The sequence below is a fragment of the Desmodus rotundus genome, chromosome X (genome assembly GCF_022682495.2).
Source record: "Desmodus rotundus isolate HL8 chromosome X, HLdesRot8A.1, whole genome shotgun sequence".
NCBI lineage: Eukaryota > Metazoa > Chordata > Mammalia > Chiroptera > Phyllostomidae > Desmodus > Desmodus rotundus.
The window spans coordinates 3473990-3534937 of NC_071400.1; the positions used below are offsets into that span (position 1 = coordinate 3473990).

A 60948-nucleotide genomic window follows, 5' to 3' on the forward strand; every position below is an offset into this window, starting at 1 on the left:
ACATCCACTTTTTCAGCATGGCGTACACATCCATCTCCACTTCCATCACTAAGAGCTCTGAAGAGGCAATGAGCTCTTTCATGACATCCGGGCTGAGTTGTCGCAGTAATAGCTCCTCACTGCGGTGAGTCATCAGATTGTCCAGCAGCCACTGGAAGCATATGGTCCTGATGTTTGGGAGGCCATAGCTCTCAGCAGAGTGGTAGTAGCTGCATACGGTGTAGACAGTAACAGTCTCCTTCATGACTTCCCCGCACTTCTGAATCAGCTCGTCCAGCTGCAGCATGCAGGCCGTGGCCAGGATGGACACGACGCATCTGGGTGGAATGAGCACGGAGCCTTGGTACAGGGAGCTGAAAACCTCGTGCAGGGCCTCACGGTCAATGTTCTCGTCAGGCATCTGCAAGTCTATGGTATTCATGGTTGCTTCCCTCCACGCACCACTGAACATGCTCGCAAAGTAGCCTGACTGACACAAGTAGGCCTTGTGCAAGTTCCAGGCCTCCCCTAGCGCGCGGATCTGCACATCGCTGCCTTCCCCCATGAGGAAGAGTTTCTCATAAATGGAAGGAGAAGTGCCTCTGGCACACTTCTGGAGGAGCCCTTCTGTGTGAGGCCCTCCTGAGTCCGCCTTCCGTTTGAAGCCACCCTGACTGGTGGAGGGTCCAGTTTCTTCACTTACTTCCTCCACCTTGTCAGCAGTTGCCATGGCTGCCCAAGCCACCTACTCCTCCTCCCCACTGGCCTCTGGCTGCCCTGGGGCATGTCCTCCCCAGCACCACCACAACATCAGACTGCTTATCACTCCCATGGCCTGTAGGTACCACCAAAGAACACACCACAGACACGCCCCCTGTCACCGACAAATTTCCCCAGGCACTGGCTCAGCCCAGAGTGCTTCTGGGTACAGCAGATGTCAGTCAGCTGTCCCGCCCCCTAGGAACCCACGCGAGAGGTCAGAGAGAGGTCAGAGAGAGCTCGCGAGACCCGGAAGAGCACGCTGCGTGCATGTCCTGCTGCGGCTGTGACTCTGGCGCCCCCTTCATGTCCTGGTGGTTGTATATCGGCCCTTCAGGTGCATTTCCGTGTCCTTTCAAGAACACATCTCACAGCAGCCCACCTAAAATATTGCGTGAACATTTTGGGAGGGATTGGATCTTTTTCCTCCACGGAAACACAAGCTTCATTTATTCAGGGAGTATTGATGGAGCACCCAGTGTGAGCCCAGGTCTGTGCCGGGCACTGGCAGTATGAAGACAAGCACAACTTAGGATCACAGTGAACCGAGTTCACGTAACAAATGACTACAATACCCTTGGAAATTTGGGTAAATCCGGGAGCTTGGAGGAAGGATGTCAGGGAGAGGCACCCACTTAGTCTTTCTTACAGGGTGGCAGGTGGGGGGGCGGTTGTTAGGCAGCTGAAGCAGAAGACTGACCTTCACTCTGTGACTTTAAAGGAAACCTGAACCTCTTTCAAGCTCAGTTTCCCCAACGACAAGGAACTAAGAGGCTTCAAAGTCAGCCAATGTGCAAAGTTCCTCCCCGGAATGACATCTAGATGCCAGCTTTGTTCCCCAGGCACCCGAACTTCCCTCGTTAACTTCTAAGGCATTCTCATCCCCCGAGGCCATGACACCATGATCTGCCCGGATAAAGGTGGTAACATCTGCCCCAGGCTTTGCTTTGCTCTTGGACTCTTCTTTGTAAATAGTGTTTCTGGTTAAAACCATTTTAAACTCTGTGTGCCTGTGGGGGTGGGGCGGGGGGTTGTCTCCAAATGGGCTGTTTTGGGGCTCATGCCTCTGTTTTAAATAGAGACTCGAGCTTAGGGAAGATCATAAGTTCCCAGAATACCTTTCAGCTTCATTCATGTCCTTCCCTCTCCACCTGTTGGTACATCTTGAGTCCTCTGCCTCTGGCAATTTCTGTTTCTTGCAAACAACTACCCATTTCTCAATGTCTGAGATGTGGTTCAAAGACCACTTTTTCTCAGACCTCCAAGGAATGGAGACACATCTTTCCTCAACTGTAGTCCTGTTGTGCCTTGACCAAACATTTATCCCCATATGGCTACAGGACTCTAGATTCCCAGCACCAGGCACCAGGCCAAGCACATGACAAATGTACAAGGAGGAAAAATGAAGAATGAATGAAATGGTTTTTCGTTTTTGAGGAATGCGGAATATTAAACACTGCACGGATACTAAATGCTCTAAAATTTGTGTTGATGAGGGAGTCGGGGCCTTTTAATGGCAAGGCAAGTGCATTACGAGGAAAATACAAGCATCTTCTGAAGTAGTGGTTTGATTAATTGAAGAGACACAAGTCCAACAAATGTTATCTTAAGTATCAAAGAAAACAAACAAACCCCAAAACACCACAACTATGACACAGGGAAGTCTTTTAGGTCATTTGACACTGCCTGAGTAGAATGTTCCTCAAATTTGTATATTGCAGTATAACATCATGTTTCATTTTAAATGTGACTCTACAAAGGGGATGATTAAGCAGGTCTAAGTAAAGTCTGGTATAGGAAGATAGGTTGAGAGCGTATAAAAGAGAGGGAAATACATAGCTTAAGGCCTCAGCCTCCAAAATTGATCGGCACCTGTAAGAGAGAGGGTCATTCCCCAGAGGCTCTGGAGTGGAGAAGAGGTGGGATTCCTTGACTGTGCTGGGTCTGGATGAGTGATGAAGGCAGCTCTGCTTACCCAGAAGGAGATGGCTCTGAGCCACACACCCAGGGAGTACACTGGGATGAAGCATAGGTTGACGTGGTTGACAAACAATAACCACATTAATTTAAAAACAATTGTAGTTGCTATAAAATTAAATATGAACAAATAGCTTTCCTTTTTGCAAAAGGGAAAGGTGTTTCTAATCAATCTCAGTTGTCTCACTCAGTTCCTAATGAAACCAGAAAAGACACCAGAGCTTGTGTTGCCTGTCACTTGCCAAACCCAATAAGCAGAGACACACCGAATCTTTATGGGCGCTTTATTCAGACGGCCGGGTTCACACCCTGAAACAAACCATCTTACATTTTCTCTCCAGGCCAGTGTTTTCATAACAGGGAATAAACAAGGTGCGGTGAGGGGGGTTGAAATTCAGGGAGAATTAGGTGAAAGAAACTGCAGGATTCTTGTCCTGGGCAGTTAGCTGTTCCCAGGGGCGGGTGGTCCCCTGTCTCTCCCTGGAACACAATGGCCCGGATGCCTTCACTTGTCCCCGGGCGGTGGTCTTTAGCGGTGCCCCAGGAGGTCGGCTGTTTTCCCAGGAGCCAGGATGGGCCTTATCTGTAGTTTCTGAAACAAAAGCTTTAACATATGCATTACTTACGAGGCTTATAACTATTTACCTTAAACTCAAATTTTCCAACTCTTGAGCCCCCATCACTAAGAGACATTTTTTTTTAAGTATGGGAAGGCCAAAGGGATTTAAAAATAGTGATATGTGAGGATTCAGTCAGAGACATGTGATTAAAGTCACAAGAAGCTGTTCTAGGATGACTTCCACAGGAATTCACCGCACGCGTGAGGTACCAGAGTTCCACACTCCTACCATCCAGCCGAGCTGTCACTAGGTGCGCAGAGCACGTGCAGCTGCTACCGCTGCTCTGCGGAGACCTGTAGCCTCAACAGCATTGGGACCGGGTGCCTGCACTGGCTGCTGGACAACCCGATGACCCCGTGTAGTGAGGAGCTAGCGCAGCAAGTGCGGCAGTATACACAGGAACAAAGTAGAGCTTATGGTCCGGGCAACAACTCTTTTCAATTGAAACTAGTGGGGTCACATGCTTCACAAAACCGTACAAGGTTTCAAGTGTACCACTCAATAAAACGTCACTGCACACTGCATTGTGCACACGTCTCCGCAAGCAAAGTATCTTTCTGTCCCCACTCCCCCCTTTCTGCCCACCTCCACCCCCTCTTCCTCTGGTTATCACCAGCCTGTTGTCTGTCTTTCTGTTATATATACAGGGTCCGGCACAAATAATGCCCCTTTTTATTACAAAATCTTTTATTACAAAATCATAAGCATGTTAATTCTGTAATACAACAATATCACACTCAAGCACACCCTATGACATTTTAGGCGAAATGACCAAATTAAAACTATAAATTATTATACATGTATTACCACCCTAGCAACCACACTTAAGCAGGCATTACTTCTGGCGGACCCTGTATATATATATACTCGTGTGTGTGTGTGTGTGTATTTTTTCACTTAGTCCCTTCACCTTCTTTCATCCAATTTTCCAATGTCCATTCCATCTGACAGCTATCAGTCTGTTCCATGTATCCATGCTTGTGTCTCTGTTTTGTTCATTATTATTTTGTTCATTAGATTGCAACTATACGCGAGATTATATGGTATTCGTTTTTCTCCGACTAGCTTAGTTCACTTAGTTCAATAATCTCCAGGTCCATCCATGCTGTTGCAAAAGGTAACATTTCCTATTTTTTTATGGCCAAGTAGTATTCCACTGTGTAAATATGCCATAGACAACCAGGAATATGCTTTAAGGCAAGGCTCTTATTTAAAACTGCAGGAGTGTTAAGGAAACTTTCCTAAGGAGTAGAAAGAAAAATAAAAAGAGGAACATAAGTATGTATAAGAAAATGGCAATAAATATGTACCTAGCAATAGTCACTTCCAATGTAAATGGATTAAATGCTCCCTTAAAGACACAGTGCAGCTGAATGGGTAAGAAAACACCACCCATATATATTCTGTCTATAAGGAAACGACTTCAGATTGAAAGACACACACAGATTGGAAGGAAAGGGGTGGAAAAAGAAGAACATGGGGAAGAAGCTGGGGCAGCAATACTTCCATCTGACAGCATAGACTTTAGAGCAAAGGCAATAATAATGGACACAGACGGACATGACAGCAATGAAGGCATGAGTGAAACTAGAGGACAGAACCCTTGTAAACACGAATGCCCCCAACACGGGACCCCCAAAATATACAAAGCGAATCTTGATAAACATAAAGGTAGAGATGGACAGTAATACAGTCACAGTAGGGGCTTTACCACTCCACTGACATCAATGGATAGATCTTCCAGAGTCAAAATCCCTCCCCCCACAAAGAAAAATCTAGGCATCCTTAAATGATGCACTAGACCAGATGAATTTAATGGATATTTTCAGAACATTTCACACCAAAGAAGCAGACTATACACTTTTTTCAAGGAATGGAACAATGTCCAGGATAGAACATATGTTAAGCCACAAAACACGTGTCTCAATACATTTGAGAAAACTGAACTTATATCAAGCACCTTCTCTGACCACAATGGCATGAAACTAGAAATCAATTACAGAAAAAAATGAAAACACACAGAGGGAGACGTAATAGTATGTTACTAAGTGTTGAATGGGTTAATTGATGAGATAAAAAAGGAAAACAGCTACATTTTACAGTGTGAGAAGTTGAAAAACTAAAAACTTACAATTAGCCCTGGCTGGTGTGGCTCAGTGGATTGAGTGGTGGCCTGCAAACTGAAGGGTCTCCAGTTGGATTCCTGGTCAGGGCACATGCCTGGGTTGCGGGCCCGGTTTCCAGTGGGGGGCACGTGAGAGGCAACCACTCATTGATGTTTCTCTCCCTCTTACTCCCTCCTTTCCTCTCTCTCTCAAAATATATAAGTAAATAAAACCTTTAAAAAAATTGGAATGAAAAATCTGTACCACACACCCAGAGACACACTATACCTTATGTGCCTATCAGAATGGCTAAAGTTAAAATGGCACTTTTATCAAGTGCTGGCAAAGATGTGGAGGAACTAGAAGTTGAATATACTGTGGGGTGGGGGGATGCAGAACAGTACAGCTACATTGGAAAAGTGTGGGCTGATTTGTCTTAGTCCATGCAGGCTGCTCTAAAGAAAATAATGCAGACTGGATGGCTGATAATAGAAATGTGTTTCTTTCAGCTCTGAAGGCTGGAAGGTCCACAATAAAGGAGCCAGCATAGTCCTGGTTTGGGGAGGGGCCTCTTCTTGGTTGGTCCCAGGCACCTTCTCACTGTGTTCTCAAGTGGTGGAGGGGTGAGCTAGCTCTCTGGAGCCTCTTTTACAAGGGCATTAATGCCATTCACAAGCCTTCCGTATCACGACCTAATTACCTCCCAAAGGCCCCACCTCCTAATACCGTCACATTGGGCATTAGGGTTTTAACATACGGATTCATGGTGGAGACAAGCATTCAGATCATAGCAGGCAGTTTCTTAAACTACCACAGACACAGCTATTGCATGGTTCAAACATTCTAGTGCTAGGAATTTACCCACGACAAAGGCATGCCTATATGCACAAACAGAGACTTGCATATGAATGTCCAGAGAAGATTTGTTTATAATAGCCAAATAATGGAAACATCCCTCATGTCCAACGCTCAGATGGATAAGCAAACTGTGGCATTTCCACATGATGGAATGCCTGTAGCAATAAAAAGGATGAACTACTGATGCATGCTGCAACATTAACGGATCTCAACATGCTGAGGGTAAGAAGTCAGAAAAACGAGTATATACGTTTTGATTAAGTTTATGTGAAATTCCAGAAAATGCTAGCTAATATAGATTGACAGAAAGCAGATAGGTGGTCGCCTGGGGTCTGGAGGGAGTGGCAGGACACAGAGACTGAAAAGAGTAGGAGCAGGTAATTGATCACATCAAACATCACGTACCAGTCATCCCTCAGATCTTCATACAAACCCTCCATCCACAAGCCTCAATATCTGTTTGCTTCGTGCCTGATAGGAGATATCTCCACCTAGCTGAGTCCTGCCCCCATAGTAACAGAGGCCTGGTCCCAGCTGCTCACTCTGCTTCTCCCTGCAAGCGACCCCTTAGGGCAGCGGGTGTTGTGCCTTGCTTTTCATTCTCTGAGTAACTCTGAGTCATGCACTCTGCTTTCAAAGGCAGTTGGCTTCCTTTCAGTCATCTGACCACACCCGGTTGAAACAAATCCTGGGTACATTTTAAAACAAGAGGTCGGCAAGTTCAAACCCCATAGGCTGCGCTGGCAGACAGGAGACCAGAAAAAAGCTGATGTGCAGAATCCTTCTTGATCAGGGGAAGGTTTCCTCAAGCCTTCAAGTGAATGGATTATGCCCACATGCATTAAGGGGGTGCAACCTGCTTCACTCAAAGTCCACCAATTTAAATGTAAACACTCATCCGAAATACTCTCGCAGAACACATCCAGGATAAACTTTGACCACACAGGTGGGAACAGTGGCCCGGCCAGGTTGACACATAGGATTGACCATCACAAGTTCACCCCTTATCACCTTGGTACCCACGTGCATCTCGTTACACTGTACTGAATCCCCAAATAAAGACAATGACAAAGTCATACTTCCACCTATGAGGATACAACTATCCTGTGCACGAATGAACACACCCTACCCTTTAAACAACAAGAGGAGGCAAAGTCCTTGGGTGATGTTTACTCTCTCCTTGATATCCTCTAACTCAGATTTTTCCAACCGGTGTGTCGCCAGAATTTTTAATACACGCAATACCTGGCTACTTAGTCAAGGGCACTGACCTCTTTTCCCTTAGATTGATGAATTAAAAAGTAACAACAGCCAACACAACAATAGCCATCTGGTGTGAAGGAATCAAAATTATACCTATTTTTTGCCAGATCAGTAAAAAAAATAATGTGTTTTTTGGTGTGCCGCAGAATTTTAGTAATGAGTTTACATGTGCCACGAGATGAAAAAGGTTGAAAATCGCTGCCCTAACTTAATTACTGTGATACAAATTTGACACTGCTTAAATAATATGGTATTGGGTCAATATATCTTATGTTAGAAGATAGGGGGATAACAAGGGAGGAAAACTTTATTGGGTAGACAGATAGGTACTTACTTAGGAACATATTCATAACAAAACAAGGAAGAAATACTCCTCACAATTAGTCTCCCCTTTTGAAGCTGGTCACGTGGCTATGGTGGTATTTATAACTACCTTCATCTACTACCCATTCCATATTCCCTTTCCCCTCAGCAACCACCCCAGCTAGTCGTAGTTCTTTATGTGGCTGAGTGCCTGGTCCTCCATTCCTGAAGGGAGGGTCTGGGCCATTAGCAACCCTGCCCAATCTGATTGTTAGAGTTTCCATTGAGTTTAATCGCAGGGCGTGTTGTTACTGAGGGATGCCTTCAGGGATCTCCTGCATTCCGGGATTATTCTACCATACCTCTCTTGTGGACAGGCCGTCTCACTTGCCCTTGGTGGTCAGCATCAATAACTTCAGGCAGCCCAGTAGCTGCCTTCTTTGCCTGTTGATTCAGAGGCATCAGAAATCCAAAGTGGCTGGGTGGCAGTCTGCACTTTCAATTCTATGGAATCACTGTTGTGCCTCTGGGTGCAAGCATCCCTCCCTTTGGAACTGAGACCTCTTCTAGCTCAACAGGCCATCAGGTAGTGTGGACAGGAAGCCACCTTTGTGCTAGTGTGTCACTGGGTTGTGACAGTGAGTGGCCCCACACCCATTTCCACCCCTTGAGTGCTGGGCCCATGAACCCAAGGGATGGCAGAAACAGCACCATATAATTCTGTCCAGAAAGTATCCAGCCAGTCATGTACTATGACAAATAGACACATTTACTGAAGAAGGACAAGATACAAGAAACACTGTACATAGGACAATGACACCTCAATCCCCTTCAAAGTAGGGACCTTGGGGCCTCACACGGTTCTCCCAGTCACCATCAGCTGCCCTGTCATATTTTCCTGAATCTCATCGGCAGTCTGAAATCTTTTCCTTCTCAAAGGTGATACTAGTTTTGGGAAAAGCCAGAAGTCTTCACTGGAGAGGGGCTGAGTCACCTGGGTGATTTGATGTTTCACCAAAAAACTCTGCACCAGATGTGATCCCTGAGTGGGTTCGTTGTCCTGATGAAGCTGCCAATCACCAGTTGCCCATAGCGGTGGCTGTTTTCATCATATTGCGTCTCTCAATCGACGAAGAACATTGGAGTAGTACCCCTTATTAATTGTTTGGCCTGGAAGGGTGTACTTGTGGACAAAATCTTCCCAATCAAAAAACACAGTTAACATGGTCTGGATCTTGCTGCGACTTTGCTGTGCCTTTTTCGGGCATGGAGAACCAGGTGACTTCCATTGGGACGACTGGGCCTTCATTTCCAGGCGACAGCCATAGACCCGCGATTCATCTCCGGTTATGATCTCAAGGAAATCTGGTTCATTGGTAGAGGTTGAATCAAGTCATTAGCAACTGCAGCGTGATGTTCCTTCTGCTCTGGTAGCAGAAGCCATGGAACGAATCTTGCCACGACAGGTTTCATGCCAAGATCCTGCGTCAAAATCTCGGACACAGTAGTTTTTGGAATCCTGAGATCAGCTTCTCGTTCTCATACTATCAGTCGCTGATCTTTGTTGATTGCAGCCTGTGCACGTTCTGCTTGTTGCAGAACTTCCAGAATGTGCATCACTTTCAACAGATTCTCGACCATCTTTGAAGCGCTTGTGCCACACTTTTCTTTGTGCTGCACTCATGGCATCATCCCCGAAAGCCTTCTGAATCATCCAAATAGTTTCCACGGAGGAATGTTCAAGCTTCATGTGAAATTTGATGCAGACTCGTTGCTCTACTTGCTCCGTCATTCTGAATGTGACGGCCACACAGTACACGTGCTCACTCAATGGTGTCTATTGCCCCTGCTGACTAGTACAGTGAGGTCATCGTTGTGCATGCAGGCGCATTCCAGCCCACTCTCCTTGGCTGCCGGGTTACATCCATGTCGCATGAACAGTTCTTGTTGTATTAACAATGGCTGGGCTTTTTCTGGACAGACAGCGTATGTTGGATGATGAATCAGAATATACCCAACTACCTGGAGGACCCTGCCCCAGCCCTGCAAGGAATTGCCACCTAGCTGGTGCTGTATCTGAGCCTTCAGATGGCCTTTTGTAACGGGACCTGACCTCCCCTACATTCCAGAGGTTTTAGGTCTATAAACTGTCTCAAGTCTGGGAATTGATTCAGGAGCTGTGACTACCTGTTATTTTTTTCCAAGTTAGACTTGTGTGCCCTTGAGCTAGAATTTTTTCTGGCAATACAGATCAAGTAAGAATTTGGTAGGCTTCCTATATACTTCTTTCAAGTAACAAAACTCACGATCAACTAGGCAACTCCAGAGTTCCCCTGGAGTCAGACTATTCTGACTCTGCTGTCACGCTGCTGGCCACTATGGGAACAATGCCTGCCTTACCTCTGGAGGCTGAGTGATGCCACTTGGCCCCTGCCACCTGGAAATACAAATTGCTGCCATTGCCTTTAGATCCCCCAATTCCGTGGCAGCGGTTCCCACTGTAAGTTCTTGTCGACAGAGAAGAGTGAGCACGGAGCTCTTCAAGGATGCTGGGGCTCCCCTCAAACTTATTTCTCACAGCTGTGGTGAAGGATGTGTCCTGCAGACCCTCCCAGGATGGGTGAGCAGGTCTTAAGTACCAAATGCACTCTAACACTCCACTCTAATCTCCCCACCCTTTGAATCCTTTCTTCTGCAGTAAAGCAAGGGTACTAGTTACCTCTCTTTAAGGACCCTTCTGTGACTGGAGTCCTGGCATTGAAGGCCTGGCATTTCCATGTCCATGTGCCTTTGGCCACATTTAGGTCCATGTGTTAGCAGACCAACCAACCAAACTCATAGGACCCTTTCTAATGCTCCAAGCTGCAACAATAAATGCAGAATCTCTGCTTAGTGGGCTCGTGTCAGTAAATTCTCTCTGATCCAAATTTTTGTTCCTTCCACTGCTATCCCACACCCTTAACACTCAAGCCCATCCATGTCTCCATGTCTCTGTCTGTATAAATTAGAAAAATGTAGTAGCTCTTTTGGAGTACAGTACACCCTCTCATGGGTTACACTTTTTACCTCTCTTTAAGGACCCTTCTGTGACTGGAGTCCTGTTACAGGTCTAGAGGCAGAGAGGGGTGGTGGGTCCTGAGAAGCAGCAGCAGTGTCTTTCAAGGACATTTCCTCGGGGGAGGCCATTACACTTCCCTCAGGCACTTCAGGGCTAATCTCCTCTGACTGGGGCAGAGAGGCTGTGTCTACAAGGTTTGAAGAAGATGCTTCCACTGGCGAAGATGACTCATGAGTGTTCAGGAGCTCAGTGTTCCCAGCTTCATCAAGGTCTTCCCACGTGTTCCCATTCCAACATGCAGGATCCCACTCCTCCCCAATCAGTGCCTTCACTCTCATGGTGGATACACAGGGAGTTCGAGAATTCATTTGGCATTTACATCAGCCACTCACTGAATGAGATTCTGGCTTTTGTTTTCAGCAAGCTCGGCCTCAAGGCTGCAGAAAAGAAGACTCTTTCAGGGCAGACGTAGAAGCTTTCAGATCACTTAAGCAGTGTTTGAGCAGGGTATTGACCTCTCTGAGCTCATCCTTTTCTTTTCCCGTGTGGTTCAGTGCCGTTAGGAGCAACCAGACATTCTCATTATACTCTGTAGTTTGACAAAAATGTTTTAGGGTATCATATACATGGTCACCAGTTCCTTGCCTCTTACAAGTGCTTGATTAAGAGTATCCAATGGTGAGATTTTGTGTGTCTCTACTGCCACATCGCACCACGGGCTATCAGGGGTCTCCTGACTGCTGGAGATGGAGTCGTTAGTGCCTTTAAGTATAATCAGATTCAAGAGCCAACTCTAGAATCCCACAACCAATTCGAAAAACTTTGTTAAGAGTCTGTTCTTTAGAAACAGCCCTGGTACCAAAGTTTGCATGAGACAGTATTCTCCAGAGAAACAATTAGAAGCAATTAGATGCACGAGTGTGTGTGTGTGTGTGTGTGAGCACACATGTACAGAAGGAGAGAGACAGGGATAGAGAGACAAGGAGACAGAGAGATTTATTTCAAGGAATTGGCTTGTACAATTATGGAGACTGGCAAGTCCAAAATCTATAGGCTATGCTCACAGACTAGCGACTGAAGGGAGAGCTGAGACTGCAATTTATACCCAAAGCCTGTCAAGCTGGAGACAGAGAGGAACCAACATTGCAGATCAAGTCCAAGGAACATCTGCTGCAGAATTCCCTCATGCTCGGAGGAGGTCAATTTTTGGTTCTGTTCTCACCTTCACCTGATTGGACAAGGCCCATCCTCATTATAGATGGCAATTCCCGTAAAGTCTACAGATTTAAAACATATTCTCATCCAAAAGTACCCACACAGACTCATCCATAATAATGTTTGACCACGTACCTGGGCACCATGGCCCAGACAAATTAACACATAAAATTAACCAGCATAGTTTCTTTCTTTCAGTCTTTTCTTTTTCATTCCCTCTTCATCTCTTTCTTTTTGACACAGATAGTGTTGTATGGCAAGATGTTTAGGGCCTATGGTTTACATCATTTATTTTGTTCACATGGAGCATTCTATGTAATTGCCACCACAACTTTGTGAACTAGATAGGGAAAACATCTATCTTTTCTTTTTACATGTGACAAGACTACATCTCAGAAAGGTGATGTAATTTGCTCGAGGCTAAACAGACAACATTAGGCCATTCCAGGAGTCAAACCCAGACCTTCTAAGTTAAGATTCCTCGCTCTTCCCAATGGAAAATGTCAGCAGAGAGTACACTGACTATGGCAACACTACCCATATTTTAAACCACTTATCGACATCCATAGTACTCCTGGAGTCACCCTGGCTTTTACCGTGAGCCGTTTGCATGATGTGGGGCATTGCAAGGGTAGGCATTCTCGGTTCCATTTTCTAGATCTCCTTCTATTTTTTCTCTCTGTATTATGTTAGCTTTCTGTTGCATTGGACAGTAAGCAGCACTCAAGACAGGCTGGTGTGAATGGGGTGGTTATAGAAGGAACAAGATGGATGAGGTTCTGCTTTGTATTTAGCCCACTGACCTTTCAAACAGGAACTGCCAGTGAACTGGAAAGAAAAGAGGCCCTGAAACATTTTCGTCCTCCTGTGAGACTGCCAACTTCTTTACTCCTCAGCTTAATGTTATTTCCTTTCGTCCTGGGCCTGGATGGACTCTGCTGTCTTGGGTTCCGCCCCATTTTGTGGCTGTGGCAGCAGAGATTTTATTTTTAAGCGATAAGCCCATGGGTCAGACAGTATACTTTAAACCTGAATTAACCTCCAGCTCTTAAATAGTAGGAATGAAATACTGTGCTTCACGGGATGTATGAAGTGCAAAGTAGAGAAAAAGAGATAAGCAGAACCCGATGGTTTCAATAAAAATAATATGAAGAGCTCAGCAAATTAAACCTTAAGCTTGAACTAGTAATTCATATCATATTTTTTTCCACAAAGCCTTTCTTCTTGCAAAGAATACACCCAAAACGGGAAAGTTTCATGGATCTCCACGATGGCTCCAAAGCACTTTCCTGTATATCATGAGAACAACAACAGGGGACTCAACAGGACATATTCAGTCCAGCTCAGTGAATCTCCTTAGCATCTGTTTCATGCCTGGCACAGTGCGTGCAACTGTACGGAATTCAAGAATGCGGCCACTTTGAGGGGGAAAGGAGGCATAGATTCAATCCACCAGTGCGCCTGTGTGGTGGCCCTTCATACAGCCAGCACTGTTCCAGGCACCGTGATACTCGGAGAGGAAACTGAGAGAAGGAATAAACGTTCACTCATCAGTGGCCTTAGAATCCAGCTGGGAATAATCATGAGACAGAAAACCTTATACATATGAAAGAAGTAGGGTCGCCATTCATCGTCAGGCTGTAAATGCAATTAGATTTCTGAGAAGGAAGACATCGAGGTGGACTTGTGCATTTGGAATTGGGGGGGGTTGCCAAACTGGGACTAGAAGGGCAAGTAGGATTTATATAGACGGCAGAGAGGAGAAAGTATTCCTAGGAGAATGAGGGAAAAGTGAACACAGACACCGAGATGGGAATGGGCATGGTAAATGTGGGAAGCAGCAAGGAGAACTATCAGGACATGAACGAAAGATCTGTTGACCACATCAGGAAGTGGCCTCACAGTGCCACCGAGAGCACGGTGGACTAGGGATCAGAGGGCCGGCTGGACGGTCCCGTGGTATTCTCGGCTCTGCACTCAGTTCGTGGGTGGCCTCGGGTAGGTCAGTTGGCTGCTCCCTGCCCAGCTCCCCTGGCTTACTCCCTGTGATGTGAGGATATGGACAGTAGTGTGCCACTCTCTTGTGCTTGTTGTAAAAACAATGAGAGATGATACCTGCGGAAGTGTTTTTTTTAAGAGTAAAATTTTTATTTTACTAGAGCCCTTTTATTTTACCAAGAGCCCTTTTCCCATTTTGTATTATACCAACATGGTGAAGAAATGGTTCCTGAGCGTACAGCAAGAAGGGTTTGCTTTCTTTTGGGCTGCAGGCAGAAGGTTATTGTGTGTGGCGGGGGGACGGGGGGATAGGAAGTGCTGATTGATATGAAGGCAATTTTTGCCCCTGAAGAGTGCCGTGCCTGGGAGTCCAGACACAGGGGACACAGATGAGCCACTCGAGCGGTGTTTCTTGGGTTCTCTGCTGGGCTGTATGAGACCACGACCTCTCTGAAGGCAGTTGCTAGTCTCTGATGTCAGATGACACAGGTGATGGAACTGTATGTGCAGACCAGTGAAGCATGGTGGCAGGAGACCTGGAGCTGGAGTGAACTTTATCTGAGGTAAGTGTAAGGGTTCACCTCATACTAAATATTTGAACATAAGCAAGCAACCTCCTTTCTCTGGGCTCTGGTTTCCTCATCTGTCAGCTGTCCCATTTCCTTATAGAGTGGGTTGTTTTAGGGAGCGAATGCACCAGATGTGAGAGGTTTCTGTAAACTCTAAACTGCCAGGCCAACGTGGCTCATTTTTCTCATTCATAAGTGAAAACTGAGTTTTCTGATGAGTTACAATGTACTCTTGGAGCATGCTCTGCCACCCCTGCGGAAAGGCTGATTTCAGAAAGCTAGCTGTACCTTAGCACGGTATCCTGTGCTGGCACTGAGTCAGAGTATGAATCAAATGCAGCACACTCCCACCTGGGCTGGGCTTAGGGAAGGCTGCTTGCAGGTACTGTTGCTGCGGAGTTGGAGGGAGGCCCTGGGGCAGTGGTTAGTCAGCCGTTTTGACTGCAATGAGATGAAACGCAGACAAGAACTCAGGCAGGGCCAGGCCTCCGCTACAGTCAGCGTCACCAAGTTCCCATACAGAGCATACTGAAGTGAGGCCGAATTCTTCGCGTTTCTATAGAATTAAATCTGAAGCTCCATTTAGGATGAAGATCAAAGAGCTATTTGAAAATAAAAAAAGTTTGCATCTCCGGTTAAACACAAGGAAGAATTGCCCGAGCTCTGCCCGAGCTCTACTTGCTTTATGTAGGCGAGAACACAGAGTTACTTCAACAGGGTTTTCACAATACTGTAGCCAAAAAAGGGTTTCCCACTCGGGCTCACTGGTTTACAAACCTCACACTAGTCTAGATGAACCTGTACCAGTGTAACGTCCTCTCGGTACTAGCCTTCTAGCCCTGGCGGGCTTCCTGCGTCCCTGTGCAGGAAGGCAAAACAAACAAAAATCGAAAACCCGAAAGGCAGCGGGCTCCTTTGATTGGGTCTTCATTTCATGCGGTTGCCACGTTGCCTGAAATCACACAAAACGCCTCCCTCCCAGAGAGGGCCCGCAAGGCATTGGAGGAGGACCGGGCTTTTGCCAGAGAGCAACTAGACGGTGTCCTCAGAAGGCTGTGCCTCTCCCCAAGCAACGGAAAGGGACGGAAAGTGCGTCCTCTCTCCGCACGCACTCAAACAAGCAGGACAGTCTTCAAGAGGACGGTTCCCTAGACCTTCCTGTGTGCCCCTAGGCCATGAGGGACCAAGCCCCGGGGATGTGGCCCCAGGCGCACGTGGCACAGGCCTTAGGCCCCGCCCCCTCACAGGAGCCACCTCTGGGACGCCCCGCTGTGACGTCACCCTGAAGCCACTCCCTGTCTTCCAGGAGACACCCAGGCCACACCCAAGAGTCTCAGGGTGCAGACCCAGAGTCCCTGGTCCTTCTGACGGGAGACTGTCCTAGAGCGAGTCCCCTGCCTCTAGAACTGCCCCCACCCCTGCAGGCGGATTGCCCTCACTCCTGACAATGGAGAGAAAGGATGGCCTCCTGAGTGAGGCTGGACAGGCTGGCCCCCGGGAGGTGGCCGTCGCAGCCTCCTGCCAAGCCTCGCTGGAAGACCCGTTGCCCTTGGAAGGCGGAGACTGTCCCCGGGCCCTAGTCACCAGCAACGCAGGTGGACCCCGGACCCTGGAAGCCACAGCGGCAGTGGGTGCCCAGGGAAAGGCGCCCAAGAAAGTCATCGCCCAGAAGGTGAGCGGATCCGTCAAGTGGTACAGTGTGAAACGCGGGTACGGTTTCCTCAGAAGGCACGACACGCAGGAAGAAGTGTTTGTTCACTACTCGGCCATCGCCCGGAGCGGACTTCGAAAGCACCAGCGCGTCCTGGGCACCGGGGAGGTTGTCGAGTTCGACGTGCTGCAGAGTGAGCGGGGCACCGAGGCCACCAACGTGACCCGGCCAGCCGGCGCCCCGGTGATGGGCAGCCGCTTCAGCTCCGGCTTCTACAATCGCCCTGGCGCGCCGCAGCATCTCCTTGGTGCCAGGAACGCCAAAGAGGACGTCGTCGACGGCGAGGCCATCAGGGAAGACGTCACCACAACCAAGGGCCAGAGGTACTGCCAGACCAGCAGCCCCCACACCCAGCGACAGCAGCGCTTCCCGCCCTTCCGCGAGGCCCCGGGCGCCACCTGCAGCCCTGCCACCTTCGCTTCCGCCAAAGGCCGGTGGGCAGTGCACCTGCCTGCGCCCGAGCCACCCGCAGGGCCTGAGGACAAACCGCCGCGCCGGGGGCCGGGGTTCAGCTACCGGCTGAGCCGCCCTAGGGGCCGAGGCACTGCCCCTGATCCGAAGCCGTCACCCAACCTCGCCCAGGAGCTGGAGGCAGAAAAGAAGGAGAGCAGGAGCGATGCCGACGGCCTGCAGCAGGGGTCCCAACCACGCTACGGATGCCACTGCCCCAACAACCCCTGTGATTGCCATAGCCCGCAGCAGCTGCCTGACGAACAAGGCCAGAAACCCGAAGGAGGAGAGGGTGAGATTGGGAAGGGCCCTGCTGGGAAACCCGCTTGCGTTGCGGAGAAGACCAGCGCCTCCGAGGGGGAAGCTGCAGTTGCAAAACCCTCCTCTGCTGCTCAGGCCCAGTAGCAGCCCCGCTGCCTCCCAGGGACTCCCGGGTCTGGGCTGCAGGTGATGTCCCCTCCAGGAGATGGCGCTCTTCGGTGTCACGCCGTCCAAACTTGCATATTGTCTGTTAGGTTTGTGCCCTGAGAAAAATACAAGCCCCTTCCCCAAGGTTTGAGGATAAACAACAAGATCTGTATATTTCTAAAGTTCTCTCTCTTACCATCTGCCTTAGTGGTTTCCACACACACACACATACACACACACACACAGGCACACACGCCTCTGATTCCATTCTTTTAAATTATCTGACCAGGATCGCAGCTATGATTCTACATCCCCAGGTGAATGAGGTCCAGCAGTTTAAAGATTTGTGTGTAATGCAAAAACAAAGATGATCTGATATTGAAGATGATCTCACATTGCGTGGTATTACTCACCTGAGTGGTCATTTTCTCAATAAATCATTTCATCTTGTTTTTATGTATTATCACTGTTGTCTGATTTTCTTAAAGCCTGCCAGTACAAAATTGTGCTGAGACAGTCCTTTCAGTCCTTTTATCAGAACCAGTTCCAGCAAACATCATACTGAAGACTAATTCTGGACTTAGGGATTGAACTTCTCAGGATATTCTAAGGATGAGAATACACGGAGAGGGAAGAAGTGTCCCCATCACTTCCTTTTTCATCCTCCCCCCTCCCCCCACCCCCACAGAATTGGCCTCCTCTGGAAATAGTTTCTTTCAGTGCATTTGATCTAATACCATTTAGGTATCTGAAAGAAAGTGGACATGAGGGGTAGAGGGTCAGGGAAATGGGTAGATCTTGGTCAAAAGGTACAAACTTTGAGTTAGGAGATGAATAAGTTCTGGGGACCTAATGTACAGCATGCTGACTTAGTTAAAGATACTCTTTGGTATACTTGAACGTTACTATAAGAGCACAAGTAGAGGACTCATGGGCCAGACATTGGGGGGATTGACGGTGGGAGTGGGGGGGACGGGGCAGAGGAGAGCAATGGGGAAAAAGGTGGGACAACTGTAACTGAACACCAATACAAAAATAAAGATTTTAAGGGCAAGAAAAAAAAAGTACAGCTTCAGTGCTCTCAACATTGACAATAGCAACAAAATGGTAATTACGTCAAGGGTAGGATGTGTTAATTATCTTTGTAAATATGACATGATAAGTGCATGTATCAAATCATCATATCATGCATCTTAATTTACACAATGTTATATGTCAATTATATCTCAATAAAGCTAGGAAAAAAAGCTGAAGAAAAAATGGGCGTGGAAGCAGGTATAATTATTGTTGCATGTGCCTCTGGAGCTGAAGAGAAACATGCAGTCCATAGTTTCCATCTGGGTTTCCTGGGTGAGTCCATCCAGGGGGGCCTGTGGAGGATTCCCAGAAGGCTGCACAAGCGAGGTTTAGCCCAGGTCTGGCCCTTTCCCATCAGACACAGAAGCTCCGACTTCCCTATCCTGGTTTTCCTTTGAACATACAGTGGGGTTCGTGAGAGGGAGGCAGGGGTTGGGTTTGGGAGGAGTGGGTGGTTAATAAATTTGAAGCCAACAGGGGGTCTTCAAAACCTCATTTTACAAATTCAGAAAATTGGACTATCAATAGCAAAATCAAAGTACGTTTCTTGTATTAAATGGATGCATTTTACAGCACATTATAGACTAGCATAAGAGATTAGGAGAGTGTGTATTCCGTCATTCGGTATGGCCAAATACCCTCAATCAATTGGAGTAGAAGAACCAGAGATTACTCAGTCAGCACATACTTGAGTGCCCACTTGTACCAGACTCTGCCAGGCATAGGAGTTGTGTCCTAGTGAAGAAGATGGTCCCTGCTCTCAAGGAGCCCAATGTCTGGTGGACAGTGACACGAAACCGGCAATGACCATATGCTGCAGGGAGTGCTCTGCTGAGGGAGGAAACACAGGTGACCCAGGTGATGGCGGGCTTCATCCAGGTTAAAGGAGCTGCTACTTGATACTTGAATTAAAATTTTTTATCTTGGATTCGGCTCCTAGATGGCATGGTAGGACACAGAGACTATACACCTACACGTAGAGCAATTCCTCCTGAACAGCAAATGGGAGAGAGACTACACAGGCACATTGCAGGAGAAACTGAGATGGGGTGACCATGGGAACCTCACCCCAAAGGGGAGACTTGCGGTGGAGAGGGATGTCACTTGAGGGGCCGGCAAGGGCAGACTCACCTGCTATAAGGCACAATGGTAACATGGCGATTTAAAGGGTAACTAGACTATACATGAAGGAAATCCATTTACTAACCCCGAGACACCTGCCTGCCATATAAATATGTGGGGAACATGCAGGAACTCCCTTGGAACTGAGGAGCTGGCAAACGCCGTTGTTGACATTCCTCCTCCCGCTAGATGGCGCTCCAGCCACCCTGCAAGGCCTCCGCACTGCACCGGGGACCACCTTGCCCTGCATTAGCGGCAGCTTCAGGGAGACTGCCTGTTAGGGCACCCCCAGAGTCCCTCATCCCAGGCTACCTTGCCCCGTGACTGCTGCAGCCCAGGCCCACTGGCTCACCACTGCACCCCAGGCTCCATGCAACCCAGCCAACTGAGCCAGCACCCACTGCAGCCGCAGTCAGCATTAGCCCCTGCCCCAGCCTGCCAGGCCCCCGTGGGCCCCCAGAGCCTCGCACCCCAGGCGAACTCACGGAGCGCCTGCTGCAGCCCCACTCACCCGGCCCCCAATAAGCACCCTGGAGCCGCATTGCCTGACCAACTTGCCCTGCGACCCTTGCGACCCCTGCGACCCCTGTGACCCCAGCAGCGGGGCCCCTAAGCAGACCCCAGGGTCTGTGCGTCACCACGCCCCACGTTCCCTGCAGCCCCAGAAAAGCGGTCCACCAGGAAGACCCCAGGTACCCCATGCCCCCGGCAACCTCAACCAGGTCTCATAGAAGGCGCCCCCCTAGCTACATGCCCAGGGCTATCTCAGCAGGAGATGGCTGCAGCCCTTGCCTCCAGATCACCAGGGTAGAGAGCAGCCGCACTGTGAAGAGGGGAATGGAGGAAGGCAGTCTTCAGGTAAGTGAGGGGCAGCATATCTGCAACTTCTCACCCGCTCCATGAATTTAGATTTAAGTTTAGTGTATACGAGCCTCACATGAGCTTCCTAGTGTAAAAAATTATATGAACAGAGCCACTTTAAAGGGGAGCTGGAGCCACCCTCCCATAGGAACTGCCTTGCATGTCTTATGCCTCAACCCTTGGAAACGTTAAAACAGGGCCAAATAACCATTGGACTGGGCCTAAAGCAACAGTATGCCCAAAGAGCTGTTTGCAACCATAACAAGAAGGCTGGTAGGGGCTACTGGACTGATGGCTGCTGGGCTGACAATTTTTAAAAAATTGTTCAGAATCAGCACCACTCATGCCAGCTTACCTGCACCAATAGAAAAACAATGCTTTTCTTGTGTTGATGTAATTGTTCCCCTTCAATTTCTCATAATTACCCGTTGCCTTTGTGTCCTCGTTGGAACACTGTTTGGGCTTCTGCCTGAATCACTGCTTCCTGAGGAATGAATTTTTTCTTCTGTATTTTTAAAAAATCTCATGTAAATGCTTGTTGCCTCTGACTTTGAAAGGCCTTTTATTTTTAGGTTAACTTATCTGGCATCTCCAGCAAGATCTAAAGTGGCCTCATTTCCATGGACCAGAGTCCCCTGGAACCAGGTACGGGAACCAGGTCCTCTTAATAAGAAATGATAAAGGGAAGGCAAGAATTTTATGCATTCTTAAGAAAACTCGTTGTGTCCTTTCTCCTCCGGTCTATAATGCTTCAGGTAACTGAGTCTTCTCATTGTTAAAAGAGCTAAATTTTACTCACAACCATTTAACGTTCTGTGTTTTCCTGAAAAGTCTTTAATCCTCACCACGATTTAGTGAATAACTTAAATATTGCTCCACAGTGACTTACGATTCTATTTGACCAAATGTTAACATCATTAGACTTAGTGGTATGTTAGATTACATGGGAAACATCACCAAATAAATGATGCTAAACCTTTTATTACATGAAATTCCTAAAATTCTGACATACCCTGGTATAATGCTAAAAACCTTGCAGTATTTCTCTTAAAGTTATAAATCTTATCATGTCTTTGAAACATAAACACCCCGGAGCTAACCAAGACAATGCCCACAGAGACCAGAGGAGAAAAAGGAGGACTTTTTCAAATGCAGACTGTTCCTTTGACAAGGAAACCATACCTTGCCAAAATGGACTTACAAAAGAAGAAATGTTTTTTACAAAACTAGTAGACAAAAATTAGAATGAAATAAAATGACTTTATATGGAAAAATTGGATGTTCTGTTTTCAACAGAAGATATGAAGCATGGAGATGCACTTTTGTTGAAAGAAAGGAAAATAGGGTGTGCTTTTTGGATAAGGAAGGTCATTTAAAAAACATGAATTCTGGGGGATAAGGAAGAAAAAATTAATTAAAAAAATTTTAATGACAAACCTTATTTTAAAAAAATTAATTTTGTCCTAAAATAAAATGACTTTTAAAATGAGAAAGGAACCCTGGCTGGTGTGGCTTAGTGGATTGAGCGCCAGCCTGTGAACCAAGTGTCATCAGTTCGAGTCCTGGTCAGGGCACATGCCTGCATTGCGGGCCAGGTCCCCAGTAGGGGCCGTGTGAGAGGCAACCAGTAGATGTATCTCTCACACATTGATGTTTTTCTCCCTCTATTTCTCCCTCCCTTCCCATCTCTCTAAAAATAAATTAATTAAATCTTTAAGAAAAATAAAATAAGAGATGAAAGGAGAGGAAAAAACCCTGAAAGGTACATAAAAGTTGCAGAAGAAGGTTTGTGGGAGCTTGTTTGGAGGTTCTAGCAGGGGAGCGCAGCTACTTGTATACCCTTGACTGAAGACCAGTCCTCTCCTCTAGTTGGGAAGGTCGTCCTCTTGGCCAGAGTGCACAGCTTTGGGAGGGACGCACATGGATCGGTGAGGGAGGAAGGGGACAACCACAACCACCTAGCCAGTCAGATCAGCCAAATCAACCCTGGAGATCAATGGGGTGACAGATGTCGCAGCCAGATCACCCTCACATCCTGTAATTAGCATCACTTAAGCTCGCTTATCTGCAACAACAGTAGTGCCTTCCTTCCACCGATGTGATTGTTACTCTTCTTTCTCATAGATACTCTCTGCCTTGGTCTCTTGACCAGAACACTGTTTGGATTTCAGCCTGAATCACTGCTGCCTGAATCACCATTCTTTTTTAAAAAAATTTCAAATAAATGCTTGTTGCATTTCACCATGAAAGGCCTTTCATTTTATTTTATGTTTTTGCTCATCAGTACTTACCTGGGTCTAAAACAGACAAAAGTAATCCCAAATATTATGGCAGAGGAGAATGTGTTTGCAAAATGGGGGTAATTAAGTTCTCATTCAACATGACACAGAACTGAAAATGCTCTTGGCCTCCTCCCCACAAACAAACAAACAAACAAACCCCCCAAACAGCAGAACTTTTCAAACCAGTCGATAATAGTGTCAGAGTTGGTGGCTCCACATACAGAAGAGGAAAGGGAAATCCAAATTGGCACCTGTGACTGTGTGCCCTCCTACTGAAGCCGGATCCATGAAGGGATTCTGATCGGCTACAACCTGCCGTTCCCTTGAAGTGTTACAGGAGGGCAATGGATAGTTGCTGGGTTTTCTGCCTCAGATTCATGGCCCACCTTTCCCTTAGGAAAGTGACGCTTCTCATCCCTTGACTTCATGCTCAATTATAATAGGACACTGGGGGTTCTGAGTTAATGCTTTAATGTGCAAACAGCATTCAGACCCATACTCTCTGGAACATTCGAGGGTAACCAAGGAAACTTGGTCTTTTTAAAGGCTTGGGCATGGGGCATCTCAGCTTTCAATGACCCAAACAGAGATAATTGCCAAATCTCCCTTTTTTTTCAGCCAAGAAAACAGAGTCATGTCTGGTATGTGCAGTGGGTGGGAAGGACAGGGAAGAAAATTAGCACAGAGGATATAAGAGGCAGCCCGAGCATCTGTCTGTTCTGTCTTAGGTGATAGCCTTTGGTTCATGTTGGACTGTTACAGTTGCACTTAATTAAGCACATCTAAATCCTGCAGCAGCTGAGAAACAGCACAATATTCCTGCTTTCAGTTAAATATAGTCACCCTCAATTATGTGCCTCTTTGGCCAGCCTTTGTACCCTTCAACCCTCCTCCCCCAGCCAGCAATCACCAGGTCAACTACATTTCATGGCTCCTGTCAGGCAACAGTGTGAGCAGGGAACATTCCAGGTCCCTCACTCTGGCCCTTTCCGGCCTCCATTCCCCCAAAGTGAAGCCTCCATGGCCCAGCTGACCAGTCTACTGTCTCCTGACACATACAAGTCACACAGCAGAGACAAAATGTTAACCCAACATGTATCACAGAAACCATTTCCCCTCATATCCATGCCTGTTGTTTGGCATGAAAAGACATCTGGGAGGGATCTGAGTTATTTACTAATCATAGCAACTTTAGTTTGACTTCAGTTCTTCCCCCACTTCCTGTTGGCGCTGTATTTCAGTACAAATCCTTATGCTTAGTGATTCGTGGTGCCACTCTGCCAGTCTATGAAGAAGTCAGCTGATATAGTGGCAGGTGCACTGGCTGTATGTTAAAAAGAATTTTTCATATCTGAGTTCTGTTTGTGGTGATTGCTGGACATAATGTCATTTTTTTATTTTGCATTAAACTATAGCGGACCTTATTACATTAGTTTCATGTGTATACAACATAGTAATTCTATGTTGTATACACACACAGAACATAGAATAGTAATTCATTTATATGCCTTAGGATGTGACCACATATCTATTAACCATATGTCACCATACAGTTATCATGATATTAATGGCTTTTCTTCCCTTGTGCCGTACATTATACCCCCGTGACTTATTTATTTTGTAACTGGAAGTTTGTACCTCTTATTCCCCTTTGCTGTTTTCACCAGTCCTTTGGCCCCCTCCCTTTTGGCAACCCTCCATCTGTTGCTCGTATCTATGATATCTATGACTCTGTGTTATTTTCTGGTCCTTTGTTTTGTTTCCTTCTTTTACATACCACATGTAAAGTGAACTCACATGGTATTTGCTTTTGTCTGTCTGACTTATTTGACTTAACATAATACCCTCTAGGCTGATTCATGTTTTTGCAAATTGCAAGATGCCATTCATATATATATATATAAATACATTCCTCTATAGATGGATACCTAGGTTGCTTCAATATCTTGGCTATTGTCAATGATGTTACAATGATCAGGGGGGTGAGAGATATGTTTTAGAATTTGTGTTGTCATTTTCTTCACATAAATACCCAGAATTAGCACTGCTGTGTAATATGATAGCTTTATTTTTAATTTTTTGAGAAACCTACATACTTTTTTTATAGTGGCTGCACCAATATACATTCCCTCCAGCAGTGCACAGTATTCCCGTTTTATCACTTCCTTGCCAACACTTTTTATTTATTGACTTTTTTTTTTCCAATAATACTCATTTTGATGGGTTTGGGGTGACATAACATTTAGTTTTGATTTTCATTTTCCTGATAATTAGTGATGTTGAGCATCTTTCTATATGTTTGTTGGCCCTCTATATGTCTTCTTTGGAGAAATGTCTATTCAGGTCCTCTGCCCGTTTTTTAATCAGATTGTTTTTGTGATGTAGAGTTGAATGAGTTCTTTATATATGAGGTCTGTCTGGAAAAACTCCAACCATTGTTATTATAAGGGGAATGGTTTTCGTGACATCAAGACAACCTGGAAGCCAGGGAGAGTGGACCAGAATGCACATGCATGAACAATGATGACTTCACTGTACTAGTCAGTGGGGGCGGTAGACGCCATTGAGTGAGCATGTGTACTGTGTGGCCATGGCATTCAAAATGAGCAAGTAGAGCAATGAATCTGCATCCAATTTTGCGTTGAGCTTGAACATTCCTCCATGGAAATTATTCGGATGATTCAGAAGGCCACAGCTGTGGGGAAATGGTGATTGGCAGTTTTATCACGACAATACACCCACACATGTATCACATCTCATGCAGAGTTTTTTGGCGAAACATCAAATCACCCAGGTTACTCAGTACCCCTACAGCCAATATTTGGTACTCTGTGACTTCTGGCTTTTCCCAAAACTAATATCACCTTTGAAAGGGAAGAGATTTCAGACCACCAATGTGATTCAGGAAAATACAATGGGGCAGCTGATGGCAATTGAGAGAACTGTGTGAGGTCCCAAGGTGACTATTTTGAAGGGGACTGAGGTGTCATTGTCCTATGTACAGTGTTTCTTGCATCTTGTATCTTCTTCAGTAAATGTCTCTACCTGTCTTTTTTTTTAATGCCACAGACTCTTACTGTTCTTACCCAGAGTTCAGCAGTTTTTCATTCATAAGTGCTTTTCCTTTTTTAATATTATATTTATTTACTTTTAGAGAGGGAGTAAGAGAGGGAGAGACATCAATGTGCAAGAGATGCACTGATCAGTTGCCTCTTGCATGCCCCCAACTAGGGACCTGACCCACAACCCAGGTATCTGTCCTGACTGGGTATCGAACTGGTGACCTTTCAGTCCATGGGCTGGTGCTCAATTCCCTGAGCCACACCAGCCAGGGCAATGTCTCTGCTTTTCATAGTACATGGCTGGCTGGGTACTTCTGGACAGACCTCATTTCGGATAATAACCTCTTATCAGATATGTCATTTTCAATGATCTTCTCCCATTTAAAAGCTTGTCTTTTTGTTTTGTTGATTGGTTCCTTTTCTGTGTAAAAGATTATTTAATTTCACATAGTCCTGTTTGTTTATTTTTGCTTTTGTTGTCATTTCTCCAGGAGCCATATTAAAAACAATAATGCAAAGATCAATGTCAAACAAAGAGTTTACTGCTTGTATTTTCTTCTAGAAGTTTTATTGTTTTGGGTCTTACATTGTAATCTTTAACACAATTTGTGTTCATCTTGTATATGGTATAAGAAAGTGGTCCAGATACTTTTTTTGCATATATTATCCAGTTTTCCCAAAACCATTTATTGAAGAGGCTGCATTCGCATTGTATATTCTTGCCTCCCTTGTCATGAATTCATTGACCATGTAAGTGTTAGTTTATTTCTGTGCTCTCTGTTCCGTTCCATTGATCTATGTCTGTTTTTGTGCCACTATCATGATGTTTTGGTTATCATAGCTTTGTAGTATACTTTAATACCAGGGAGCATAATATCTCCAACTTTGTTTTTGTTTTTTCAAGATCACTTTATCATTTTGGAGACTTCTGTAGTTCCAAATAAATTTTAGGATTGTTTGTTCTAGTTCTGTGAGAAATGCCATTAATATTTTGATAGGGACTAGATTGCCCTGGGTAATATGGACATTTTAACAACGTTACTCCTTTCAGTCCATGAGTACAGTAGTGTTACTAAACAAAGACAGTGAATTTGATGCTCAGTGCTTATAGAGAAGCAAAAAGTCTAAAGCAGAAGATTTTTGCAGAGAAAGAGATTTATTCATCAGGCCAGCTGAAGAAGGAGATTAGACATGAAGCTCAAATTAGTCTCCCTGAACAAAATCTTGGGGTCAATTTTAAGAGGTGAGTGTAAGGACAGGTTAGACATATTTATTTATTATAATTCAGGAGGTTTGATTGGGTGGTCTTGAAACTAAGTCATCTAAGATTAGGGATGTGGAAAGAGCTACAGAGAACAAAGGAATTCCAATCTGGTGGAGTTTGATTTATTAGTCCTATGTGTATCCAAATTTGGTCCCTGAACCAGATCTTCCTTATGACTGACCCTTTGCAACTTAATGGGCTCTGGGTGGTAAAAGTAGCATGTCTGCTACTTGAGTTTCAAGAATTTTGGTCATGCTGTGCTATTAAAATAACCTTAATGTTATTTAGATGCCAACTGCAGCTGCTCAATCCTCTGGAACCAGTCTGATCTGGTTTGGTCTGCTGGTCTCCAGAGTGCTGTGAGGAGGCCTATTGTTACCTCCTGAAGGACACTGAAAACCAGGAAAAAAGATTAGGGTTTGGTTTCAGTGTTATGGCCTGATTTCAGTATATTCTTTCATTTATTTCTGTCATCTTCAATTTCTTTAATCAATGTCTTATAGTTTTCAGGATAAAACCTTTCTACCTCCTTGGTTAAACATATTCCAAGGTATATTATCCTGACTCACAATTGTAAATGAGATTGTTTTCTTAATATCTCTTTCTGATAGTTCATTGTTAGTGTATAGATACACAACAAATTTCTGAATACTGTTTATCTTACAACGTGACTGAATGTATTTAATAGTTACAAGGGTTTTTTTAGCCCTGGCTGGTATGGCTCAGTGGATTGAGTGCTGGCCTGCAACCCAAAGAGTCTCCGGTTTGATTCCCAGTCAGGGCACATGCCTGGGTGGTGGGCCAGGTCCCCAGTAGGGGGCTCTTGAGAGGCAACCACATATTGATGTTTCTCTCCCTCTCTGTCTCCCTCCCTTCCCCTCTGTCTAAAATAAATAAATAATATCTTTAGAAAAGAGCTTTTTTAGTGAGTCTAATTTAAAGTTTTCTATATATACTATTATGCCATCTGAAAAAGTGACAGTTTTAGCGCTCCCTTTTCTATTTGAGTGCCTTTTCTTTCTTTTTCTTGTTTGTTATCTTTAGCTAGGACTTCAAGTACTATGTTGAAAAAAATTGGTGAGAATGGGTATCTCTGTGAAGTTCCTGATCTTAGTGAAAATGACTGCAGCTTTTCACCCTTGAGTGTGATGTTAGCTATGAGTTCGTCATATGTAGTCTTTATTATGTTGAGTTATGCCCCCTCTAAATGCACTTTAAGAATTTTACCATAAATGGATGTAGAATTTTATAAAATACTTTTTCTGCATCTATTTCTTTAGAACAGCCTGCATGGACTAAGACAAATCAGCCCATACTTTTCCAATGTAGCTGTACTGTTCTGCACCCCACACCTCTGCACTATATTCAAGTTTTAGTTCCTCCACATCTTTGCCAGCACTTGATAAAAGTGCCATTTTAACTTTAGCCATTCTGATAGGCACATAAGGTATAGTGTGTCTCTGGGTGTGTGGTACAGTTTTTTCGTTCTAAATTTTTAAAAAGTTTTATTTACTTATATATTTTGAGAGAGAGAGGAAAGGAGGGAGTAAGAGGGAGAGAAACATCAATGAGTGGTTGCCTCTCACGTGCCCCCCACTGGAAACCGGGCCCGCAACCCAGGCATGTGCCCTGACCAGGAATCCAACTGGAGACCCTTCAGTTTGCAGGCCACCACTCAATCCACTGAGCCACACCAGCCAGGGCTAATTGTAAGTTTTTAGTTTTTCAACTTCTCACACTGTAAAATGTAGCTGTTTTCCTTTTTTATCTCATCAATTAACCCATTCAACACTTAGTAACATACTATTACGTCTCCCTCTGTGTGTTTTCATTTTTTTCTGTAATTGATTTCTAGTTTCATGCCATTGTGGTCAGAGAAGGCGCTTGATATAAGTTCAGTTTTCTCAAATGTATTGAGACACATGTTTTGTGGCTTAACATATGTTCTATCCTGGACACTGTTCCATTCCTTGAAAAAAGTGTATAGTCTGCTTCTTCGGTGTGAAATGTTCTGAAAATATCCATTAAATTCACCTGGTCTAGTGCGTCATTTAAGGATGCCTAGATTTTTCTTTGTGGGGGGAGGGATTTTGACTCTGGAAGATCTATCCATTGATGTCAGTGGAGTGGTAAAGCCCCTACTGTGACTGTATTACTGTCCATCTCTACCTTTATGTTTATCAAGATTCGCTTTGTATATTTTGGGGGTCCTGTGTTGGGGGCATTGGCGTTTACAAGGGTTCTGTCCTCTAGTTTCACTCATCCCTTCATTGCTGTGTCATGTCCGTCTGTGTCCATTATTATTGCCTTTGCTCTAAAGTCTATGCTGTCAGATGGAAGTATTGCTGCCCCAGCTTCTTCCCCATGTTCTTCTTTTTCCACCCCTTTCCTTTCAATCTGTGTGTGTCTTTCAATCTGAAGTCGTTTCCTTATAGACAGAATATATATGGGTGGTGTTTCCTTACCCATTCAGCTGCACTGTGTCTTTAAGGGAGCATTTAATCCATTTACATTGGAAGTGACTATTGCTAGGTACATATTTATTGCCATTTTCTTATACATACTTATGTTCCTCTTTTTATTTTTCTTTCTACTCCTTAGGAAAGTTTCCTTAACACTCCTGCAGTTTTAAATAAGAGCCTTGCCTTAAAGCATATTCCTGGTTGTCTATGGCATATTTACACAGTGGAATACTACTTGGCCATAAAAAATGGGAAATGTTACCTTTTGCAACAGCATGGATGGACCTGGAGATTATTGAACTAAGTGAACTAAGCTAGTCGGAGAAAAACGAATACCATATAATCTCGCGTATAGTTGCAATCTAATGAACAAAATAATAATGAACAAAACAGAGACACAAGCATGGATACATGGAACAGACTGATAGCTGTCAGATGGAATGGACATTGGAAAATTGGATGAAAGAAGGTGAAGGGACTAAGCAAAAACATACACACACACACGTGCGCACATGAGTTTATATACAGGGTCCGCCAGAAGTAATGCCTGCTTAAGTGTGGTTGCTAGGGTGGTAATACATGTATAATAATTTATAGTTTTAATTTGGTCATTTCACCTAAAATGTCATAGGGTGTGCTTGAGTGTGATATTGTATTACAGAATTAACATGCTTATGATTTTGTAATAAAAGATTTTGTAATAAAAAGGGGCATTATTTGTGCCGGACCCTGTATATATAACAGAAAGACAGACAACAGGCTGGTGATAACCAGTGGAAGAGGGGGTGGAGGTGGGCAGAAAGGGGGGAGTGGGGACAGAAAGATACTTTGCTTGTGGAGACGTGTGCACAATGCAGTGTGCAGTGACATTTTATTGAGTGGTACACTTGAAACCTTGTACGGTTTTGTGAAGCATGTGACCCCACTAGTTTCAATTGAAAAGAGTTGTTGCCCGGACCATAAGCTCTACTTTGTTCCTGTGTATACTGCCGCACTTGCTGCACTAGCTCCTCACTACACGGGGTCATCGGGTTGTCCAGCAGCCAGTGCAGGCACCCGGTCCCAATGCTGTTGAGGCTACAGGTCTCCGCAGAGCAGCGGTAGCAGCTGCACGTGCTCTGCGCACCTAGTGACAGCTCGGCTGGATGGTAGGAGTGTGGAACTCTGGTACCTCACGCGTGCGGTGAATTCCTGTGGAAGTCATCCTAGAACAGCTTCTTGTGACTTTAATCACATGTCTCTGACTGAATCCTCACGTATCACTATTTTTAAATCCCTTTGGCCTTCCCATACTTAAAAAAAAATGTCTCTTAGTGATGGGGGCTCAAGAGTTGGAAAATTTGAGTTTAAGGTAAATAGTTATAAGCCTAGTAAGTAATGCATATGTTAAAGCTTTTGTTTCAGAAACTACAGATAAGGCCTGTCCTGGCTCCTGAGAAAACAGCCGACCTCCTGGGGCACCGCTAAAGACCACCGCCCGGGGACAAGTGAAGGCATCCGGGCCATTGTGTTCCAGGGAGAGACAGGGGACCACCCGCCCCTGGGAACAGCTAACTGCCCAGGACAAGAATCCTGCAGTTTCTTTCACCTAATTCTCCCTGAATTTCAACCCCCCTCACCGCACCTTGTTTATTCCCTGTTATGAAAACACTGGCCTGGAGAGAAAATGTAAGATGGTTTGTTTCAGGGTGTGAACCCGGCCGTCTGAATAAAGCGCCCATAAAGATTCGGTCTGTCTCTGCTTATTGGGTTTGGCAAGTGACAGGCAACACAAGCTCTGGTGTCTTTTCTGGTTTCATTAGGAACTGAGTGAGACAACTGAGATTGATTAGAAACACCTTTCCCTTTTGCAAAAAGGAAAGCTATTTGTTCATATTTAATTTTATAGCAACTACAATTGTTTTTAAATTAATGTGGTTATTGTTTGTCAACCACGTCAACCTATGCTTCATCCCAGTGTACTCCCTGGGTGTGTGGCTCAGAGCCATCTCCGTCTGAGTAAGCAGAGCTGCCTTCATCACTCATCCAGACCCAGCACAGTCAAGGAATCCCACCTCTTCTCCACTCCAGAGCCTCTGGGGAATGACCCTCTCTCTTACAGGTGCCGATCCATTTTGGAGGCTGAGGCCTTAAGCTATGTATTTCCCTCTCTTTTATACGCTCTCAACCTATCTTCCTATAGCAGACTTTACTTAGACCTGCTTAATCATCCCCTTTGTAGAGTCACATTTAAAATGAAACATGATGTTATACTGCAATATACAAATTTGAGGAACATTCTATTCAGGCAGTGTCAAATGACCTAAAAGACTCCCCTGTGTCACAGTTGTGGTGTTTTGGGGTTTGTTTGTTTTCTTTGATACTTAAGATAACATTTGTTGGACTTGTGTCTCTTCAATTAATCAAACCACTACTTCAGAAGATGCTTGTATTTTCCTCGTAATGCACTTGCCTTGCCATTAAAAGGCCCCGACTCCCTCATCAACACAAATGTTAGAGCATTTAGTATCCGTGCAGTGTTTAATATTCCGCATTCCTCAAAAACGAAAAACCATTTCATTCATTCTTCATTTTTCCTCCTTGTACATTTGTCATGTGCTTGGCCTGGTGCCTGGTGCTGGGAATCTAGAGTCCTGTAGCCATATGGGGATAAATGTTTGGTCAAGGCACAACAGGACTACAGTTGAGGAAAGATGTGTCTCCATTCCTTGGAGGTCTGAGAAAAAGTGGTCTTTGAACCACATCTCAGACATTGAGAAATGGGTAGTTGTTTGCAAGAAACAGAAATTGCCAGAGGCAGAGGACTCAAGATGTACCAACAGGTGGAGAGGGAAGGACATGAATGAAGCTGAAAGGTATTCTGGGAACTTATGATCTTCCCTAAGCTCGAGTCTCTATTTAAAACAGAGGCATGAGCCCCAAAACAGCCCATTTGGAGACAACCCCCCGCCCCACCCCCACAGGCACACAGAGTTTAAAATGGTTTTAACCAGAAACACTATTTACAAAGAAGAGTCCAAGAGCAAAGCAAAGCCTGGGGCAGATGTTACCACCTTTATCCAGGCAGATCATGGTGTCATGGCCTCGGGGGATGAGAATGCCTTAGAAGTTAACGAGGGAAGTTCGGGTGCCTGGGGAACAAAGCTGGCATCTAGATGTCATTCCGGGGAGGAACTTTGCACATTGGCTGACTTTGAAGCCTCTTAGTTCCTTGTCGTTGGGGAAACTGAGCCTGAAAGAGGTTCAGGTTTCCTTTAAAGTCACAGAGTGAAGGTCAGTCTTCTGCTTCAGCTGCCTAACAACCGCCCCCCCACCTGCCACCCTGTAAGAAAGACTAAGTGGGTGCCTCTCCCTGACATCCTTCCTCCAAGCTCCCGGATTTACCCAAATTTCCAAGGGTATTGTAGTCATTTGTTACGTGAACTCGGTTCACTGTGATCCTAAGTTGTGCTTGTCTTCATACTGCCAGTGCCCGGCACAGACCTGGGCTCACACTGGGTGCTCCATCAATACTCCCTGAATAAATGAAGCTTGTGTTTCCGTGGAGGAAAAAGATCCAATCCCTCCCAAAATGTTCACGCAATATTTTAGGTGGGCTGATGCGAGATGTGTTCTTGAAAGGACACGGAAATGCACCTGAAGGGCCGATATACAACCACCAGGACATGAAGGGGGCGCCAGAGTCACAGCCGCAGCAGGACATGCACGCAGCGTGCTCTTCCGGGTCTCGCGAGCTCTCTCTGACCTCTCTCTGACCTCTCGCGTGGGTTCCTAGGGGGCGGGACAGCTGACTGACGTCTGCTGTACCCAGAAGCACTCTGGGCTGAGCCATTGCCCGGGGAAGCTTCGTGGTGACAGGGGGCGTGTCTGTGGTACGTGCTTTGGTGGTACCTACGGGCCATGGGAGTGATAAGCAGTCGGATGCTGTGGCGGCGCCGGGGAAGACATGCCCCAGGGCAGCCAGGGGCCCGTGTGGTGGAGGTGGCTGGGGCTGCCCTCGAAACGGTTGAGGTGGTGGAGGAAGGGGGTGAAGAGGCCGGACCCTCCACCAGTCAGGGTGGCTTCAAACGGAAGGCGGACTCAGGAGGGCCTCACACAGAAGGGCTTCCCTGGAAGCGAGCCAGAGGCATTTCCGGTTCCGTTTATGAGAAACTCTTCCTCATGGGGGAAGGCAGCGATGTGCAGATCCGCGCGCTAGGGGAGGTGTGGAACTTGCACAAGGTCTACTTGTGCCAGTCAGGCTACTTTGCGAGCATGTTCAGTGGTGCGTGGAGGGAAGCAACCATGAATACCATAGACTTGCAGATGCCTGACGAGAACATTGACCGTGAGGCCCTGCACGAGGTTTTCAGCTCCCTGTACCAAGGCTCCGTGCTCATTCCACCCAGATGCGTCGTGTCCATCCTGGCCACGGCCTGCATGCTGCAGCTGGACGAGCTGATTCAGAAGTGCGGGGAAGTCATGAAGGAGACTGTTACTGTCTACACCGTATGCAGCTACTACCACTCTGCTGAGAGCTACGGCCTCCCAAACATCAGGACCATATGCTTCCAGTGGCTGCTGGACAATCTGATGACTCACCGCAGTGAGGAGCTATTACTGCGACAACTCAGCCCGGATGTCATGAAAGAGCTCATTGCCTCTTCAGAGCTCTTAGTGATGGAAGTGGAGATGGATGTGTACGCCATGCTGAAAAAGTGGATGTACTTGCAGCTGCAGCCAGGATGGAGAGGCCCCCGCAGAGCCTTATTGCATGAGGCCAACCTGTGGTTTGCCAGGTCCAAGAGGGAGTCGGGAGGCACCCCTTTCCTGGAAACCCAGGAGGGCAGAGCCTTCGTGCCAGTGTTCCAGCGTCTGCGACTGGCCTATATCATCTGTGACCTGCAGTCAGCACGCATCATTGACCAGGATGCGCTGATCCCGGCCACGTGGCTGGCCCCGGTATACAAAGACCAGCGGCTTGCCCTGCTCTGGGCCGAGCAAAGCATGGGAGTTGGGCCCACCGACATCCATGTGCCCAACTTCCCTGTGTACAGCATGAGGTGCGGACACCACCTCCCTAAGGAAGTGCAGTGCAGCTGGCGGTGGACCAGCCTCAGAATTGGATGGGATCTGGTGGTGTGCTACACCGACCGGCGGATCATCTTCAAGCTCAGCGCCACGAACAAGTCCTATGGCCTCGGGGTCAGCTTACTGTGGCAGAGAAAGATCGCCTTCCGCCTGTGTGTGGTTTCCTTGGACACCACTGGAAGAGCCACCTTCAGGGAGAACACAGAGTACCAGGTGCTTTCCCTGGGAAGAGATGAAGACCTGGAGGTAGTGAACCTGGAGAACCAAGATGTGGTCTTCCCCATATATGTGGCCTGCAACTTCCTGTACGTCCCCAGAGAGGGGCGCGGCCCAGAGTGAGAGTCCGTGCAAAAGCTCAGAGAGCTGAGCCCCTCTTCCCTGGGCACAGCGGCCGCCAGCCTGCTGGAGGTGCCAGTTCCCTGTTTGGAATCAACTGGCCTTGCCCGTCTCTGGTGACCAACTCAGTCAGAGGCTTTGTTGACCTGTAGCTTGTAACGTTTGAGACTGTTTACCGGCACCTAGGAAGAAGATGCATTTTGAAGCCCCCAAATACCTCCAGAACTCATTCATGCTGCTCATGTGGCAACTCCTCCTCCTGGTTTAAGATACATCGACCTCCCTTCCTGACCCCGTATAATTTCTGGGAAACAAAGACCAATTGACTTTACAGAGAAATTCTGAGCCTACCTACTCTACTAGTCTTAGTTTAACTCTATGCCTTTAGTTTGATTAAATAAATGTTAAAGGAATGCTTTAACTTCTCTTGACTTGGTGTGTTTAGAGCTGCCCTTCCCCACTCATGACTGCCCCTATGATAATTGCTCCCCCTTCCCATTTCCTGCCACTGCGTGCAGTACTTGCTTCCATGGTCTCTCACTATGCGAACTCATCCATCCTCCACTGATGATCTTCCTTTTGTTGATTTTTCTTCAACCGAAGAATATCTTTTTAAGTTTTTGAAGAACTTCCATGGTGTTTACTATGATGGCTGTACCAGTTTACCCTCCCACCAACAGGTCGCATTTCTGTAATGTCAGTTGTAATTTCTCCTTTTTCATTTCTAATTTTATTTGTCTTTTCCTTTTTTCTTAGTTTGTCTTGGCTAAAGGCCTGTTACTTTTGTTTATCTTTTTGACAACCCAGGTCTTAGTATCATTCACACTTTCTATTATTTTCTGGTCTCTATTTCATTTATGTCCACCCTGATCTTTAGTATTTGATTTCTTCTGCTAACTTTACCTTTAATGCATTCTTGTTTTTCTAGTTCCTTAAGATGTGATGTTAGGTTGATTGCCTGTGAACTTTCTCATTTCTTAATATATGCATTTATGACTGTAAACTTTCCTCTCAGTACTGCTTTCACAGCATCCCGTAAGTTTTAGTATATTGTGTTTCCATTTTAAATTGTTTGACACAATCCTTGATTTCCCTTTCTATTTCTTCCTTGATAAAGTGGTTGTTTAGGTGTGTGTTGTTTTCACATATTTGCAATTTATTCAGCTTTCCACATGTTGATATCTAGTTTCCTAACACTGTGGTGGAAAGATACTTGTTATGATTTCAATAAGTGAGAAAAGCCAATCAGTGAAAGGCAGATAGCATATGCTCTCACTTACACATGAAATTTAATAAACAAAATAAGTTAACGAACAGAATAGAAACAGAGACATGGATAGGTGGAACAGACTACAGATCTCAGAGGGGAAGAAGAGAGGAGGCTGGATGAAAAAAGGTGAAGGGATGAGCCAAAGAACATATATGGAAGACCCACTGACACAAACAACAGTGAGGTGATGACCATAGGGAACAGGAGGGGGGCGGATGTGGGGAAATGGGCAAAGTTGGTGGGGAATGGGGCCATCTATAGTGGTGTAAACAACAACGATAAAGTTTAAAAAGCCCTAGCATGGTGATTACCAGAGGGGAAGGGGTGTGAGGGGAAGTAGAAGAAGGTATGGAGTGATAAATGGAGATGGAAGGAGACTTGACTTTGGGTGGTGAATACACAATACAATATATAGTTGATGTATTACAGACTTGTATACCTGAAACCTATATAATTTTTTTTAACCAATGGCACCCCAATAAATTTAATTAAAAAATAAAATAACATTCTCTAAGGGCTATTATGGGTCTATCATATGTTCTACTCTGGAAGATATTCCGTGTGCATTTGAGAAGAATGTGTATTATGCTCTTGTCAAATGAAATATTCTATAGATGTCTATTAGGTCAATTAGGTCTAAGGTGTGGTTCAAGTCCATCATTTCCTTGTTTATTTTATGTCTGGATGATCATTCCATGGTTTAAAGTGGGGTATTGAAGTACCCTACTATTGTTGTCTTTCTCCCTTCATATCTGTTTTTATTTGCTTAATGCATTTAGGTGCTCCAATGTTGGGTGTGAATGAGTTTATAATTTTTATATCTTCTTGATGGATCAGTCCCCTCATGATGTATAATGACCTTCCTCATACCTGGTTACCATTTTTGTCTTAAAGTAAACTTTTTTCTGACATAAGTATAGCTCCTTCCACTTTATTTTGGTTTTCACTGTCATGATGTATCTTTTTGTATCCTTTCACTGAGTCAATGTGTGGGTCTGAAACAGAAGTGGGTCTCTCTCAGCATATAGTTGGCTCTTGACTTTGTTTGTTTTATCCATTTAGTCACTCTGTGTTTTTTGATTGGTGAATTCAGTCCATTTACATTTAGAGTAATTATATTTAAGGTGTTACATGTGCCACCTTATTAATTCCTTTCTGATTGTTTTATATTTTTATTTTTCCCTCTGTTTTTGCCTACCTTTGTAAATTAATGGTTTTCTATGGTAGTATGCTCTGGTTCCACTTTTTAAAAATGTTTTACAAATCTACTCTAGATTTTAGGCTTGTGGTTACTATGAGGTTTACATATAACATCTCATAGATACAACAGTATATTTTATGCTGACAGCAACTTATCTTTTTTCACCTATAAAGGCTTTACTCTTTTACTCCTCCCCTTTATGTTATTGATTACCTCTTTTATGTTGTTTATTAGTTAACAATTTATGGCAGGTGTTGGTATTTTAACTAATTTCTTCTTTAAATTTTATATCATATTTGAGTGGTTAACTTACAATCCTAATATAGACTTCGTAATATAGAGTATAGTAGGTATACAATATTATATTAGTTATATTAGTTTCAGGTGTACGATATATTGATTCAACATTTTACACCTTACAATATGATCACCCCAGTAATTCTAGTAATCATCTGTCACTTCATATCTGTAGGACAGATTTTCAGGACAAACTATTCTTGGCTGGAAATTTTTATCTTTCAACATTTTGAATATACTCGTACAAGTCCACTCTCTCATGGCCTGTAATATTTCTAGTGAGAAATTCACTGACAGCTTAATGGGGGTTCCTTTGTAGGTAACTTTCTTCTTTTCTTGGTGCCTTGAAGATTCTTTTTTCATTGATCTTCGACAGTTTAATTGGACAAGGTCTGTAAGCATTGAGAGAATAGAGCTCTGTGGACTTCTAAGTCCATGTCCTTCCTCAGGTTTGGGATGTTCTCAGTTATTATTTCTTTAAACAAACTCTCTTCCTTCTTCTCCCTCTTTTCTCCTTCTGGTACCCTGATTATTCTGATGTTTGTCTTGCTATGGTCTCTCATAGCTCATGTAGCCTTTTTTTCTCTTTTTAAATCTTTGTTATTTCTTCTCTTCTGTGTTATTTCAAAATCCCTGCCATTCAAGTCACATATCTTTTTTTCTGCTTTACTATACATGATGTCTATCATATTTTTCATCTAATTTATTGAATTTTTCAGCTCCATAATTTCTTTATGTGTTTTCTTATGGTTTTAATCTCTTGTTAAGTAACTCATTTTGTTCATATATTTAACTCCAAATTTCATTAAATTGTGTTTCTGAGTTTTCTTGTACCTTGTTTTTTACCTGCTATTTTTCATTATCAGTTAGATTGACATATTCCATGACTTTAAGCTCAGTTGCTGAAGAATTATTCTCTTTTTGTGATTCCATATTTTCTTGATTTTTAAATTTTCCTTTTAGTTATGTGTTAGTGCTTTTGCTTTTTAAATAGCAGACACCTTCTTAACTCTTTGCTCATTGCCTTCAACAGGTGCGGTGTTACCTTCAATGACATTGTTATTATCTGATTTTCCTCTGTGTTTGTGGAGGTGGAATTGTTCCACTCTTCTTGCTCTCGCATGGTCAAAGCTTTAGACTTTTTTTTGTCTCTGTGGTTCTTACAATTTACCAGGATGGCTATTGTTTTCCAGAAGGTGGCACTATAGCTTAAGTTTGTGGTTTCTCCCTTGCCTAATGCCCCTGGTCTGTTTCCTGAGAGTGATCCCTGTGCCCTCTGAGCTTGATCTCCTGGATGCACTTAGGAGTGCACACAAGGAACAGGCAGCAGAGTGGAAGGAGCTGTGGGTAAAGCACTCAGTGTGTGCACCTCCTGCTCAACACAGTCTCTTTAACGCCCCTATAAGTTCTGTCTTTATTATATTTTATTGATTATGCTATTACAATTATCCTGATTTTTCCTCCTTTCCCCTCTTCCATCTAGCACCCCAGACTCCCTCAGGCAATCCCCCCACCCTTGTTCATGTCCATGGGTCATATGTATAAGTTCTTTGGCTACTCCCTTTCCTATACTGTACTTCACATTCCCATGACTATTCTGTAACTACCTATTTGTACTTTTTAATCCCCTCACCTCTTGCCAATTCCCCCACACCCAACTTCCCATCTCTTTATCTTTAATCTTTGGCACTTTAATTATGATGTGTCTTGGGGTGGACTTCTTTGCATTCGTCTTATTTGGGACTCTCTCCACTTCTATGACTTGCATGTCTATTTCCTTCACCAAATTAAGGAAGTTTTCTTTCATTATTTTTTCAAATAGATTTCAATTTCTTGTTCTTTCTCTTCTCCTTCTGGCACCCCTTTGAAGCGAATGTTGGATTGCTTAAAGTTGTTCCACAGGCTGCTTACACTGTCCTTGTTTTTTTGGATTCTCTTTTCTTTTTGTTGTTCTGAGTGGCTGTTTTTTATTTCCTTTTGTTCCAAATCATTGATTTGATTCTCAGCTTCATTCACTCTACTGTTGTTTCCCCGTCAGTTGGTTTTTATTTCAATTAGTGTATCATTTGTTTCTGACTGGATTTTTTTTATGCTGCTTAGGTTCCTCACTAAGTTCCTTTAGTATCCATATAACCAGTGTTTTGAACTCTGCATCTGATAGATGGCTTATCTCCAGTTTGTTTAGCTCTTTTTCTGGAGTTTTTTCTTTTTCTTTTCTTTTTTTTTTTAAGGGAGTTATAAGTGAGTGTTGTTTTTAAATTAATTAATTAATTTTTTAATTTTTATCTTTTTCTGGAGTTTTGATCTGTTCTTTCATTTGGGCCGTGTTTCTTTGTCTCCTCAATTTGGCAGCCTCCCTGTGTTTGTTTCTGTGTGTTAGGTAGAGCTGCTATAACTCCCTGTTGAGTAGCATGGCCTATTTTAAAAGGGTAAAGATTTATATGATCTGAAGAAAAAACAGAGTATAACATGGCCTATTTTAGAAAAAGCACCTGTAAATTTATTATAGTACCTCCACCCATATCACATTAATAGATGACATTCAAGATAACATGGGTAAATTGTTTGGAGTTAAAGATTTCACTAACATATTCTATTCAGTAACGCATTGACAGGAGAGAGATATACTTATCCAACTCCCATGTACTTTGCTCCACTACAGGTACTATGGAACAAACCCGGACCTGCTCCTGATATCTAGGAGATGGAACTAAGCACCCACAGTACAATCAGACCCTTACTTCCAGTTGAAGATGACATCCACTTACATTAACCCCTATACTGTTTCTGTGCCTCTTCCTTATTTGAGAAGTTCCTACCTTTGCCATTGATGACACATTGCCAGTGTTAACACAACCACAGGTGTATCACCCTAGCCTTAGATTATGTTCTGGTTCATAAAGGAGAGTTCTGTGCACTAATAACAGACCTGCTGCATGTGGATAGACAAGACTCACCATGTGTTATAGATAGACAGAAACATGCACCAAAGGGTTCATAATTTTACCATAGAGACTAAACACACAGAACAACTCAAAATCTGTGGGGGTTTTGCTGATATATTTTCTTAGCTTTTCCCCAATAAATGGGCAGATTAGCTTCAAATTGATTTTGAAATCCTAGTTTGTGCTCTTATATGATTCTGAGTCCTAAAGAAAATTTATTACTGGCTCAAAACTGAGGCATTATGAAATAAAATAGAGTTTAGATTATAAGGTGCCTGAGGGACAACTGTAACTGAACAGCAGTAAATTTTAAAAAATGAAAAAAATATAAAAAATAAAAAACCTGAGGTCAAAGAATGGACTTTTACATAATTTAGCCAAAGATGACCTCTGCATATTGACTGATAGGCTGTTTATTTCTTCACTGCAACCTGGAAACTATTGGTTCAAAAACCTGACAGCACAAAAATCAAATTTTTACACATCAGTTATTTTTTTTAGATAAGCCAAACAGTGTATCATGGTGGCATAAGTTGTTTGTTCTCTCTCTCCCCCTTTTTAAATAACTGTTTAGATCTCCATATATGAATAAATGTACCTCAGCATTCTATGCCAAAGGACCTGGGAGGACTCTTGCCCAACTGTGCATCTGAAAATACACAAACAAGACCTTGTTATGACCTAAAGCTTAAAGGGAGTTGGAGAAACTACCTCAATGCCACGTACCATGGTTGGTGAAAAAAACAAAAAAACAAAACTGGAGAGTGCTGACCTGGACACATATCCATGGGTAAGAGAGCATCTGTAGAAGCCTGGCCTGACTTAGGGGAGGTTCCAGTACAACATCAGAGTGGAATGGAGACTAATTTGAAAGCACAGGAGAGGCAGGGTCTCAGCTAGAGCTGCCACTTTGCCAAAGCCACATTACAGGGGAATAAGCTGTCTGCCATGGGCAGCAGCAACCTCTCCAACAGAAGAGGTGGAAAGCAATAGCTTACTTCTCTTGTAAAGAAGGTGGACCCCTAGAGCAGGGGATATAAAGAAAAGAACAAACAAATGGGACTTCATCAACATAAAAAGCTTCTGCACAGCTAAAGAAAACATCAGCAAAATGAAAAGGAAACCAACTGTATGGGAAAATATATTTGCCAATGATATCTTGGACAAGGGTTTGATCGCCAAAATACATAAAGAACTCACATGACTCCACTCCAGGAAGACAAACGATTCAATTTTTAAAAATGGGCAAAGGGCCTGAATAGACACTTCTCCAAGGAAGACATACAGAGGGCCCAGAGACATATGAAAGGATGCTCAGCATCACTAGCCATCAGAGGGATGCAAATTAAAACCACAATGAGATACCACCTCACACCAGTCAGAATGGCCAAAATAAACAAATCAACAGAAAACAAGTGCTGGCAAAGTTGTGGAGAAAAGGGAACCCTAGTACACTGTTGGTGGGAATGCAGACTGGTGAGGCCACTGTAGAAAACAGTATGGAATTTCCTCAGAAAACTAAAAATGGAACTGCCCTTTGACCTGGCAATTCCACTGCTGGGATTATACCCTAAGAATCCTGAAACACCAATTCAAGAGAACCTGTGAACCCCAATATTTATAGCAGTGCAATTTACAATAGCCAAGTGTTGGAAGCAACCAAAGGTCCCATCAGTAAATGAGTGGAAAAAAACTGGTACATTTACACAATGGAATTCTACATAGCAGAAAGATAGAAGGAGATCCTACCCTTCGTGACAGCATGGATGGACCTTGAAAGCATTATGCTAAGTGAAATAAGCCAGGCAGTGAAAGACAAATACCATATGATCTCACCTGTAAGTGGATCCTAATCAACAAAATAAAAAAGGAAGCAAAATAGAACCAGAGACATTGAAATAAGGAACAAAGTGACAGTTACCAGAGGGGAGGGGAAGAGGGATAATGGGGGGAAATAGGGGAGGGTCATCAAGGAACATGTATAAAGGACACATGGACAAAGCCAAAGGCAACAGGATTGAATGGGGGGTGGGGAAGGGTGGGATGGGTGGATTGGTTGGGGGGGGAATGGAGAGAACTGTTTTTGAACAACAACAACAACAACAAAAATAAATAAATAAATAAATAAATAAATAAATAAATAAAAGGTGGAAAGTGGTCAAAGACTGCCCAGCTACCACAGTTTTGCATTTAATGGGTATAGAAACCTGTTTGCCCCAGCAGCACCCTCATTTCTGAGGAGGGACTGTCATAATTGAAAGGGAAGAGAAATAGAAGGAAGCAGATAATATTGAAGGGGATTAAAGGAATGTGGTTCCTGCTGTCTGCTTCAGGATTTTGGCAGTGAGTTAATCCACAGACCTCTAGGAATACCCTACTGGAAGAACCAACATCAGGCCTGTGGGCATCCCCAAAGTCCCACATGCTAATTCCATACATCTCTCCCATTCTTCTGCTGGCTCTTTGTGCATGCTCTGAAGTTTATCCACAGAGCAAGCTCCAGTACTCAGGGAGTGTGCTCAGAAAATAGGCCATTGTAAGTGGGCAAGGGAAAAACCACAAACAAGCTATAGCGCCACCTTCTCGAATACAAAATAAAGGCTTCTAATAGCCATCCTGGTGAATTATACAAACCAAAGAAGAAATAAAAGCTTAGTTAAGGAGATTGCTGTTACTTCAAAGGCAAAAGCAAAAGTGCATAGGTTCAAACAATATAAAAAATTAAGTGGTATATCACAAAAAGCAAATAATAATTCTTTAACAACTGATTTCAAAGGAACAAAACATTGGAACATGAATAATTCAAAATAGCTGTAATGAATAAATTTAATAAGCTACAAGTAAGCTCAGAGACAATTCAATAAAATCATCAATTAAATTAATAAACAAAAAGTGTTATTTACCAAAGAGATTGGAATTATAAAAATGAACCCAACATAAGTTCTGGAGCTAAAGAATTCAATGAACCAGATAAAGAACACAATAGATTTTGTCCATGTGTCCTTTTTTTTTTTTTTAAAGATTTTATTTACTTGTAGAGAGGGAAAGGGAGGAAGAGACAGAGTGAAACATCAATAGGTCGCCTCTTGCATGCCCCCAACTGAGAACCTGGCCTGCAACCCAGGCATGTGCCCTGACTGGGAACTGAACCAGCGACCTTTCAGTTTGCAGACTGATGCTCAATCCACTGAGCCACCCCAGCTAGGGCTGTCCATGTGTCCTTTATAGTAGTTCCTGAAAACCCTTCATGGACAAAACCAAGGGGGAGGGTGGAAGCAAGGGAGGGAGGTGGGTTTGGATGGGGTGGGGTGAGGGGTGAGGAGAAAATGCAGACAACTGTAATTGAACAACAATAACATAATTAAAAAAAACTCACCACTAAAAAAAGAACACATTAGAGATTATCTGTAGTGGGATAGACCAGGTGGATGAATGAAAAAAATTACTTGGAGCATAGAAATATAGAAATAACACAGAAGAGGTGAGGCAACTAAGAATTGAGGGTAGAAAGCCAATAGGAACTATTGAATTCCATCAGAAAGGCAAATTATAAGAATATTTAAGGTTCCATATGAAGAAAGGGGAAAGAAAGCAGAGAGTTTATTTTTCAAAGACAATAGCTGGGAAATCCCAAAAGTCCAGGGAAAGATTTGGACATAGAAATTCACAACATGAATAGAACACCCTAGTTTCTCAATCCAGAAGAGGCTCTCCAATACAAGCTATAATGAAACTGTCAGAAATCATTGATGAAAAATGAATCTTAAAGGCAGCCAGGAAAAAATTAAGTAACTTGAAGAGAAATCCCCATTAGGCTATCAACGGATTTCTCGGCAGAAACCGTACAGACACATATTCAAAGTGTCGAAAGACATAAATTTCCAGCCAAAAAAACATTATCCAGCAAATTTATCCTTCAGATATGAAGGAGAAATAAAGGCTTTCTGAAACCATAAATGAGGAGGTTCAATACCACCAGCCCTGCATAGCAAGAAATGCTGGAAGGAGTTCTTTAAGCTAAAAGGTGGCATGAAAACATGTAAAAGTACACAACACACTTGTGAGGGTGAAGAATAGTCAGCTGCAAAACTCCTTCCCCCCAGGAGCATGGGGTCTCGATCCCACACAGGGATCCCCAACCCAGAGCAACAGAGATGGGAGGAGGAGCAGGCACAGCCTCTGGTGGTGAAAATCAGTGGGGATTTAATCCACCTGGGAGAGAAGGGTGTCAGCTGGAGACCCAGACACCACCTCCCCAGTTGTTGGCATAGGTAGTTAGCTAGTCATTAATAAAGAGGGGGCACAAAGGGAATCAGACACTGAGCTTACTAAACTAAGGAGCTGAATAGAATACATAATAAACTGGAAAGCTGAATCGGATGGTAGGACAGCGTTCCATTAAGCTTGATTTAGTAGGAAGCTACAGCATTTACAGACTCATTCACATGCTCCAGGGACCACCGCTAAAGAGTCTTGATCCTACAAGCAGGCAGGAAAGCCTCCCAGGGTACTCAAGGGTACCCAGGGTACTCAAGCTCCCAGCTGGGAACTGTATTATTGGAGGGAGGAGGAGGAGAAATTCCTCTGCCAAGCACATGCACAGTAGAAACCAGATGACGTGACAGAAAGTTTGGACATGTACGATAGAAGTCGAGATGGGCAGGAGGAGGTGCTTCTATATTCAGGCATGTGCAGTAGAAGCAAAAATGGTGACATGATAGGGTGGACTCCGGCCTTGGAAAATCTAAGAAAAGAATCAGACTCGGTAGGGGGCACAGAACTCCAGTGGGTCAAGGAAAAGTGTAGTAAAAATAACTTTACATACCATATGTTGTTAACAAATTTATGACATAAAAAGAGGTAAATGGTAATATGAACAGTATACAAGGGAGGAGCCAAAGAATGGAACTTTTATGTCATTCAAAGACAAGTTGTTGTCACCCTAAAATGAACTATTTTATGTATGAGATGTTTCATGTAATTCACAAGTTAATGATAAAGCAAAAACTTAGATTAGACGCACAAAAGACAAATGAATGAATAAGAGAATACCACCAGAGATACAAACCATTTTACAAAAACAGGCAGAGGTAGAGGTGAGTAACATAAAAGTGAGAAAAGTAAGTGGAAGCTAGTAAAACTGCCTTTACCTAGGAAACTAGGCAATTAAGAAATATACTGCATTCCTGAAAGGATTGCAGCAATTAGTGCCACTACCAAGGACTTGAAAGGTTTAGGAGTAATGATTCCCACCACATCCCCTTAACCTACAGGTCAGACACCAGCCAACCTAACTCTAGAACAGTCTCGTCACAGGAATCCAGGACAAAGGCTAGGGAAAAAACCCACCCCTGGAGAGTTCTTCCTGCGGGGTTTTTGCATGTAGTGTTCTTGTGATTCCATAGAGTGTGAGAATTTTCCTAAGTCCTAGGTCCTCCCATAGACCCTCCCAAGTGATTAGGTTTCCTTGAAATTTCAGTTGCATTTTATAACTAGTCAGACTAAAGTTTCACCCGAGTTCTAATTCTCGATTAGAGGTTAAGTATATAGCAGTGAGCAAAGTATGGAACTATGTCTTAATGGGAGAAGGGTAAAAAAATGAATGTAGACTGTTGTGTTCACCAATTATGCCTTTACCCACGAACTTGCACGTATCCTAGACTCAAACCGTTTCAGGTCATTCCATGGTAGTACTGATATCACTCCTGCTCGCTTTGAGTCAGAGGGAGGCTCACCTTTGACCATGCAGTAAACAAAACTGTCAAACTCTGTTCTCTTGGAGCTTACACCCAATTGGGGAGAGACAGATAGTCATCTCTTCCTGAATATTATAATAGACTTTTTAAAGGAAAATTCTGGTCTTCCTTCAGATGTTGAGTCCACTCATGTAACTTTTAATTCTTTCTTTGTTAATGGGTTGAACAGAGATCTTTTCCTCCTAGTTCAGAGAACCAGGATGGAATGGGAAACCATGTACACCCTAGTTTTGATTAATTTGGCCCATCAGCTTGCCCATACCCTAGGCGAACCACCTAGAAGTAACATTGCCAAGTTTTTTTTTATTTTCAGCCTTGGCAAATCAGAGGCCCTATGCAAAACTGAAAGACTCTAAACTTTTGCCATCGTGGCAAAGAGCCAGAACACTGGAAAAGGGACTGCTGTAAGTTTCAGCATTTCAGATGCTCTCAGCTTTCAAACCAGCTTTTTCAAGGTTCTCCTAATCCCCAGTGATGGTGCTCTGAGAAACTGTAGGTGCTTTTTCCAATCCTTTCTCTTAATTGGCTTTGAGAAACTTGTTTTCAAATTGGAAGGGAAAGTATCTCTATTTTTATTGAGACTGTTGCTACGCTCTGGCTGCTCAATCCCACGGTCATAAAACAGACCCTGCCTCAGTGTAATAAAACAGTTCAAATAGCGGGGATTTCAAATAACCTCAACAGGTTCATATCTCTGAACCTATGTTTTTGTTTGGGCTCTTTAAGGGATATACATTGTTTTCTCCTTAGTTCTTCTGCCTCTACCCATTCATTAGGTAGAGACTTCCTAGAGAACTATCTATCATGCTGGAATATCCTTTCCCCCAAGAGGGGAAGTAATATAATAGTTTGGCATTAACCGTCCAAATGGCCAATTAGGTGAATGAAATGGCTTTTCAACATCTTTTATTTGTTCTATTTTTGACAGTACAGTAGCTGAGTCCAAGAGCACTGATCAATTATCCCTGTTAGACCAATTGCCATTTTCTTTATGGGAATTGTCTTCAACTGGCATCAACAGAATCCACAGTGCACCTTCCGTTATATTTCAAATTGATATTTCAAAACCTCCGCCCCAGATTAATGACTATCTTATAGGCAGAGAGGTCCTTCAATATATAAAGCCTATAATTGTAGATTCCATAACTCAAAGCCTTATTATTATTTGCACTACTCCCTGTAACCTTCCTGTTTTACCTGTGAGAAAGGCAAAGGAGTGGGGGTGGAGATTTGTCCAGGACCTTCAAGCAATAACCCACATTGTTACCCCTTGACACCCTTTTGTTCCTAACCCTCATATGCTGCTAGCATCTGTCCCAACTGGAAGTGAATTCTTCATGGTAACTGATTTACGTAGTGCATTCTTTAGTATCCCAGTTGATGAAGCTAACCAGTACCTTTTTGCTTTCACTTGGGAAGAAAATCAATTTACCTGGATAGTAATGTCTCAGGGTTTTACTGAAAGCCCTTCTTATTTCTCACAAATTCTGAAGACTGATTTGGATAATATAATTTTCCCTAAAGATCCCACCTTATCTCAATATGTGAAGGATTTACTTCTTTGCTCTTCTTCTCGGGTTTCCTCACAAGAAGATAACATCCATTTATTAGAACTTTTGGCCTTAAAATGACAAAGGGTCTCTAAAGGAAAATTATAATTTGTCCGAACTCAGGTTTGACATTTGGGGTATCTGATATTGGAACAAGGACTACATCTGGATCCAGATTGGTTTCGTGATGTCCTAAGTTCCCCAAGGCCAAAACCTAATTGCGTCAATTGCAAGGTTTTCTGGGGTTAGTTGGCTGCTGCCGAAATTGGCTATTCCCAAATCTCTTATGGCAAAACCCCTATATATCTCACTAAAGAATGACAGTGCTGACCCAAGTTTATGGGAAGAACAGGATGACATAGCCATAGCCTTTAAAACTTTAAAGGAGAGGGTTTTTTTTTTTTTTAAGATTTTATTTATTTTTAAAGAGAGGGGAAGGGAGGGAGAACATGGGAGGAAAACATCAATGTGTTGTTGCCTCTCATGCACCGGCTACTGGGGACCTGGTCTGCAACCCAGGCATGTGCCCTGAGTGGGAATCAAACCCAGGACCCTTTGGTTTTCAGGCCTGCACTCAATCCATTGAGCTACACCAGCCAGGGACAAGGCAGAGTTTAATAAACCCACTTCCTCTTGGGCATCCTATCAGATCCCCACCCTCTGGTTTGTTGTACATGAAAAGAAAGGAAATGCCCTTGGGGAACTTGCTCAAACACATGGGGATCACTGCAGACTGGCAGGATACTAGGATACTACAGTCAGCAACTGGACCCTGTGGCTTGCGGATACTTCCTTGCCTTAGAGACATTGCTGCTACTGCTTTCTTGATTAAGGCCACAGAGAAAAATTGTTATGGGTTGTCTTCCAACAATTTTTGTACCTCATGCAGTAGAAGCACTTCTGAATTCTTATCACAACCAGCATCTTTCAGTTAGTTGCCTTACTTTGTATGAAATCTTTTTTAAAATTTTTATTTATTTATTTTTAGAGAGAGGAAGGAAGGGGAAAAGAGAGGGAGAGAAACATCAACACGTGGTTGCCTCTCACGCACCCCCAACTGGGGACCCCATCTACAACCCAGGCATTTGTCCCAACTGGGTTCGATTAACCAGCAACCCCTCGGTTCACAGGCTGACGCTCAATCCACTGAGCCACACCAGCCAGGGCTGTATGAAATCTTTTTGTTGAATGATTCCTATATGACTCTTTCACATAATACCCTTAATTCAGCTAGTCTTCTCCCTTCTAAAACTGATGAAGTACTTCTTAACTGCTTGCCGCTGTTATTTCACCTCCTGACTCCTCATGAGGATTCACGGGAGACTCCCCTAGGTAAAGCTTCTTTCTTATGGTTTACAGATGGTTCATATAAAAAATTAAAATGGTAAGTACTGTGCTGTTTATGCCATTGTAAACCCTTTTGAAGTCATCAAGGCAGCATGTTTGCATATGGCCACTTCAGCACAAGCTTGCCCTCACTCAAGCTTGCATTTTAGCAAAGAGTAAACCTGTCAACATTTATACTGACAGTAGTATATGCCTTTGGAGTAGTTCATGACTTTGGATGTTATGGAAGCGATGTGATTTCCGTAACGTCAATGGAGTTAAAATTAATAATGGTTCATATGTTCAGGAATTATAGGATGCTATACTTTTACCTGATGCTTTAGCTATTATTAGGACATTGTAAACTTGACTCCCTAGAACCTAAAGGAAATCATCTCGCTGACATTTTTGTTAAGAAGGCTGCCCTTAAAGGCATCAGCTGCAGTCAATTCTGTCATGGTCCAAAGCGGTGTTTCCCTAGTTGATACCTTAGAAAAACTGGCCAACAATGAGCTTCTGAAAAATAAAAATGAGATTGGAAATCCAACAACTGCTGGTTTGATAAAAAAAAGACAAAGCTCTGATTTGGACCAAATAATAACCCAGTCCTACCAGAAACTCTAAAATTTCTACTCCTGACTACTGTACGTACATGAAACTATAAGCTACTGACAAAATGATAGCATTTATGAATCAATATTGGTGGAGAGATATTAACAAGGCCACAAAAAATTGCCTACCTTAAGTCTCCCACCTGGGCAAAAAGAAAAACCTGTTTGCACTGCCCCTGGAGAATTTAAATTACCTAATGGACCACTTGAGGTTTGGCAAATAGATTTTATACAGCTTCCCTTGTTTCATGGATATAAATATGGTTTAGTCATCATATGTATGTTTTCTCACTGGCCTGAAGCTTTGCTTGTAGATAAGCTAATGTCCCTGCAGTGGCTAAAGCTCTGCTGGAGGAGATTATTCCTATTTGGGGAACTCCGTTTGAACTCCACAGTGATCCAGGACCACATTTTCCTGGTCAAATGCTACAATAAGTCTATGCTATATGGCCAGTTGTACATCATTTTCGCTGTGCTTACAATCCTTAATCTTCAGGTCTAGTTGAATGTACTAATGATATTATTAAGGTTCAATGGGCAAAATCTGTAGAAACTCCTCAAATATCCAGCCAAAAGCATTGCCATTATTTCTTTTAAATCTCAGATCTACCTCTTTTGGGACTCATAAGCTTCCACCTTTAGAAAGAATTACAGAATACCCCACTGATTTGGCTCCTGCTTCTTTTGATCCACATTTGGGAAAAAAGAGACATACTTCAATATTGTAAAGCCTTAATTGCTTCTAATGAAAATAATCATGCTTTGGGAGAGCAATCTTTTTATAGTGCACTCCAAGGAAATGAAAAACTCAAAATCCACAGCTTACAACCTGGAGATTTTGTTTACTGGAAAAGGCGCCTCATAAAAGATTCCCTCCATCCTTGCTGGAAGGGCATCAGTACTGCTGACTAACCCTTGCGTTGCTACACTCCAGGGAGTAGACTCCGGATACATGGGCCACTCCTAAAGAAGGCACCAAAGCCTGACTGCAATTGCACACAGTCTGATCACCTCAAACTAAAGCTGTCAGAAGTTAAAGCGGGCGACCTCTGAAGGAAATGAATTACCAAAAAGATTGAATCAGGCCTGCACAACTCTTTTCTTACTATTCATTTTATTCATTTTTGTTTCCCTTGGAAGGAACATGCCCTTGTTTACATTTCCTAAGCCATTGTGAAAGGGGGGAACCTTTGTGGTTATTGAATCTGCTATCAAGAACTTTGATCTCTCCAAGATATTAATGGTCCTTGTTTCATTATCTACACAGTTGAACTACTAGTTTCAATTCATCATGTAGACTGTTGTGTTGTTCTAACTCTGTTTTGAATTCTTCTTGCTGTTAAGTTCTGATCCTGGGTCCTGTTAACCATGGACACAAGCTGTTCCCCATCATTCACTTTTTCCTCTGCTGTGAGGGGACACCTAGAAGAGGTCCTTCCTGACATAGTGGGACAAAGGGCTGCTGAAGTTAGAAGACCCGGCCATTGATCAGTGATGTTTTCAGAGAAAGGGCTCAATCAAAAGGAGAGAATGACAAAGACTAACTGGAACTTTAAGAAAACATAATCAGTCAAGATGACCCCTATCCAGCAAAGCTATCATTTAGAATGGAAGGGCAGATAAAGTGCTTCCCAGATAAGGTCAAGTTAAAGGAGTTCATCATCACCAAGCCCTTATTATATGAAATGTTAAAGGGACTTATGTAAGAAAAAGAAGATAAAAAATAGGAACAGTAAAATGACAATGAACTCACAGTTATTAACAACCGAACCTAAAATAAAAACAAAAGCAAACTAAGCAAACAACTAGAACAGGAACAGAACCACAGAAATGGAGATCACATGGAGGGTTATTAGCGGGGGAGTGAGAGGGGAAGAGAGCGGGAAAGGTACAGGGAATAAGAAGCATAAAAGGTAGATAGAAAACAGACAGGGGGAGATTAAGAATAGTATAGGAAATGTAGAAGCCAAAGAATAAATATATATGACCCATGGACATGAACTAAAGGTCAGGGATGAGGGTGGGAGGGGGTGTACAGGGCAGAGGGGAATAAAGGGGGAGGGGAATGGGACAACTGTAATAGCGTAATCAATAAAGGGTCTATGGGAGGAGCTAGGGCTTCCAGAAGTTCTCGCGCTCTACTTAATCAGAAGAACTTGACACACGAGAACCCTACAGGAAGAACTCTATGTTTATAATAAAGCTCTATGGTTCTAATTTCCCCTTTCCTTAACTTCCTTTCCTTTATAAAAATAATCTCAGCACACAGGCTGGAGTGTTCACGTTGCCTGCCATGTGTGCCTGCACGGGGTTCTAACCCTTTCTTTTTCCCAAAGAAATCCTTTTTGGTGACAAAACACCTAGTTGATGTTATTTTTTCGGTTGACACTGACAAATTGTGGGATATTTCCAAGTCACTGTGAAGGAACGGAAGGCCTAATGGCCACAGCTGTAAAGGTAGTGGTGGCTCTCTTCCTCCCCCGTTAAGAACAATGCTCCTAGCCCTGGCTGGTGTGGCTCAGTGGATTGAGGGCCGGACTGCGAACCAAAGGGTTGCTGGTTTGATTCCCAGACAGGGCACATGCCTGGGTTGTGGGCCAGGTCCCCAGTAGGGGACACGCAAGAGACAACCACACATGGATGTTTCTCTCCCTTTCTTTATCCCTCCTTTCCCCTCTGTCTAAAAATAAAAGATAAATAAAATCTTTTTAAAAAAAGAAAGAAATATGCTCCCAGACAGCAGGGATTTTGTAGAGATTTTCACTGTTCTATCCTCAGATCCTAGGCCAGGGCTGAGCCTCTCTCTTACTGTCTGTTAACAACCTAATGACATCAGGAAACAACGTAAGAGAATCTGGATTTGGGGCCTATTGGGAGAGCAGGAACTAGAAAGCATTATTGTGTCTGTGGAATGTACACACATTGCTATTTTTTGTTGTCTAAAGACAAACCATATAGCATATACTTTGTTGCATAATACATATGCACTATTCGAACCCTTTAATGATATTTTATCATTCTTTTTACCTTGTTTTGTCAACTTTGATACCTACCTTACATCTTCGTTATTGGTCTGAAGGCTACTTGCTGGATAAACAGAAATGTTAAGAAATGAAGATTTCTTGTTCTTTCCACTGTCGTGTCGTACACTTTCAAAACAGTGCGAGGTTAGGACCAGACTCCCGGAGTTTTAGGATATGGGATTAAACTCAATTATTATCATGGGGAAATAAATATACGACCTAGTTCTGGTCTTGCAATTAGGGGTGAGTGGTGGATAATTGCTTTACTACAGCCAAGATACAATCTACATGAGAGCTGAAATAGTCTTTTTTTAGTCAACTGTGTTGTGGCTACGGCCCAGTCTTCTGACTAAAAGGAGTTGTAAGAAGTGGTAAAGATACCTAAAACACAGACTAGTATTCTAAAGTCAGTGTTATTTTGTTGCTGCAATCCATTTCCCAATTAGAAAAAAAAAAGGAAAAGGATCCCTACAACAAAAATCAAAATAACTCCCACATGGTTTAAAGTTTACTCTTCATTTTGAATTAAAAAAAAACACAAAAATCAATGCTGGTATTGACTATGGTTATATTTGCAGTAAATATATAAAAGAGGCCAGATTTGCACCAAATTTGTGATCGTGTCTGCCTCTGCAGAGAAAGGAAACATTATGGTATTGGGAATTTATTATTTTTATTCTTTACTGATTTTATTTATTTTTAGAGAGGAGGGAGGGAGAAAGAGAGGGAGAGAAACATCAGTGTGTGGTTGCCTTTCACCGGCACCCCCCACTCCCCCACCCCCGGGACCTGGCCTGCAACGGAGGCACGTGCCCTGACTGGGACTAGAACCCGCAACCCTTTGGTTCGCAGGCCGGCACTCAGTCCACTGAGCCACACCAGCCGAATTTATTAGTTTTAATGCTCTAACTTTTAAACAATATAAATCTGTATCTAAAACAAATATGCCAAAATGATGAAATGTGTTCATTTTAGATGAAGGTAAACAAATTTTTGTTATATGTTTTATACTTTTCATATTATGTTTTAATTTTTTCAAGTAAAATACAAAGAGAACTGAAAACAGCAGTATAGCTTATGACTTTATTAATGCTTTCAGAATTGAACAGATCTGGGACATATGCATATGCAACACACAAGTACATAAAGCATCTGAATTAACAATTGAGAAGCATGATAATAGATAAAACTTTAAACTTTGTATTTCACAGAGAATATATATTCTATTTTAATAAAAAGCTTGAATAAACCAATTATTGAAGAGATAAGAAAGCTGATTAAAGATCTACCATCAAAAGTGTCACTGGGATTAGACGGTTGTACAACTTAGTACTAGCTAATGTTTAAGCAACAAATAATTCTAATGCTATTGAAAATATTCCAGACTACAGGTAAATATTGAAAACTCACTAATTAATCTTCTAAGCTAGCACAGTTTTAATTTAATATCTTGATAAAGACAGTGCAAGAAAGAAAATACAATTTTGCTTTGAAATACAAATGCAGTAATTCTAAGTAATATAATGGTAAATAAAGGCCAGCAATATATCATATGATTATGACGCCATGACCAAGTAGGATTTATTCCAGAAATACAAGTTTGGTTCACTATCAAATTCCTACCACTCTAACTCACTATTGTCAACAAATTAAGAGGAAAAATCATGTAATTTTATCAATAGATGCTGAAAAGTCATTTGATAAGATTCGTGAGTCACTGTTAGTAGTAATGCTATATAAAACAGGCATAGAAGAAACTCCCTAAACATGTTGGTAGTTAATGACTACCAATAGCCAAAAGCAAATGTGTTAATTAATAGGGAATGCTAAAAACTGGATGGGCATGCCTGCCATAATCATTATTCAACATTGTTTTGGAGAATCCAGCTAATGTAGTAATAATCAATATAACCAACAAAAAACTATCTCAAAATTATCTCTATTTGCAGGTGAAATGATTGTATATGTAGAAAGTCAAAAATATTTTATTTAAAAAACCCAGTGTAATTTATGGGATTTAGTGAGCTGATGAAATGGAAGGTAAAAATTTTTTAAATCCATAGTCTGTCTCTATTGGCCAGAAGAGCAAATTACAAGTGAACAGGAGAAAATACACCATTAAAAATGGCAAAATATGACAAAAACTGTAAAACTACTCAGAAATAAATGTAATCTGAAATGATGTACCTAGATGAAGAACATTCCAAAAGCAAAAACAAAAGATTTTAATGTGTACTCAAACTCGTGAAAGTATTAATATTACTAACATAATCCTCTAAATACATATGAAAATGTAATTCAATTTTTTAATGTGAAAAGAATGCTTTATATGAAAAAATCAATATCTAAGACAAGTTATATAAAAAAGGAAGAAAAAAAAATCTAATTAGAGGTAACTTGCTTTACCAGAGTCCAAAATTTAAGGTTAAGCCACTATAGTTAAAATAATGTGAACTGGCTCAGAAACTTTAAAATGCGTGATTGATATAATAAATGTGATAGCATCATTTATCCAACATAAACTAAGTGTATAGTTGGATATCTACTTAATACCATATACAAAAGAAATTCCAGTTGGATCAAACAGCAAAACCTCGACTTTTTAGGAAAAAAAATGACTTGGGGTTGGGGCATTCATCTGAAAAAGACAGAAAACCAAAAAGCCCCCCAAAAAGAGAGTAGTCTATCTAAAAATTTTAAAAATTAAAAGTAAAAGATACATTAGTAAAGTCAAAATTAATGATAGGATGGAAAAAATCGTAACACATATGGGCTACAAATGATTAATATTTATCATATAGCAAATATAGTGAGAATTCTTACAAATCTATAAAGGAAAGATCAATGATTCAATAGATAAGAGAACCTAGGAGAAATACTGGCAAATCATAAAAGAGAAAAGTCCAAAAAGCAAACCAAACAACCCCCCCAAAAACAAACAAACAAAAAAAACCTCACTGAGTTTGCCAATTAAAGAAACACCACAAATTTTTCTCCTTTCAGATTTCCAAACATTAAAGAGTGCTGGGAAATGAGAACTTTCATTTGGGATGGCAATTTTGTAACAGCTTTCAAAATTAACATAAGCCTACACAGCAATCCCATTTCTAGGAATCTAACCTATAAAAATAAAAAGCACCAGTATGGATTGAGTAGTGCTTTGGGGAAACACAGAAAGGAAATAAATGACCATTAATAACAGAACGGTTCAATACCATTTTAGTACATAAATACGTACTGTGTATGCAGCTGTTGGAGGGAGGAAAAGATGGAGGGAGGAGAGAAAATGGGTGATTTATTTAATAAATGGGTGGCACAATCAGGTATCCAATGTGAACAGGATGTATAGTTAGATCTGTCTTACACCACATACAAAAATAAATTCCAGAGCAAGAGGGAAATGGGCGCTGTATTTAAATAAATGCTGTGACATGATCAGGTATCTAATGTGAACAAAATGTATTAACTGAACCTGTATCTTAATACTATATATAAAAATAAACCCCAGAGGGAGACGAGGAGAGGGAAAGAAGGTGAGAAAAAGGGAGGAGAGATCTGCAACTATTGATCAGAAGGGATTTCATGGACATGTAAAGTGAGAAAAGCTATTATAGAGAAATGAGGTGGCTTGTCATTTTTATAGAAACAACTGCAACAAACTTCTTGTAAGAGGTTGGGAAAAAATGCAGGATATGCATCATGTTCTTAACACTTGTTATTTGTGGAGAAGAAAGAAGGAAGGTAAGGGAAGTGGGGGGAAGGGTATGGTGTGGGGTTATACCATTAATTTTTGTTTACCTAGTCTTTCATTGTTCCAAAGGTATTGAACACTTTTCAATTTTCTATTAGTACCCAATTTATATTTTTCAATTACATAACAAGGCAATATCGTAGGTACCAAAGTACACTTGGGCAAAACTGTGGAACTAGTCAATGTAAGATCTGGAGGCACAATTAAGTAATGAGTGATATTAAATTCCTGAATCTCTGACACCAAAACTGTTCTCAAAAGTTCACAATTACAAAAAACACAACATACTTTACATTTAATAGTTCCACATATTTTGCAAAGAACACAGAATGAATTTAGGGGGTTTTCACCAAACCATAGACATAAATGTGAATATCATCATCAAACTTAATGAAGTAGACGGACGGCTTGGCCACCACTTGATGGATGAAAATGCCGGTTCTCTTGGACCCATCATCTTTGGCGTGTTCCACCTGCTTGCCCACGAGGCTGTCGACCACTTCTCCAGGCTCGCGTTCAGCTGTAGGGAAATAGTAGTTGGAATCTGGAATGATGCGCAGGTCACCATCTTTGTAGTCATCCAGGAGCGTGTACATGTAAAGGACAGGATCTTTCTCGTAGGTGATGTAAAACCAAGTGTCCATCACGGGGGCTCGCGCCAGGACCATGCCCTTCCATTCATCTTTTCGGCCGTGCTCACCCTCAAACACATGCCCCACAGCCTTGCCAATCAGGGAATCTGCAAGGCGGGAATCAATGCGAGGAGTTGGCACTCTCTCAGGCAGGATCTCGAGCGCTAGAACTCTCTTATCTCGGTGCAGTTCCAGCCCATACACACTATCCTTGCCATCATATTTGATGATGTAGAGAGTGGGCTTCACGGAAACCTGCTCGAGCACGGTGCCCTTCCATTGCTCCACCGGCTCGTTGCCTTCCTTCCAGCCGTGTTGAATGCGGCAGCCCACGATGTTCCTGCGGGTAAGGAAAGTGGGCTTTCGCCGCTGCTTCCTGTGGGTGTGCCTCTTCTTCATCAGGTACGCGGACACACCATCTACGCCCATCGGAGGCACAGTTGGGGGCGACATGGCTCGGGTTTTCAGGACGCTCTGGCAAAGCTGCCTCTTGCCCGACTAAACTGAGCCAAAAATCAGCCCTATGCAATACGAGATCGGTTTTTGTGATCTCTCAGTCCCGGTCAGTCCTCCCTCCACCAAGCACCAAGGATCTCACCAACGCTCGGTACAAACGCTGTGAGTCTAGTCTCGGGTGCTGGGACGGCGTGGGCCTCTTGAGAGTGTCTCTCCCGCCCAGGAGGGGTGTCTGCAGCAGTGGCGGTTGCCGCAGGAGATGGCGCGCTAGCGTGTGCTGCCCGCGCCTCGCTCCCGCCTGGACTCCCAACCCGAAGTCCCAAATTGACCACTTAGCTGTTATCGACGGTGCTGCGGCTGGGAAATGGCGATGGCGACGGAGACCACGGCAAAGGCAGGCGAGCGATCGGAGGGGTGGCTGCGGCGGCGAAGGGCTGCTGGTCCCCGGCGAGTGCGAGGGGCCTCAGCTGCGCAGCGCTGCACTGCTCGGCCTAGCTCTGGCGCGGCGGCTTTTGCCGCTTCGGGAACCGGACCTCCCAGAGCCCGCCCGCGCCTCGGCCCCGCCCCCCGCCATTCCCCCTTCCGCTCCGCCCGCAGCGGCAGGGCGGGTCAGTGCGCGCACCCGCGCTCGGTGCACGGAGTCGCAGGCGCTCCCTCCTTCCTTTCCTCACGCGCCCCCCGACCGCTTCCCTCAAACCGGAGCCAGACTGGCCGGCTCCCCTCCTCCCTTTCTCTGGCCGCCTGTCGCCCGCCAGCCTCCTCCACAGCCGCTCCATCTGCTTTCTATCTTCCAGGAATTCCTCACAAAGCCTTCAAAAAAAAATATAGTAATATCCAACACACACACATACACACGCAGAGTTTGTACATACAAATTATTTGCTTTCAGTTAAAGGGATATGAGACCGGAGAAGAAAAAGCCTCTGTACAGTCCACCATCTTGAGCCAAACTCTCCTTTATATTTTGTATCTGAACGTTCCGTTTTGCTGCTTTTAAAAAAAAAAAAAAATCTGTTTATTTTTGGAATGTAAAAGAAATGTTCGGACATTGTGCAGCTTTTCTACAATTCAGTGAAATAAAACACGAAACTAACCCCAACAGCCTTAATCTTACCATCTCGACATACACAAAATGTTACAATAATGTTGCAATGTCTCTTTCATTAATAAACCTCTGCATATATTTCACAAAACTGCGAGCAGATTTGATGACTTTATAGCTTGTTTTTTCATTTACATCAAACATTTTCCAAGGTTATGAAATATTCTGAAAATGGGATTTTTTAGTGGTTTCATAATGTTCCTTTGTATAGATGGTCCATTATTGATCCTAAATGGCATATCACAGAATGGATAATTAAACTAGTTTACATTCAAATATGGATTTATTGAGCCACTATAAACCATATTTTTAAAGAATATTTAACAACCTGAAGATCTACATATGAGAAAACAACGATGTGCGAAAAAGCAGGATATTGAAACACAATTGTGGCCCCAATTTTGTACAGTTAAAAAAGAAATGTGTTTGTTACATGCATTTGTGGTTTTTCTGATTATAAATGTAGTACATGCTCATAGGGAAAATCCAAAAGATAGCAAAGTGTCCATAATTTCCCTACCTCAAGTCCCAGGGCTGTTACAAGGATTAAGTGAGAATGTCTGTAAAACTTTTATTCCTGTATTCTACTTTATAAGATGGCAATAAAAACCCGGGAAGTCCAGGCCCCTCATTCTCATTCCTTCACCCTTCACTGGCAAGAAGACACCATATCATCATGTGTAAAAAAACAAAAAGGCTATTAATTCATACAGAAATGTAGGAAAGCAGGGGAGAGCGCTCCAAGGCACCAATGCTTGCTGACTCCGCATTTCACTATCTTTCAACACAGGGACAGAAAAACTTAGTTCTCATACCTTTTGATAGCTGATTGGGCAAAATATGTGTGGATTCCCCAACTCCCCATGTTTTCAAGGCCAAGGACTTTGGATACCTCTCCAATACTGTAATACAAGAAATTAATTTCAAGGAAACAAGAAAACTACATGCACTAAAAGGTATTTCCAAACTCTTTAGAGTGGCATAGTGGTGTTTACTTCACACGTATATGTGATCTACACACCGAAACTTAGAAGGTATGTGTAAATGTCGTGTCATTATGTTTCACAAATAAAGTCCCCCAGGTAATCCCCCAGGACAAGGATGTGCCAAGCTCTTTTTGCTTAGAAGAGCAGTTGACAAGTGACAGAAGACCACCCACGGGGCACACAAAGGCAGGGAAAACAATTTACTCAGGCTCTTTGGCTGCACACTTTAATAAAGTTCTTGCTCACAACCCCACAAAGCAGCCTGAGGAGATAAAAGAATTTTTAATATTCTTTCCTCTTTAAAACTATAATGTTGATGTTTAGATTATTCTCTAACATTATGGATTCAGTGGGCCTTACCACACTATGATATAATGTTTACTTTGTATGTCTGCCCACTAGACTATAAACCCTATTCGAGAAAGGCCTTTTATCTCGCAACTGAAGTGCCTTACACAGAATAGGTACTCAATAAATATTTGTTAAACGAATAAATAAGTGGTTTCAGCTGTTCTGTTCCAACCCAAAGAAATCCTCCCGAATGAAACAAGTAGTCTTACACAAGCCCCTGGAGACTGGAGCCCTGGTCACTTAAACTCTCCCACAGCAGCTTTATTTATTCTTACAAAACATCCACATCACTGACCCTGTGAATATGTGTCCGTGAGTCTGAACATTATCAGGAGAGCACCATCAACCTGCAATATACGTATAATATCTACCTCAAAGGGCAGCTGTGAAGATTGAATGAGATAATGACAAGTGAGTATCTCAGCACGTGAACTGATTCACGCTAGGGTATTTTGAAGTCTCCTAACCGAGTCCTTTTCTCTTATCAGGACTGTCTACAAACCACAGAGTTCATGCCCCACCTCTGAACTTGTACTCCATTTTACACTCCAGCCCTCTTGGCCAGGGCGTGAGGCTGAATCAAGGCGGTACTGTTGACAGGATTTTGTCCCATACAGCCAGTTGCAGAGCAGTCTTTCAACTGCTGTGAGTGACCAGAGGCCTAAAATCTGGATAAATAAAAAAGTATTTGAAGTAATTTTGGGATCTACAGTGTTAATTTATAACCGGAGGGGTGGTAGAGATAGGCGTCAATTTTGTTACTTCCATTGTACAAGGAAAATTATAATTTATGCCAAGAAGTATTGGGTTGGCCATAAAGTCCATTTAGTTTTCTTCCATAAAAGACACATTTTTCATTTTCACAAATAACTGATTTGATTT

General features: G+C 43.2%; 2 protein-coding genes and 2 pseudogenes across 2 annotated transcripts; 2 read left to right on the forward strand and 2 right to left on the reverse strand.

The window, feature by feature from the left end:
* The window catches only part of LOC112300031 (germ cell-less protein-like 1 pseudogene), a 1413-nt pseudogene extending 704 nt beyond the window's left edge, over window positions 1-709 (reverse strand).
* Window positions 710-16151: 15442 nt separating this feature from the next.
* On the forward strand, window positions 16152-17270 carry LOC112300030 (Y-box-binding protein 1-like). Its single transcript, XM_053917409.1, has one exon. It carries the CDS (start codon window positions 16152-16154, stop codon window positions 17268-17270), a length of 1119 nt encoding a protein of 372 aa, XP_053773384.1.
* Window positions 17271-33303: 16033 nt separating this feature from the next.
* LOC112300033 (germ cell-less protein-like 1 pseudogene) lies at window positions 33304-34812 on the forward strand (annotated as a pseudogene).
* A 20590-nt stretch (window positions 34813-55402) lies between these two features.
* On the reverse strand, window positions 55403-58149 carry SPIN4 (spindlin family member 4). The gene has a single exon (XM_045191288.3). It carries the CDS (start codon window positions 57622-57624, stop codon window positions 56875-56877), a length of 750 nt encoding a protein of 249 aa, XP_045047223.1. The 5' UTR covers window positions 57625-58149; the 3' UTR covers window positions 55403-56874.
* Between the last annotated feature and the right edge of the window lie 2799 nt (window positions 58150-60948).

Excerpts from the sequence above, each read along its gene's own strand:
- LOC112300030 (XM_053917409.1), top strand. The coding sequence starts at position 16,152 with ATGGAGAGAAAGGATGGCCTCCTGAGTGAGGCTGGACAGGCTGGCCCC.
- SPIN4 (XM_045191288.3), bottom strand. The coding sequence starts at position 57,624 with ATGTCGCCCCCAACTGTGCCTCCGATGGGCGTAGATGGTGTGTCCGCG.